The 55,351-nt window shown below is 41.4% G+C and overlaps 1 protein-coding gene across 2 annotated transcripts; it reads left to right on the top strand.

The window, feature by feature from the left end:
* The first annotated feature begins 7,828 nt into the window (after positions 1-7,828).
* Positions 7,829-53,561, top strand: LOC148902859 (chemokine-like protein TAFA-1). 2 transcript variants are annotated; one of them, XM_088992153.1, is made up of 6 exons: positions 7,829-8,219; positions 11,469-11,613; positions 42,301-42,441; positions 46,193-46,317; positions 46,446-46,533; positions 52,815-53,561. In XM_088992153.1, exons 2-5 carry the CDS (start codon positions 11,472-11,474, stop codon positions 46,479-46,481), a joined length of 444 nt encoding a protein of 147 aa, XP_088848279.1. In that variant the 5' UTR covers positions 7,829-8,219; positions 11,469-11,471; the 3' UTR covers positions 46,482-46,533; positions 52,815-53,561. The 2 variants fall into 2 exon arrangements, with proteins under 2 accessions (XP_088848279.1, XP_088848271.1); XM_088992145.1 differs by having other exon boundaries at positions 11,472-11,613; positions 52,815-53,521.
* Positions 53,562-55,351: the final 1,790 nt, after the last annotated feature.

The raw sequence follows: 55,351 nt of genomic DNA, 5'->3' as shown, positions 1-55,351 counted from the left end.
GTGTCCAAGGTATGGAAGCGTTTCTGTCGGTCCCTAGGGGCATCGGCGAGCCTGTCGTCTGGGTACCACCCCCAGACCAACGGACAGACGGAGAGGAAGAACCAGGACCTGGAGGCGGCCCTCCGGTGCGTGTGCCTCCACAACCCGGCGTCGTGGGCCCTGCACCTACCCTGGGTGGAGTACGCCCACAACTCCCTGGTCTCCGCAGCCACAGGTCGGTCCCCATTCATGTCCGCCTGTGGCTATCAGCCGCCCTTATTTCCCACACAGGAAGGCCAGGTGGAGGTCCCGTCTATCGATCATCACCTCAGACGGGCCCACAGAGTCTGGAAGGAGACCAGGGACGCCCTGTCACGCATCGCATCCCGGAACCGGCGGGTGGCAGACCGCCATCGACGGCAAGCACCCAGCTACCAGGTCGGGCAGGAGGTCTGGCTATCCACGAAGGACCTTCGGCTGGCAGGGTCCTCGGCCAAGCTGGGCCCACGCTTCACGGGTCCCTTCCCCATCGAGGCCATCCTCAGCCCGGTCTCGGTGAGGCTCTGGCTGCCACCCACCATGCGGATCCACCCCGTGTTTCATGTTTCCCTCCTCAAGCCAGTGGAGACCAGCCCCTTAGCCCCCACGCCCGCCCCCCCACCTCCCCCCCGGATATTGGACGACGGACCAGTCTACACCGTGCGGGAGATACTGGACTCCAGGCGCAGGGGCAGAGGAGTGCAGTACCTGATCGACTGGGAGGGCTATGGACCTGAGGAACGTCAATGGGTCCCACGTGCCTGGATCCTCGACCCATCCCTCACCCGGGCGTTCCATGCGGCTCACCCATCCAAGCCTGGGGGGCCGCCGAGAGGCGTCCCTTGAGGGGGGGGCACTGTCACATCTCGTTGCCATCCGGGGCGGCCCCGCCCCTCCTGTCACCTCCTCCGCCAATCCTGGGAGACGGCCCCTCCAATCATCGTACACCTGGGTTCCCACAGCTGATTGTCATTTCACTGATGGTGCCTTCTGACTATATCTGTCTCGCGCTCACTACCGTCTCCGTCGGAGTATTTTTGGTCATTGCCGTTTCCACTTCCGTGTTGCCAGGTCTGCTATCATTCAGTTATCTTCCTTCACTCATCCCTGTTTGTTATTATTTGATGCTTTGTCCAGTAAAGACTCTTTATCCATCCAAGCCTGTCACGCCGTGTATTTCGGGTCCTTCCCTAACACCAAGAGTCCGTCGCTCGAGGTCTGCCTCCTAGCACTCGAGCGATCGTCACAGTATAAGTATGTTTACTGTTTATATAAGTATGTGTAAGGCTTGTAGATGTAACATGTGTTGGTTTGTGCAGAAAACTAAACATTTAATAAAATGTCTGCTCTATCAAGATATTTACATGTGTACCTGGAGAGAATACTACAGATGTTACTCCAAAAATGTTCATATGTGTTGTTCGTAAGTAGGGGAGCGGCTGTATACTTATTTGTTATGTCCTTGTTTATGATGATACCTGTCCAGCCTGCACTACCGGAGACAAATATATTGTGTGTTCTACATACTTGGACAATAAAGATGATTCCGATTTTGATTTTTCCTCAACATATCTCTCCTGGGTCTAAAAATGTATGAACTCTGTCAACTTTATACTTTTTGAACTCTCCCCTCATGTCGCTTATTTGTTGTGTCTCTATGAGCTTTGAGCTCTGCGACCAGAAGTGTTAGAAATTGTAACATTTCACTGCAAGCTTTGTTCACTGTTACCTTCATTATATGTCGTCAATGTCTGTAACCTTGAACCATTAATCAAGGGCTGGGCTGGCTATAATTGTATTACACGGTGCACCTATCCGTCCAGGATAAGGGTGTCCAAACTTTCTGCAAAGGGGGCCATATTTGGTGCGTGAAAAATGTAGACGGCAGCTATTAATTTCAATATAGTTCAGCGAGCCATTCTGTTTCACTTTTTTTTTATTTCAACAATCTGAAGCATGTTTTTTGGTTCATTTAAAACATGCATATCAACATTGGAAATTTAAATATATATTATACGTAACATAACTTTTTTTTAACAGTAACTTTGTTGTAACACTTGAACAGAAGTCATTGTTCTTTGATTGATTGTTGCCATTTTAGAAAGGGTTTAAACATTTTAGACAATTGCCATTTTAGAACATTGGGGGGGGGGGACGCTCATTGAGTCAATTACTCCTATAATAATTTGCTGTTCCTTATTGAGCCTCTAAACTCACTTAGCAAATGCAGGAAAGAACACTACTGCCCAATTTATTAATTCTACTTGCGGGCCGCCAGAGGTTACTGATTTTTTTGACGGATGGTGCGGGCCGGATGAAAATTGACCACGGGCCGCATTTGGCCCCCGGTCCGGATGTTGCACATAGTTGTTCCAGTGGCTTCAACCAGAGCAATGAAACACAGATCCATGAATGGGATATCCTTCGATCCCATTTCATCAGCATAATGTTGACACCCATAGCGCACCTGATCACTTCTCTTTTCGAGCCACACAAGCGCTGATAACTGCATGCTCCTCCTCCCATTAAAAAAGTCAATAAAATTAAACATGCACAAAAGTCAGTAAAACTAAACATGTAAATTGATTGTATGATAACCAATTAAAGAGGGACATTTTCATGAAGTTAGAAAACCCTCACTGGCGAGCAGCCAGAGTGTATAAAAAAAAGTAGACATGTCCGAGCAAAAGAGGGTGTTTGGTCATCCACATTATGGACAAAATGAGCCAGAAAGTGCTGCCTGTGCCGAGGAGTAGCAGAGGTCTTGAGAGGACGCACAGATCCACCAGGGGAGCAATTTAGAACATCTTAGAAATATTCAATAAGGCTTTGGCTCTGAATGTCACCTATGTGACGTGTCCCTTCTCAAACTGTCTGTCTTGTGCCCAACAGAGGCTTGCCAAAAAGTTTGTAAAAATTATGGAATAACATGCCACTGTGAAGCTTGTTTGCTGTTTCTGATCGACTCCTTGCAATTCTTTGTGTTCTCCCGGTTGTCCAATTTGTGTCGATGGTCCGGCAGTAAATTGCATAAGTCATGTTTTGTTGGAGCCCACATGGACAGCACCGGTGAGTTGAAAACATTAAAACAAAAGTGAAATACAGTAGCTCAAAAACAAAGTGATTACAATCACTTAAGTTACACATGTAAAATTAACTCATTAACTACCAGACATGCAAAAAATGTGTCCACTGCAGTGCCAGGGTTTTTGTCATTGTCACTCGAATTCCAAGACCCACAGAATATTGAGTTTTAGGACTACATAAACATTCAACACAGCGATGAAAAGGTTTCTTTAGCCGTCATCTGTACTTCTTTGAAGATGTCGGACATTTCGCTCCTCATCCGAAAAGCTTCGTCAGTGAATTAAAGTTGTGCTGGTAGCTCTGGTGCAGCATGAGAAATCTTAGACTCTCTTCTTTCATCAGAAAAAAACGAGTTAATTCCCAAGTTATATGGGTCTGGAGTTACATGAACTTGAAATGATGGTGGCAGTCCAAAATATGATGCAATACATACATATTGGTTTATATAGAGCTTTAACAACAGCTGAAGCTGGAACAAAGCGCTAACATGGAAAAAAGAGAAAAGCTGCCCCTGTAGAAGAGAAAAAACATTGCCAGATACTATGGCCAGCGCTTTATCGGCACCCAAATAAGAAAAAACAAAACCCGAACAAATTCGGGAATGGCGTTCTACATCATATTTTCAATTCCTGACTAAATTCGAGAATGGCAGTGAATGAGTTAAGGAGCAGTCTCTGACCCCTCTGGGCATATAAAGGCCATTTGGCCACTCCACTGAGCACTTCTGCTCGGCAACAGCAGCTGAATAGCAAGTCGAAAGTACTCTGCAAACGGGCATGATAAGCCATTTGTCCATTTGCAGCTTTAAACCTCTATGAGAAATAGTACAATCTGCTCATTGACTAACTTTAAAGTTACCACATGCCAATGTACTGGTTGACTAACAGCTTTGCACTTAATTGAGGACAATATCTACTGGGCAGAGTCCTCCAAATCTGGCAACAAAGCTCCAAGTGCTGACGCGACCACCTGATCTTCGAAGCAGCTTGTTCCGCTCCGAAAAACTCAACAATTTGTGTTGTTTTGCTTCCTTTTCTCCGAGTGCCAAATCTCCCCTGCGCCCAGGTGTCTCATCCAAATGCTCAGAGGTTAACGCTGTTTTGCCTTCAGCGCCCTGCTGCTGCCTTCACTCGTAGCTCAGCTGGGAATCTGCCGTCTATCTCATCATGAGAAGTCTTAAAGCTGTTAGGATGGCAGTGTGCAGGTTCCTTTACCGATAGCGTGCACGCCAGAGATTAAAAAAAAAAAAAAAAAATCACCATGCTGTGAAACAAGGAGGACAGAGATAGTTCTGTTTATTCACATAGCACATATTTCCATGGAGATTCATACCAGGGGCAATGTGTATTGCATCATCCATTTTGGTGGGGGCCAATGAATACGATGTACAAACATTGAAATGCCAACGTTGGTGACATCCAAAAATGGGGAAGAAAAAAGAAAACCAGACCAAGATAAATCATTTGACCTGAAGCCTCTGCAACTCAATTTCATGAGTAAATATATATTTTTTTAAATAAAGAAATAAACTAATGGCGTTGTGAAATTGTTCACATTCCATAGGAGAAACTTCTACACAGAAGTCCACTGATGATGAACATCCATCTCTACAACTGCCCCTCACACAATCCGACTGCCCCCGTTCAACCGTCCAGTCCTTCAGGTTCCTGGGAATCACAGTCTCCCAAGACATGAAGTGGCAGGTCAATAGCAACTCCATCCTGAGAAAGGCCCAACAGAGGATGTACTTCCTGAGGCTGCTGAAGAAGCTTGGCCTGCCACTGGAGGTGCTACGACATTTCGACATGGCTGTCATCCAATCAACCTAGCCACACTCAAGGACTTGCACACCGCAAGAATCAAGACAAGAGCCTAGAAAATCCTACTGTACGGTCCACACCATGCCCACCACCTTTTCCAAATACAGCATTTGTCATGTCTTTTTTTTATGATGATACTGTCACGTTTTGCGAGGTAGTGACGGTTGTGGATCCCAAATAAGCAGGCAGGAGGCAGCACCAGGGTGTATTTGACAAATTGTATTAAAATAAAGTCAGCAGGAACAAAATCCAAAACATCAAAGTCATCCGAACCGAAAAGCACAAAGTATCAAAGAAAACCATGAGTAAAACTCTGCCAAGATGAAACAAACCTGACAGGGTGAAGCAAACACATAGACAGTACAATGACCCGACCCCGAATGGTTGTGCGGGGAGTCCTTTTAACTGCCACTGATTGGAATGACTAACACCTGTGCACCCGTTGGTCGCCAGCCAGATCGTGACAGATACTAGTGCAGCGTGTTCTACCGGAGACAAAATCCTTGTGTGTTCTACATACATGGCCAATAAAGATGATTCTGAAACTGAAGTAGGCTTGCCTCGAGAATGAAACAATATCATTCAAAGTCGACTTAAAAGCAATTCCGAATGGTGCAAAAGCTTTGTCCTCATCTCATTGTTGAATATACTGAAAACACAGCATTTGAACACGGGTGTGTAGACTTTTTCTTAAGGTGAAGTTATGAATTCAGAAAGTCATCTTGGAACATTTTCCTGTTGAAATTTTGCTGATCCACGTAAACACTCCGATTCTGTTCTCATGGTGTCAGTGCGTGATCCTGAGCTCATCCGACAGAACTGCAGAAACAGCTGGATGTCATTGGAGGCAGCTCAAATTTCAGCTGTAGCATAAAATTTAGTGAATAACACTCACCTTTGTTTAGAGTTAAAAAACAACATGAACCACACTAGACCACGGGTCGGGAACCTATGGCTTGCGAGCCATTGGATTGGATTGGATTGGATATGCCTTTATTAGTCTCACAGTGGAGAAATTTACATTTCACAGCAGCAAAGTGATGCATATATGGCTCTTTTGATGATTGCTAGCTAGCTACTGCTCGCTAGCCTGCACACTTGCACGCTTGCTTGCTACAAACTTTTCGTCTTACAAACGTGAAATTTATGAAAATTAAACCTTATAATAAGCACTATTTTCATAATACACACCCACCACGGCTGGCGTAGTGATCTTCGGCGGAAGCACACGACCGAACAGCACCAGAGGTTAAGTTACCAACAGTCCTTATGGAAGGTGACTCTCCTTCCATAAGCCATCAACGACCACCAAAAAGGTAAATAAAACTTTATTTTACAGCACAGTTTATTTCTTTAATTACAGTCCTCATGTAATGTGCCTCTCTTTCCAAACAGCAATTCCCTTTGACCTTTGACCTCCAACGCCATTCCATCAAGCCATAAAAGACCATCACAAATGTAAATAAAGTGACTTTATGATACAATGCAGTGTATTTATTTCATTAAAATAAAATAGCACATTTATTTATAAATGTGCTATTTCAAATGAATTTAATGATCAATCATTTGGCAGTATAAATCACATTTATTATTGTTATGACGCTAATGCTAATTTGGTGAACTCCTCTATGGGGTTTTAAATTGTTTGTTAGCGTTAAGCTAAACCAAATGAAATAAAGCAAAGCTACGCGGTTGTTTTAAATACACGTCATACTCAGTCTTATTTTTAGTTTGATGCTAAACTTTGAAGGGAAAAACATCGGCAAAGGTCTGACCAGCGCCTTATCGGCTCCCGGCGCAAAAAAACCCACAAAAACCAGAACTAATTCGGGAATGGCGCTTCACGTCACACTTTTCAATTCAATTTATAGAATAAGGTATGTTGTGTGTAGTTTTAAGGCTTGTTTAGTTGAAAAGTATATTTTATGGAAACCCGGGAACGGATTATTCCCATTTCAATGGTTTCCTATGGGATTTTTTTTTTTGAGATACACACTTTTCGCCTTACACACTCTGTCTGGGAACCAATTAAGTTCGTAAGTTGAGGTCTCACTGTATTTAGTTTTATCGGCGAGCCAGATGCAACTATCAAAACAGCCATATATGGCTCATGAGCCATAGGTTCCCGACACATGGTCTAAGGCAGGGGTGTCAAAGTCATTTTTTGCCGCGGGCCACATTGTAGTTATGGTTTCCTCTCGAGGGCCGTTATGAATTTGAGGAACCCATTAGAATGGTTAAATCCCTTCAAATATTACATATAGAGCACACAGCAAATTAATGAATAACTCGTTTTCAAATCTGAAGTCAAGAATAATGACTTTTATTGTGGTTGACATCCTAAAATATGAAATTTTGGCTCAGAATTTAGCAATCATCATGGAATTTAACAAGTTTGAGTTGCTTTCGCGGGCCGAAAAAAATGATGTGGCGGGCCGTATTTGGCCCGCGGGCCTTGACTTTGACACCTGTGGTCTAAGGTTTCTAACGTTGTACTGAATGTTTATGTAGTCCTAAAACTCAATATTATGTGTGTTGGAATTCAAGTGACAATGACAAAAACCCTGGCACTGGAATAGACACATTTTTGCATGTCTGGCAGTGATGAGTTAATTTCAATGTTACGAATGGAAATTAGCATTTGCTAACTACACTGTTGAGGTTTTTTTTGTATGTGGGACAGCTATATGAGCAAGCAAAAGGAGGGGGGGAGCAGCCCGGGGTGATTTCATCAGTATGTAAATGATTGTTAACCATGTGGCACACATCGAGGTGCGCGCTCCCCTCCTCCCTCATTTGCATTTGCTCAGGTGCTGCAGTCCCACACCACAGAATCGAATCCGGAGGCGTTTCCGCCGTTTTTGAGGGCGTGTGTAAAGTGCCTCGCAGAGTCAGCCCGGCCGCAAGAGAACATTTGCGTCTTTGAGCCGGCTGAGGGCTTTGGGGGCGGGTGGCATTCAGTCAGAGCATCTCGCTCTTGCTGGAAGGATGCAGACGGAGAGGAGAGAGATTCCAATCCACTTCTACAAGGACATCGCACATGCCGACTCGCGCAAATAGGCAGATGAAGTGAGTAGAAGCCACTCGTGAAAGGGGCAGCAGTGCGATTTCCGACATCCTCTTTTCCCCACTCACTACTTGGGTCTGAGTCAATCCGGAGCAGCGGCAAGGAAGAGGCGAGTGGAGTTGCGCTCTCCAAGCCGAGTTAGCGGATGGACTCGAGATGAGCGGCGTGGTGCATGGATTTGTGGCATTTCGTTGAGATTTTTCTCTCACCGTGGACAAGTCGCTCAGGTGAGATGCGCATTTGCTCTTGGTTGTAAAGTCTGATAATAATGAGCTCCGTGTGCTGCCATGACTGAAAAAAATGCCACTTTTATCAAGTGTTGACATTATTACTTGTTTAAACAAAGATTTGTAGGAACAACACATTTTGCTGGACTTTTCTTGAACACATCTATTTTCTGCTCATGTTAGTTAAAAAGAAGTCTGAGGTGAATAGAAACAAAAAATAGAATAGAATAGATACAAAATAGAAACAAAAAAGTACAGCAGGTCTTTTCAGGGTAATGAGCAGGCTGTGGACCCAACTTTGAACCCCGAAATTGATTTCAGTCATCAGTTGGAGATGGTTAAAAAAAACACTTAAAAAATCACGCCATTAATAGCCTTAATTCAGCCGGAAAAAAAACACTGCTATGGTTATCGTCCCCCCTTTGCTCCCTAAACAATGTGCTGCAACAGCTTTTGATTCCTATTTCCTCTGTGTCACTGTCACATTATTGTGACAGATCCAGAAATTCTTCGGCATCCCCCGCTAGTGAAATCATGTTTTTTTTTTCAAGTTGGAGTTTGGTTTGGAGGCAGGGACGCTGCTAGATGGGAATCATTTTGTCAGGGGAAATCTCGGTTGCACGAAAAAGAAAAACCCCGGGGATAGCTCCCCATTTGGAGCCGCGTCGCTCGGGATGAACACAGGGCAAGACAAGCCACGAAGAAGCAATTTAATGTCACTCAGTTTGGTTCAACGGCATCAAGTAGAACTGCGGCCAAAAGAGCGTCACCCCTCCAAAAAAGTGCCTCAGCTTTTGACATACTGATGATCTTTCGTACGCCGAATAGCTCATATTGAAATTCGATTTCGACCATGTCTTTGTCACTCACCTCTGCGTCCTTCATCTTAACTCATTCACTGCCAAACGTGCAAAAATGTGTCCACTCCAGTGCCAGGGTTTTTGTCATTGTCACTCGAATTCCAGGACCCACAGAATATTGAGTTTAAGGACGAAATAAACATTCAATGTAGCATAAGAAACCTTAGACTATCTTATTTCATCAGAAAAAAACGAGTTAATTCCTAAATAATTCATATCTGTCAATTTATGCGTTTTCTCTATATTCTATTGTTTTTTTTTTTAATCATTTCAAATAATGTACAGCGTACTACAATTTTTATATGGGGAAAAATATGAACCGGTCTTACTAAGACCAAATTCAGTTGCTCTCAACTGCCAGTAGCTAACAAGAATGCTGCCGCCGATCGCTACTATTGACACGGCAAACCAGCAAAAGTAATCCTCAATCGCATATTTTTTTAATTGCTGTCTACGATCAGATTGATAAAAGCATAACGTGCGCATGCGCGGTTTCAAATAATATACGGCATGGTACTACTTCTATACGGGAATTGCAATCATTTATAAGGGCATCGATTAGCCAAAGTTAACACGTATAATGGGTCTGGAGTTATATGAGCTTGAAATGAGGGCGGCTGTCCAAAATACAATGCAATACATACATATTGGTTTATATAGAGCTTTAAGATGGAAAAAAAGGCTAATGTGGAAAAAAGGGAAATGCTGCCCCCTTGTGGAAAGAAAAAAAAACATTGCCAGAGGCCATGGCCAGCGCTTTATCGGCACCCAAGCATGAAAAAATGAAGCCCAAACAAATTCGGGCATGGCGCTCTACGTCATATTTTCAATTTCCGAATGCGTTCGTGATTGGAAGTGAATTAGCTAAAAATAGATACAAATACAATGCATATTGATTTACTGATATTGGACAGATGTTGATTACTAAGATGAATCATATATATGTCCACTTAAAAAAAAGAGAGCTTCTAGTCGTGATTTTGAAATGTCATTAGTTCGTTGCCCGTTGTATTCTCTCGTGGGACTGTGACTTTCTTTTTTTTCCGATGTAGTTAGCGCTTTTACTAAACAGCCCCAAATGGTATTTCTTGCTTTAACAAGGCAAATTGTTTTATTAAAGGACTAAAAAAAAGTTTTCTCGAAGTAGCTTAGGGCAAAACACACCAGAAGGGCACAGGGTAATTTCAAACACAATCCTCTTTATTCCCTTGCATATTTTAAACGCTTCAGCAGCAACAACAACTTTGAATGAAAATCACGCTGCAAAACCAAGTGAAAAGCGCAGAAATTTACCTTGCAGGCCAGTGTCATGAAAAGTACATTCTCAATACTGAGCCTTTATTTGGCTTAGCAATTGCAGCGTAAGTGATTTGCATTGTCGTTGAAGGCATTTATTATCACATTCACTTCACTGTCATTCACAAATTTATTTGAGAATTGAAAATATGACAAAGAACGGCATTCACAAATTTGTCGAGTTTTGTTTTTTCTTCCTGGGGTGCATATAAAGTGCTGGCCAGACCTCTGGCAATTTTTTTTCCCTTCCACTACGGGGTAGCATTTCCCTTTTTTCCATGTTAGCACTTTGTTGTTAAAACGCTTTACAAACCAATATGCATGCATTGCATTGTATTTTGGACAGACACCCTCATTTCAAGGTCACATAACTCCAGACCCATATAATTTAGGTCTTACCTCTTTTTTTTCTGATGAAACAAAAGAGTCTAAGGTTTCTTACGCTGCATTGCCGAATGTTTATGTAGTCCTAAAACTCAATATTCTGTGACAAAAACCCTGGCAGTGGAATGGACACATTTTTGCACGTCTGGCAGTGAATGAGTTAAAACTGTTTTCAAATAGGGCGCACCGTATTATAAGAATTAAAGCTACAATAGTGACTGCAGTTGCGTCATGCATCCACTAAATGGCGCTAGGCTAATGGGAATACAATACAATACAGCTTTATTAAAATAGAGCTGTCACAACCAAAGAAATCACGATTGTTCTATATGTAAGGCCCACTGCTTTTGAAAATTTTAAATGCTTTCAGGTGCGTCTTTATAGTGCGGAAAATATGGTATGCTTTGGCGCAGTCAAATCACATCACAAAAAAAAAAAGACTAAACCTCCAATGGAGCATGGTTGTGGCAGTATATTTTGTCATGTCTGGCAGTGAATTAGTTAAATGTCATACTTTTAAGGCCAGTGGGACCCTCAAATGACTGTCAGTGTTCTCCTCATATAAGCTAAAATCGTCACAGACAACGATGTGTGTGTGAGAGTGTGTTTTGCCTTGGGTTGGTCCAAAACTTGCCAGTAGCTTTTTGTTGACATGTGAGCGTGTCCGCGTATGCCCGCCGACGTTACGGCTTGTGAACGTGATCCTCAGCAGATGTTCCCTGTCATGTCCTGGCCGCTCTGCCTGTGCCTGTGGGTCAGCGTGACGACCATTCAGCTGTGTCAGGCCACCTTCTACGACACCATCCAGCAGCAGCGAGGGACCGGGCTCGGCCGCACCACCATCCACACAATCGGTGAGCCCTTTTCATTCCCATCACCGCAGAGCCTGAAAATGCCTTTTCATGTGATTATTGCACAAAAGGAGTCCCAGACATTGTGAGCGCTTTGACTCCTTACCTTTAATTAGATTGTCACAAGCTCGCAGAGAGTGACTTCGATTTCCTTTGAGTTCATTTCGCTATCTCGATTGGAAATCACATTTCTTAACATTGCAGCAAATCAATGTTGGTATTTTTCTGCTTTTCAACGCATCTCAGCATGAAAGCGAATGTGACGAGGACGGTGGAATGGTTGAATATATGAATTTGAGCTCTCAAATGTCAAGATGCTTCCTGACCTGATGGCTTTGATGTAGGGCTGGGTATACTTTCACATTTACAAAACTAATTCAACTGGATTCACAGGGCCTCGATTCACGATTAACTTCGATACACGAGTCAGTTAAGGATTTCATGCAGTACCAATTTCACTTTCAAATGAAAGACATTCTCAGGAGAACAAATGCTGCAGAGTAGACACTCCAACTTGCCGCATCAGTAAAAATATGAATATCTACATCGCAGGTGTCAAACTCAAAGCCCGGCGGCCACCACATCATTTTATGTGGCTTGAGAAAGCAAATCATGCATTTCAACACCGTGTTTCTGTTTGTGACCAACAGGTGGCACTGTACGGCTCTTCCTGCAGCTACACACCTCTTGGTCATTGTCATCAGTCTCAGTTGAAAAGGACTCCCTGCCTGAACATTTATTGTCAGGGTCATTGTTAGCTTGATTGCTTCTGCCATGTTTCGCTCATGTTGGTCACCACTGTAGCTCATGTTTTTCTCTTGTTCGTGTTACTCTCTTCTCCTCGATCTTGTTCTTGCTCATGTTATGATCACTGCTAGTTTGATGACCGACTTTGTGTTGTGTTGTTGGATTTGTGGCAGCATGCGTTTGGACACTCAAGTGAAGAGAGGGGGAGGTGTATTAGCTCTGACGGTAGAGGAAGAAACCTAATGTGAGAATTTTCTGGAATGTCTGGTGGAATACCCTTTCAGAAAGAGTTTGAACTCCCAACTTGAACAGACTTTGCAGATGTCCCATTGAGTCCAATTGGACCATGTTTCATGTCTCATTGTCGAGGCAACTGATCAGAGCTGTGACCGTAAAGTTGTAATGGCTTGGGACCTTCCAATCAGAATCAGAATCAGAATCAGAATACCTTTATTCGTCCCGCAATGGGGAAATTTGCAGTTTCAAGAGGAGCCGGACGATATGCCTGGTTAGAGAGAAGTCATGGATGCCTAACATCTGCATCCATGACTCAAGCTTCCATAAGAAGAAGGGAATGAATGACTGAATTGATACCCAGTCCAACCCATTACAAACCAATATGAGAGAGCTTATCAGTGTTTTATATGCCTTTCGCGGGAGAATGATTTGTTCAATTACAAGGCTGAAAAGATCTATCCTATTACAGATATGTGTTACCTTATAGCAACATGTAGTATTAGTTGTACTAAGTTCATCCTGTCTATACTCGATATCTAATTAAAACCAGATTCTTTTCTTACAGACAGTGTATTGTAGCGCGGAAGTATACGCTGAAACATGTCAGGTATTTGAACACCTACAATGTAAGAAAAGAATCTGGTTTTAATTAAAATGTAGTATTGCAACTACAGATGCTCCCCTGCTTACGAAAATTTGAGTAATGAACAAGGGTACATACAAACATTTTTGTAGGAACATATGTAGTATTCTCTCCAGTTGTACATGTACATATCTTTAGAGCATATATTTTATTAAATGTTTTATTTTATCAGTACAAACCAATACAAGTTACTTATACAAGCCTTAAACATACTTATATAGACCTAAAAATACTTATATGAGCCTTCAACATACATTTCATACAAAATATAGCACTGAAGCAACTTACGAACAAATCCAACTTACGAACGACCGTTCGGAACGTATCTCGTTCATAAGTTGGGGAGTGTCTGCCCTCAGCATATGTTTTCCAATCATACTATTTTACGTGGATTTCAGATCGGTGCATGGTTTCATAAATTGATATAAGGCTATATGAAAAGGAACATTGATTCAGATTGTTTAATTTGTCAAGCGACCTTTTCTGGTTTGTTTTTTTCCCCACAGCAATGCTTGAACAAGGTTTGTTCTCCAAAATTGTAATGCTATGTCGCGGCGAAGTTTGGCTACTGCAGTCATGAAGCATAAAATCAACTGAGAGGCTATAATTGTTCATGCAAAGTTTTCACTTTTTTTTCACTCCAACATTTGATCCATCGACAAAATGTGTGGGAGCTGGTGGGGCGAACATGTGGTTAGCTGGAGGCAAGCGCTGAAGTTTTGGTTGCTATGGTTGCACTCTTGATGGAAACTATACACTTTAAAGGACAACCAACATCACTTTTTTGTTTCCTAACTGACATCAGAAAAACGTTTTATAGCATCTAAAATACCCAAAACACGCAGTATGATATTTTTAGTCAAATGCAAAACACCAATAAAAATGACAAAGTGTCCAAAATCTGCAAAAATATTAACCCGGTTTCAGATGTGAGAGTTTAAGAAGGTCCCGCGCCCTTCTTCGTGGTGTCACCCCAAGACTTTGCCTGGCTGGAGAATCAAAACAATGGCTTCAGATTCGGAGAATATGCTTTCTTGTTACTCATCCAGTTATGAATATGATTCAAATAGTTCTGAAGAGGAAAACATACATGTTTGCAATCGATTAAAGAATGTATTCCGTGACATTTTGAGGCAATGGGGGGGGGGGGAAATGTATCACCAAAAAAGAGGCAGAAAATGGCGACAAAGCTCCGTGTATGGAATTAATCAGTCCGTTTCCACAGGCTGATTAATTCCTTACACGGAGCTTTGTCGCACTCTTCTGCCTCTTTTTGGTGCAACATGAAGTTTTCAGACCAAACAAGTACAGCAAAATGCATTGATGTGATGGATGGACTGCTACAATGTGTCCTTTTTTCGGTAAGGGGCGTTCCTTCAGTGATGTAGGGTGAGGACTTGTCACCAACTCAAAAACAAGATTTCCGGAATAATCAGCGCGAGTCTTAAAACGTAAAATATAGCTATATGCGGTGGAATCTTTGTAAAATACGCTCATTATAAGTCATTTGAAGCCATTTTACAAATTATGGACACGACTTGTCGGGAGACGTCAGTTGTCCTTTAACTTAGCTTACTCCTCCAGTTTGTTACAGCGAAAAGGGCTTCCAGGATAGCATATTTATATCACGATAAACCCAAACAATCATTCCACATTCAAAGATGCAACTTTGTTTGAATAGGAGGAGTCTTTAAATCAATGCCTGTCAATGATTTATGGCATGAATATTCAATGTGAGGTGAAATCGTTTGTGAAGACCCATTTTCCACTTGCTGGTTCTTCGTTAAGATCGGACCTTAATTGGATTCAGTTCCATCGTGAGATTCTCCCATATTCCGTACATTTTGCAATTTCCTCCTTGAGTCTGCAGCGGGTGTTCATGCTACATTGCCTCCACTCAATTTGCTCAGCAACAACGACAGCACACCATGTCAAATTGAATTGAACAAAAATGGCCAAACTGCAGTTGGTGAAGTTTTGTTTATGAGTGGAGACAAAAGCGTCGCTACTTCAAAGGAAGAATCCACCTTCTGTTTCCGACATTGCATCGGATATATCAAGGAAAACCAATAGCACCGATTAGATCCAAAGATCCAATTGGATTGGTCCGAGCCCCCTACACACTCAACGAACCCGCCCCCCCTACTGTGGCTTTTCGTCATTCATGGAGAAATGAGATGCCACCTTTATAGGCCCTGGATGGGCTGCTCATCCAGATTGAGCTTGACATTGAGACATTCAGTGCTATGTGTTGTGCTCCTTGTTGGATTGGTGAGAGGATTGGGGTTGACGGGTCACCAATTGGTGGCAAGAAGGCCAGTGGATGGAGAGCACCGGGCCAACCATGAAGGCCATACATTCAGCCACACCCATTTTACTCGAGGAAATCGAGATTACGTAGTATGTGGGATCATTCTTATCCACACCTAAAGTAATAAGCATAAGTGTGAGTAACTTCCATACAGAAAAACAAAAAAAAAAACACAACAGCTGAAGCAATTCGAGATGTAAGAGATGATAAAATCCTCCTTTTCACCAGTGGATCAGAGATGTCATGGTGGGATGTGCACGTCTGCTACAAGCTAAGCGAAAGCAAACACAAAGCTGTAGCATCCATTGACCAAAAGAGATTGTCTCACATCTCCTGTCCCACATAAATCCGCTTCAATTCCAATCTGCGACAGTTCTCCACATACTCATCGGTGCTCTGCGCTGACGCTCCTTTCTTCTCAAGTATACATAGAAATAGACAGAACATTATTGCGGAAGACTGGCAATGTCAGAGAACTGCATAGTCCTTATATGTGGGCTATATACCATGGACTTGTGTATGATCGACTGATTTCTCACCAAAGTGAGAACTGAAGCCACCGGTGGCCATCTTGCATTGCCACGTGTGAAGTGCCCCTAACTTCGAGCACATCAGTGTTTTCATGTTATTTTCTGACTCACCTATATATGCTGTTCGGTTTTAGCAATTAGTCTGGAAGAAGCGCTTCGTGTGCCTTTCATCGTATAGAATGCAATTATAAATAGTATGTCTTGGAGTGCTGCTCTAATATTGTTCTCTTATCAGAAGCATCAGCGATGAAATGAAAGTAAGGACCATCAGGATAAAAATTGCCACAAAACGTAAATCTACCTTCTGTAAGTCACAATATTGAGGTCATATATTCCGAATTGTCGATGTAAACAGTGAAGTTGTTTTTTTTTATTTTGAGAGGCTCTCATGACTCCATACGGGGATTGTGGGGTAAAACACGTACTGATTCTTCAACCATGAAGGCAAAGGTTGACATCAACAGAAATGATTTTCCTCGGGATCATGGATAAGGAGAGATCTTGATCAGGCTTACAGGTAGCCTGGATTTCATTTTCACTTTTGTTGTTTCGTTTCATTTGTTTTTAGAACATATTTTTTTTAGGGTAGGGCATGATTACTCAGATCTGTCAAGTCTGAGATCTTTGCACATACTGTATGTCACTTTGCACCGTTAATGTGATAATTATTATTATACAGTAAAGTCTCGTTATATCGATATTCAAGGGAGTCCGAAAAAATATCGATATAACCGGGACTATCGATATATCCGACCCTGTTTGCATGTAATTTTCTCCATGCGTGCATAGAAATAGTATCGATATAACCGGGACTATCGATATATCCGATATCGATATAACGAGACTTTACTGTAATTATATTTTAATGTATTTTTTTACATGCTACTTCATTGACATTTGTAAACAATTCTCATTCTTCCCACTTCAATATATTCCAAACACAGGTGACGTGTACTTCCATTTTACTTATTGCAAAAAATGCACTGGGTTGGGAAGGATATTCCTTATGCCAAAAATGTCCACTTTTAAAACATTCACCATTTTCACCATTCAAATAACTAGAAAAAAAGTACCCCAATTTTTTTTTTGTTTTTCCTCCTCTAATTTCTAAATTTTTTGACCAAATCAAAGGGTTCCAACTTGAAATTGTAATCAATGCCAGATTCCTCCAGACCAAAAATTCTATATTGTTCCCATTTAAATACCCCCCAAAAACCTTTTAATTGTTACTCTTTTTTTAACAATCTAAACTGTTCAAAATCAAACTTAAAATAATAATAAATTTTATTTGTAAGCACCTTTCAAAACTCTCAAGGACACTTTACAGTCATGGGATACGATTTTTTTTTGTGTGGGTGAGCAGGGGTAGCCATTCGCGCCAGCGTTCACTTAACCCGGAAGTAACAATGAATGCAAATGAGTAATTTTGTGTTGAAATAAAACTTGAGTGAGGCCAAGTGTTTTCCTTTTAAAAATAAAGTATCATATTACACATCAAGAAACCTACAAAAGTAATTATTTATTGCTTTTATCCTCTTTTTGAATATATTTTGATGAATCTAAACCATTCTAACAGCCTACCTGATTCCCACTTAACAAAAATTATGCACCCCAAAAAAATCTACATAAATTACTCATTTACTCAGATGTTTATATTTTTGGACCGATTAAATCCATTCCAACTTTAAACTCTCAACATTCCTGCTATTCAGGGCTAATATTTTTCCCTACAAAATAGAAAAAGTATTTTCCCTCCCCAAAAAAAAAAAAATCTACATTTTCATCATAGAAATACCCACCACTTTTTTTTTAAGTAACCCTCAATTTTCTGTGCTTGAACAAAGCAAGCTGCTGGTTACTCGCACTGACATGACAAATGGATATTCAGCTGTCACAAACAAAGGTTATATCCTCTATGCGCTGTTTTAGACAGTGACAATTTAATAGGCTTATATAATGCTTCCTGGAGGCACATTAGTTTGATGCCACCCCACCACCACCACCCCACCAAGACCTCCTCTTATCTCTTTTGTCAATGATGCTTCTGCGGTCCCGTTGGGCAGTGTCGGGGCTCTTCAGCCGAAGGCCTTGCTGCATCTGCAGCGATGCATATCCTCCGCTTCGTTTGGCCGTTGTTGCACATGCCACTCTGACATGAGACCACAGACCCTTTTGTAACGCACACCAAATTTGTAAAATTGCCTCTTCAAAAAATTGATTTTGTGGACTTAAGCGGCGCTGCTTACAGAATAGGCAAGGCTGCTTCTGCATATACTGTAGGCAGGCTTTTCTGATAGGATCATTCCAGATACATTTTCCTTTTGTTGTCCCCCAAAGAAAAGTGTATACAGTGATACATTGGCTTACGAACTTAATTGGTTCCCAGACAGAGTGTGTAAGGCAAAAAGTGTGCATCCCAAAAATTAATTTCCCATAGGAAACCATTAAAATGAGAATAATCCGTTCCTAGGTCCCCATAAAACACAATTTTCTACTTTCTAATTTTCTAAGCCTTAAAACTACACAAAATATACCTTATTCTATGTACAATAAATGTGCTATGGTATTATAATTTAATAAATAAACTGTACAGTATAATAAAGTCATTTTATTTACTACCTTTGTGATGGTCGTTGATGGCTTGATGGAATGGAGTGGCCGGTTTCATCAGCATTAAACACTTGATGAGGAACGTAACCTTCTTCTTTCACCGTCTTGAGGAATAATCCCTTGTACAGTGAGACCTTGTTTTACGAACTTAATTGGTTACCAGACAGAGTGTGTAAGGCGAAAAGTGTGTATCCCAAAAACTTTTTTCTCATAGGAAACCATTGAAATAACTAAATAAGACTTAAAACTACACACAACTTACCTTATTCTGTGTATAATAAATGTGCTATTGTATTGTAATGAAAGAAATACACTGCACTGTATAATAATTTTGTGTCTTCTTCAGCTGAACACGAGCCTGTGGTGTTTTTTTTCTCGATCCCATAAGACTGAAATTATCTGAAAAGCTCCTGCAAAGCTCTTCTGAGGCGATCGACGTGTGCATTCAAAGAGAGAGGGTGTGGAAAGGTGCGCCGGCTGGAGCGCCGTTCGGTCGTGTGTATCGCGAAAAGTAGCGCGCATTTCAAGGTTTAATTTTCATAAATTTGATGATTTGATAAAGCAAGGTGTTCGTAAACCGAGGTCTCACTGTAGGTGCTTTCTCTGTGATAATTGTATCTAGTGCCTCATCAATTGTGTTCTGTTTATCTGGGTTGATAGCTTTTTGCATCAAGTGTGCAGATGGCTTGTGTGGGTTGTTTGTGGAGCCTGATTGATGGGATATTTTAACCTTGCAGTCTACACTCTGCCTTTGAATTATCAAAGTTGAAACTCGCTCACTGTCGTCTGCCTGTCTCTTTAATGTTTAAACCACCCCCCTCCTTACTGCTGCATTCTTGACCAATCACATGGTTTTAACCGAAGACTGCGGGCGGGGAATAGAGGACAAATACAGTTGGCTGCCATTTTGATAGAAGAACGGGCTCGTTCGCGAATGACACATCACTCATTGAGGCATCTCTGTGTACAAAAAAAGTTTGTATGCCAAGGTAAAGTTCGTATGCAAAGGTAAAATGTTCATAAATGTAACGTTCGTAAACCGAAAAGTTTGTAAGCCAAGGGGTTCGTAAACCAAGGTATCACTGTATTCTTCTTGCTAAAATGAATCTAAGGATAATCACTGTTCTAATTATTATTGTATGCACATGGCTACAAATAGCGTTTGAATATTTTAGTATTTTCCATTTATTCGGCTTTTGGTTGATGAATAATTCATCAGTGAGTGCTCCTCTAAGCTTGTGGATATTTGTTTAAACTGCATGTTTAATTGAAGTTTTTCAAGCCAATGTGTAAAGGCTAAAGCTTCTTCGCCAAATGAATTTCACTTGCCCACAGCTTAATTAATGTGTCTGCTTTGTTGCCGAACTGTGACTGCCCCACACATAATGCACACATGTTCAAAAAGGCTTCACAACTTGATTCATGTTTTGTTTTTTTTTGCTCCTTGTCGGAAATGTTAGTTCATTGTTATTTTGACATTTTTTTTTAAGTGGCAACTTGAAAGAGTTTCAGTTGTGAAAGGCACTCGAAATCCAGGACCCACAGAATATTGAGTTTTAGGACTACATAAGCATTCAACACAGCGATGAAAAGGTTTCTTCAGCCATCATCTGAACTTCTTTGAAGGTGTCGGACGTTTCGCTCCTCATCCGAAAAGCTTCGTCAGTGAATTAAAGTTATGCTGGTAGCTCTGGTGCTATACATATCCCTAATGGACAGAGGTGGCGGTGCCCAACCTCTGCCTTGATGGGGCCCTGCTCTAAGGGATATATATATAGGGCCAGAGCTACAATTACTATTTTAGTTTGCTGACGAAGCTTTTGGGATTAGGAGTGAAACGTCCAACACCTTCAAAAGGGGAGGTTTTTGCCATTTAGTTTCAGGAGCATGTTTTGTACACTGACTTAAATATAAGGTTGAGTAGCATGGTCGACTGGCAGTGAGTGGCTCAGAGCCAAGCAGCTTCTCCTCCACATTGAGAAGGGCCAGATGAGGGCGGCTCGGAAATCCGATTAGGATCCCTCCTGGATGCTGGTGAGTTGTTCCCGGCATGTCACAACAGCTCTTGCGACCCGACCCCTAGTATGCTCTAAAAGACGCATGGATGGATGGATGGATGGATGGATGGATGGACGCATGGATTCAGGAAAACAATAAAAAAGGCCTCTGGTAAATACTATTTTTATATCACTGCATTGTTTGGCTGCAGCAAGAAAGGTGAGAAGAACCAAGTCTCATGTCACTGTTGACCAACATCAATTTTGAATCATGGCTGGAAGACTTTTGAAAATGTGTCAAGGAAAAAACAGCAAGAAGTAATTACTACAGCCATGTAACCAATCAACATTTGTTTTTGTTCCAAACATCTTGTTGAAGGTCAACTTTAATGCTTCGTCCGTCTGTGTAAGCTCTCAGTCGTACAGGAGGGGTCCATCGATGAAAAGTTTTCTTCAACTGTCATCTGTACTTCTTTGATGTGTTGGATTCATTTTAGTTCGGATTTAATGGTTAATAATGTTAGAAAAAAACTACGTTATATACAGTACTGTACATAGTGTCTGTATTTTCAATGATAACCTTTCAGTGCAGCAATTTTACCTGACACAGATTTAGAAAACATCTATTTTAACTCATTTACTTCCATTTTCAAATTTATTCAGGAATTCAAAATATGACGTAGAGCGCCATTCCCGAATTTGTTTGGGTTTGGGTTTTTCATGCTTTAGTGCCGATAAAGTGATGGCTATAGCCTCTGGCAATGTTTTTTTCTTTTCCAAAATGGGGCAGAATTTCCCTTTTTCCGTGTTAGCGCTTTGTTCACTTATATACACACCTCTTTCAGGAGAAAACATTGCTGCAGTGAGGGACTCAGTAGGACGCATCTTATTGGGTCATCCTCCCGAAAGAGGAGTCTGTAAAAGTGATTGACAATTTTGTCAGACGAGTACAGGTTTGCTTACAACAAAATGGTGGACATTTGGAACACATCTTGGGAAAGCCATGTACAGTAAAGTCTCGTTATATCGATATCGGATATATCGATAGTCCCGGTTATATCGATACTATTTCTATGCACGCACTGAGAAAATTACATGCAAACAGGGTTGGATATATCGATAGTCCCGGTTATATCGATATTTTTTCGGACTCCCTTGAATCTCGATATAACGAGACTTTACTGTATTGACTAAAATTGACAGAAATAGCTGAAACTCTGGTGAATGGTCTTCCATAAGCTGAATAATGTGTGGTTGTAATTTGAAATAAATAGCTTTTTAATCAAAGCCACGATTGAAATGTTCATCTTTTTGGGTCAACCTGTATGTATTGCATTGTATTATGGACAGCCACCCTCATTGAATGTTTATGTAGTACTAAAACTCAATATTCTGTGGGTCCTGGAATTCAAGTGACAATGATAAAAACTCTGACACTGGAGTGGACACGTTTTTGCACGTGTCTGGCAATGAATAAGTTAAATTGGACATTGGTTGACTGTTGAGATCATCAAAGATGCAAGCTAAATCGAGTTGAACTTGCACTTATGTGACCTTTATGGCAGAATCACTCGTGAGCATTCAGCAAACACGTTCACGACAAATAGCAATAAGTGCAACATTTAGCACATAACATGAGGCAGTTTGTTATGCGTCATCCGCGTGACCTCTGAGGCAGCCGCTTTCTCGACTCTTGAGTAAGATGCCTAATCATCATCCGCTTCAGGCACATCCTCATTTTCAGATTTGTGCAGTCAAAATCACTCATTAAATCATTTCTCAACCTCTCTGTAGTCTAACTCAAATATCAGCATTGTTGCTATGCCAGACTGAAAAAAAACAAAAAAATGTCTTCACCCCTGTGCCCCTGTTAATTGTATCGTGTGAAAGAAGACAAAAAAAAAACACACAGTGCTACCTGGTAACAACAACTTCATTTCATTCCAACAAAAGGGCTATCGACTAGTGTAAACGAATAGGGTCAAACTAATTCTTTATTAGCCCAGGTAGGGCCGAATTCATGTCTAATCATCAAGGTGTATGATTGTCCAAAACATATTGATGGATCACTAATTTAAAAATGAATCAACTATTTGTTGGCTCACTTATTGTTCATGTTATTGAATACGCATGACAATTTGACATTTCGGTACAGATTATAGAACGGGTCATGGAAGTTGGCACACATGATCTGCATTTGCGGGCATTGTTTTGATTCTCCAGCAAGGCAAGACGTCTTGGTGTGACGCCACGAACAAGGGGGCGGGACCTTCTGAAACTGGCCACTTCCGGGTTCATTTTTTTTTTCAGATTTTGGACACTTTAAGTCATTTTTATTGGTGTTTTGCATTTGACTAAAAATATCATATTTTGGGTATTTTAGATTCTATAAAACGTTTTTCTGATGTCAGTTAGGAAACAAAAAAGTGGTGCCCCCTACAGGTGTAAAGCATTCTCTCTGTAGTATAAACTGGGTTTGTTTTTGTTTCTTGGCTGGCAGCACTTTTCTAAACGTGTCACAGTGCTGAGCTGAGTGCATGCTTTCTTACTCCGGGGCACTGTTTGCATGTGAGTAGCACAACAAACTAATTGGAATACCATTATTTAGGCTGTTGTGCTGGAAAAATAAGTGCTTTTTTGATCCGGCACCATTGTTAACATTAGGAGATGAGAATGACTCAGTGGCTTTTAAACAGAGATAACAGCCACCACATGCATTTTTTATATTAATTCGTCGGTAATGGCGAGTGTAATAAGTAATTAGTATTAAACTTTCATTAGTTGGAATTGTGCTACACAAGGACAGGAAGTTCCGGAGCATAATGTTGTACATTAGCCACCGCTAGTTGCATTTGCGGTCATTCCATGGAGGTTGCTGAGTTACGTGAGTCAGTGTCTCTTTTGTTATGTAGCGCCAGTGGTGGGCCGTTAGAGCCTGCAAAGCCTTCTCTGCTGGCCTAAAAATATCTGAATCACAGACTAATGTGAATTATATTTTGTCCATGAATTCTTCTTAAATAATTCTAATTGGTCTTTAAACTTCCTTTGATTGCTTTTCCCCTGTTGCATTGCTTGCAGATGTGTGTTTTCACATTTAAGCATTTAACCAACCACATTTCAGCCATGATTTGTTCCCAGGGTGAGAAATCTAGCCTTCCCAATCAGTTCTGCAGGCTCTGGAGCATCGAAATCAATGGCGATGAAGCTGTTGCTTTACACAATCAGATTTTGAGTTGGCAACCCGAGACCTTATGGAAGGCGCTGGCAATGTACCCAAAGTTTTCGCAAATTATGATTGGCTAGTCACATGATTGGCTAGTCACTCGCCAATGAGAGTATCACTAGCCGCTAGGGGATAAGAGCATACTGACCAGAGCTAGCACACTTTATCTGTAGTGAGCTGCATAAGTAAATATATTGTTGTGTCGTTTTAATAGCGGTTTTGTCAACCCACAATGGCTGAAGGAGGAGAAGAAATGGATTTGGTTGCAGATATACTGTTAAAGCCATTTTCAAGACGGCCTTTTCAAGAGTAGATGGACATCATTAAGAAAGGTTGGACAGCTCAGAGCCTAGCAAAAATAGCAAATAATATTGCAATTTTATGAGGTTATCATAAATCCAGACGAGAGTAAAAATGTAAACAGTTTAGTGACAGTATTTCTTAAGTTTCGTCAAGTCACAAGTTATTTCCTGCCCAACAGCATCCTCCAGTGGACGTGTCCTAAATCACACCGCACTCGTAGCTGTGGAGTGATTCAGACATAGCACTACTGAAGGCCTAGGAGTGACATGCACGGCCCGCCACAGCGTACCGCCGATATACAAATTTAACACTCCACACGGGTGTGGAAATACGTCGACTTTTTACATCCACTGCAACTGCAGCATTGACATCGCAAATGAAAGGATGCGCCACAGTACAACCACACTGCAATTACTCTGTCGATTCTACATGCAGTAGTTGATTTAACATTTCTTCTGTGAGAACAAAAGCTATGGTTGAATTAATGATAACTGTGCTCTCACTGTCTCGAAATATTGTTTCACGCGCTTTGTACCTTTTTTTTGTCTTGCTTGCCCAGTATCTTCAAGGCAAAAGATAATGCAGATGCGCCGCACCCCCCTGCAAGCAAGCTTTTGGCCTATTTTAACACGTGTGGAAAAGCTGCTCTTTGCAAGATCAACAATGCTTTTTTCGTTCACTCTTTGGGCATTTGGGGTGCCTATTCATGGGAAGGGCTTAATGTGACAATATTTGTGACTGCTTTATTTCCTGTGTATGATAGCTGTCCATTTTTTTTTAGCACTTTGTTATAACTTCAGCTGTTGTTAAAGCACTACGTATATAAAACAATATGCATTGTATGCATTGTATTGCAAGTCATTGTACTAACATGCCCTTACTCCCCTCCTCCCCCAAAAAATACATAAAATACCAGGTTTCCCCCCCCCATTACATTTGCTCCAAATTATGTAGCTTTGTACAGTGATACCTCGGTTTACGAAATCCTTGGCTTACGAACTTTTCGGTTTACGAATGTTAAATTTATGAACATTTTACCTTGGCATACAAACTATTTTTCAGGATACACACGGAGCTGCCACAATGAGTGATGTGTCGTTCGCGAACGAGCCCGTTCTCCTAACAAGAAAAAGGCGGCCAGCTTGTTTTGGTCCGCTATTCCCCGCCCCCAGTCTTCGGTTAATGGCACGTGATTGGTCAAGAACGCAGCAGTGAGGTGGCTTAAATATTAAAGAGACAGGCAGACGACAGAGAGTGACAAAATGGATACACAACAGTGAAATTTGGACTCGTTTCAATTTTGATAGTTCAAAGGCAGAGTGTAGACAGCAAGGTTAAAATTCCCATCAATCAGGCTCCACAAATAACCCGCACAAGCGATATGTACACTTGATGCAAAAAGCTATAAACCCAGATAAATAGAACACAATTGATGAGGAACTAGGTAAAATTATCGCAGAGAAAGCACCTACAAGGGATCATTCCTCAAGATGGTGAAAGAAGAAGCCGAGGTTCCTCATCAAGTGTTTAATGCTGATGAAACCGGCCACTCCATTCCATCAAGCCATCAATGACCATCCCAAAGGTAAATAAAAGTACAGTTTATGTCTTTAGTTATAATACCATAGCACATTTCTTATATATAACAATGTGTATTTTGTGTAGTTTTTAGGCTTAGAAAATTAGAAAGTACAAAATTATGTTTTATGGGCACCTGGGAACGGATTATTCTCATTTTAATGGTTTCCTATGGGAAATTAATTTTTGGTATACACATTTTTCGCCTTACACACTCTGTCTGGGAACCAATTAAGTTCATAAGCCAAGGTATCACTATATTTGAAATGCAGGGGATGGGGAACGTGGGATGATACCGTGAAGGCAGCGCATCACTTGCATTCTGCGTTGTTCATTGATCAATGTAGTACTGGCCTGTTCCTGTCTGGTCTTCATAAAATAAAAAAAATAAAAAATGTCCGCCCTGTCCTCGACTGAAACAAACCGAGTGAAAATGCCAAGACACATCTAGAGAATTGCACCACTAAATTCTTTGTTCCGATCTGAACTCATGAGAGTTTTTTTCAAGATTGTTTTCAATCAATTGTTGTTCTTCTCTTAGGTAATTACAGTTGCATGCAATAAGTGTTCAGTTGCCCTGTTGTTGCTAGAGCCAGCGGGTATGTGCATTGCTTTATTGCTTTGTGAAATGTAACCCCACAAAAAATTCAATCAATTAATTAAATAATTAATTAGTGTATCTTCTGGTGTATAAGGCGCACCCCAAATGACTAGTGTATTTTCAAACCTTTTCCATATATAAGGCGCACCTTTAATGAATGAAAATGTCTTCCAAATATAAAATACAAATATACAAAAGTTTTCCAACCATATGGCACCTCCACATTATAAGGCGCTACAGTCGAGGCTGGGGTTACGCAGTACTTCTTCTACAGCTAGGGGGAATGGCGTCGTGGCTGCTGACAGTCGTTGCGAGGCCTGTTGTGGCTCAATATTACTTTACAAATAAGGTGCACCTGCGTATAAGGCGCAGTCATCTTTTGAAGAAAATCAATGCTTTTGGGTGCACCGTATACACCGTAAAATACGGTAGTTAATTAATTAACTCATTAACTGCTGTTCACAAATTTATTTGGGAATTGAAAAAATGACGTAGAGTTCCGTTCCCAAATTTATTCAGGGTTGGTTTTTTTCATGCTTGGGTGCCGATAAAGTGCTGGCTAGATCTCTGGCAATGTTTTTTTTTTCATTCCACATTTTCCTTTTTTTCCATGTCAGCGCTTTGCTCCAGCTTAAACTGTTGTTAAAGCGCTACATAAACCAATATCTTTGTATTGCATTGTATTTTGAACAGCCACCCTCATTTCAAGCTCATACAACTCCAGACCCATATAATTTAGGTGATAACTCTTTTTTTTGATGAAAGAAGAGTCGAAGGTTTCTTACGCTGTATTGAATGTTTATTTAGTCCTAAAACTCAATATTGTGTGGGTCTTGCAATTTGTGTGACAATGACAAAAAACCCAGGCACCGGCGTGGACACATTTTTGCACGTCTGGCAGTGAATGAATTAATAAGCCTTTTTTTAGGCTGACTGGTGATTGTAGTTTTTATGTCACCTCCATATTTATGGGTTGTCATACAGTTCCTGAATAAGTCTCCTTCCCTGTCTGACTACATTCTCTTCTCTTTCTTCATTTGTATCGTGCATCATTTATGAACTTTAAGTTTGAAATAAACAATTGTATTGTAGTGAGGCCAGCGTCTTTGCCTTCGCGTGACTTTTCCAGTTGTCTGAGCACATGAGAGAAGCGGCGACAGAACGCACCCAAAATGACATTGACTGGTGAAGTCCTCTCAAATTCTGTGACAAATTGAATATGAATAGGCTCTTTTTTTAATTGGAACAGATCAAATATAAAGTGTCACAGTCATATTTTTGGATGACACTCAAGGCGCAAGAGATGATGTGAGCATCAGACAAAAGGGCACGTGAAATGCTTAACATGCAGGATGTAAAGCAGCATTTTAGCAGCCTTTTACAAGGCCCCCTCCTGCGCATGTCATCCGGTGCAGACGGTCATTTAGCCGGCGGATTGCATTCTTACACCGTTGACGTGGCGTGTGCACAATGAGGAGCAGTAGTTACATCAGGCCAACCAGCAGCTGGTCTCTAAAAGCCCCCCGTCAACCGCAGCTGACACGTCTTCTATTTGAATGGGGCCCTTTCATGTGAGCGAGCCATCGAAACACATGAAATGCCAGTTTTGCACGTGTGGCAAATGAGGTGGGGGCGGGGGGACTTGACATTTCCACAGGAGCGACATTTCAATATTTGTGTTTCTTGAGGGATGGTTGGTTCAGGACAATAATATGGATTACAGTAATCCCTGTAATCCAAAAACCGCAATGTAGCGAACCCTACATGTATTGGTAAATGTACACAAAAAAAAGGCCAAATTTAGTGGAACACAGTAAAGAACATGCAAAAAGAAGCATCGTAGATGTTTGTAGTACAGTACGAAACACTAATGCAATAAAGTAAACAGTCCACTATCAACATACAGTATATACAGACGCTACCACTTTACGAACGAGATGCGTTCCGAGTGGTAGTTCGTAAGGTGAATTTGATCGGAAGTCGCTTCAGTGCTATATTTTGTATGGAATGTATGTTTAAGTCAAACACTGTACAGGGAAGCATAAAACATAGACGCTCTAACAGTCGTAAAATAAATTCACGCCTACTGTAGTACGACAACATATATCCTCGGGTCTTCAGTAAACCATTACTGAAGCTGCTGGGATGTAATTACCGAATTACTTTGTGTCACCATTTGCCTCCTCCTCGGAGCCTCAACTGGGAAGAGGCATTTCCTCCCTGCCCACATACTCGAGGTAGCCAATCGTAAGCGAGATGCCGGATCGGGCCCTAACTTGTTGGCAACACTTCCGCATAGAATCAGAATCAGAAAACCTTTATTCGTCCCACAATGGGGAAATTTGCAGTCCACAGCATCAATTTAAAAGGGGATAGGGTGGGGGGTGAAAGGATAGAGAACAAGATATTCTAAGCATAGCAAAATAAAATTGGTCAGCCTTGGTGTCGTCGCGTAAACCAGCCCTTCAAACATCTAATATGTCTGTGTGTGTGTGTGTGAAGCACAGTTCGCAGCCAATCCCAAGCGAGCTCGGCCGGAAAAAAAGGCACGCAATACAAAATCGAATTTACAGCATCTCCGTCCGAACATTTTTTGACATACTGTACCCGCAAAAATAAAATGTTCTTATGTACTGTAACATCGTAACTCGAATGTTCGTAAATTGGGGAGCGTCTGTACAGTATAATATTTACAGGTACAGTGATACCTCAGTTTACGAACGCTTTAGCTCATGAACTTTTCACCTTACGAACATTAAATTCGCGAGAATACAATCTTGGCAGACGAACTAGTTTTCGGCGAACGGACCAAACCACACAGCGCCACGGTGGCTGGAGGACTAGTTTTTGGCGGATGAACACCAAACCACACGGTTGAACAGCGCCACGGTGGCAGGCAGACTAGTTTTCCACACCCCCTTTGAGTGCAGACGTGTGTGTCGACCATTGTTACATGTGGCTAAGGGTGTTTCTGTGTTGTCTAAGCAATACTCTCAGGCAATGGAAGAGGTTGAAAAACTTCCACGCGTCTGCACTCAAAGAGGGTGTGGAAAACTTGTCCGCCAGCCACCGTGGCGATGTGTGGTAAACCATCAATGACCATCACAAAGGTAAATAAAATGACTTTAATATATAGTACAGTTTATTTCTTTAATTACAATACAATAGCACATTTATTATATATAAAATAAGGTATATTCTGTGTAGCTTTAAGGCTTATTTCGTAGAAAATTATATTTATGGGGACCTGGGAACGGATTATTCTCATTTGTAATGATTTCTTATGGGAAATAAATGTTTGGCAGAGGAAGTATTCCCCTTCCACACACTTTCTGGGAACCAATTAAGTTCGTAAAATGAGGTACGTATCACTGTACACTTCTCTGTCTTTGTTGATGTAACGCACCATAAATTCATTGAGATTGTAATGGCGTGCAACGGCGGATAACTTTGGCCTTCCCTCAGTTTGTCAAGTCATTTTACTTTTTTACTCACTGTCCTCATTTTCCTTTTCTTTTTGGGTTAGCTGGATGATTTTGAAAGCAAAGGATTACTGTGTGCGTGCGTCTTTGGTAATACCGTATCTGTTTCATTGCCGTTGTGTGTTGTTCTAGCCACAAAAAGCCGGAGCTGTTTCACTGCCTCTTGATTAATCTCAGTTGTGTGAAAGATGTGGAGATGAAAAATAAATAAATAACCAAACACACAATCATTGCTTCATCACTTGGTTCGCGTAGGTAACAGCTCTTAAAAAAGCTCTTAGCTGACGTCCATTTTCGTAGCTTACGTATCGGAAATATCACAAATGTGTCAACAATTGCAACCTTCTCTTTGCTGTCTGTGTAAGCTCTCAGTCGTACAGGAGTGGTCCATCGATGAGAAGGTTTCTTCAGCCGTCATCTGTACAAATTTGAAGGTTTCGGAAAGGTTAGGCAACATTCGTAATGCTGATGAGGTGATACCGGTGGGAGTGGAGGAAATGGGCCAGTCGTAGGAACAATCAGTGGGGCCACAGGGAGTGGTCCTCTGCTCCCCCCAACCTGAGAGTAGGGACCTAGCATAGCTGTGTCCGGCGCCGCCATGGCTGGACATTAGGCATATATAAATAGGGCCGATACGACCAGTCAGACTTTAGTTTGCTGACGAAGCCTCTTGGATAGGAGGCGAAACGTCCGAAACTTTCAAACTTCTCTTTGCTGATAACTTGTTCTGAAGTTTCTGTGTCTATCCTGTGCCTCATTTCGACATTTTGCTAATCAGAAATTCTTCTCAAGCTTTCACTTCAACCTCACTTGTCAGGTATACTTTGACTCTTTTCTTGAATTGTTTACTCCAACATTTGCGTCGTCCATTTTTTGTTTTGCTTCACAGCTTCAAAACAAATTTGTCTCATAGTTTTATCGAGCAATGCGTCACTCCTCTTGCGCTTCGGAATAACAAAAGCACTAGAGGGATTTATGTTTTCACCAAAGACAGGGAGAAAATAATTAGACAGCACACAGTCACATATTTTGGTCCTCCATCTGCATTAATTTGACTTTGTGCTGGCAGAGACAGATCCTCAGTTGCCTGCTGGCTTGTGGAGAACGTAGTGCAGATTATGGGTCACCTTGGATGCATTTCTCATTAGAAAGTGGCAGGCATGTTGCTCAGAAACACTGCGCACGGTGGTCCAGAGATCACACCCCACTGTCTCTTTTTAAATGACTTTCCAACTGAAAATAATTAACCGCAAGGGTCACGTAAGGCTTGACTTTGTCAGGGCTGGGGTGGAACACTTGTTGGGAGTCATTCAGACAGCATCGCTATCGGAAGCCAACGTGTAATCACAGGGTAGTGCAGACAACATTTCCACCACGGATTTCCCCTCCATATACAACCATACAACCAGTGCGGGCCGTGCATCTCACCCTTTGGCCTTCACTAGTGCTATGTCTGAATCGATGCAGAGCAGAGATTGTAAATAAAAAGTATGATGTGGTTTACTAGAGGGTCCCGTTAGCCAGGAAATAACTCTAAATCTGATTGGTTAAAGCAACGGAGTCATTTTATGCGACAGGGCCTGCAAAACTGATTGTGAGGACATCCATCTATATTTCTGACCCTGGTAACAAATTATGGCTGAAATCGGATTGGTTAAATGGTTAAATGCTTAAATACGAAAACACACATCTGGAAGCAGCGCAACAGGGGAAAAACAAAGAAAGGAAGCTGAAAGACAATTTGGAATTATTTAATAAGAATTCATGGTCAATACATCTGTGTCAGCTCTCAGTCGTACAGGAGTGGTCCATCAATGAACTGGTTTCTTCAGCCGTCATCTCTACTTCTTTGAAGGTGTTGGACGTTTCGCTCCTAATCCAAAAAGCTTCGTCAGCGAACTAAAATAGTGCTGGTAGCACTGGCCCTATATATATCGCTAAAAGTTTTTATTTCTGACTGTGTGTTTTTTATCTCTATGTTAAGTCTGCTAATTCGCGGAGGAATATATATATATATATATATAGAGAGAGAGAGAGAGAGAGAGAGAGAGAGAGAGAGAGAGAGAGAGAGAGAGAGAGAGAGAGAGAGAGAGAGAGCCAGAGCTACCAGCACTATTTTAGTTCGCTGACAAAGCTTTTCGGATGAGGCGTGCAACGTGAGACACCTTAAAAGAAGTACAGATATCGGCTGAAGAAACCTTTTCATCAATTCATCCGCAAAATATAATTAACATCAGTCTGTGATTCAGATATTTTTAGGGCTCGCAGGCTCTGACGGCCCATCACTGCAGACAACAACGGGGAAAAAAATATCTTCAAACTGGAAACTGGCCACCAAGGCACCAAATTCGAAATAGGGGGAAACAAATAATGCAGCCTGAAATGTAAATGCACAATGGTCACCATGTTTGACCGATGGATCAGGGGAGAACATGTAAACTCCACACAGTGAGGCCGGACCAGATCTCGAACTCACGAACTCTGTACTGTGAAGTCAGCGTGCTAACCACTTGACTACCGATCATTTTGATAATGAAAAACTGGAGAAAAAAAGAGAGCAAATTTGAATTCAGTGCACAGTATTCTTCTCAAAAAGTTAACTTGGTCCTTTAATTTCAAAAGAAAAAGCAATGTTGCCCAGTTTTCTGAGGCACGACTGCTGTCGGGGAACAGATACAAGTGGTGTCTCAAGACACCACTGCGCAAAAGAAATCCACACACATAGACTCTGCGTTGTGCCATTAATGTTCCGAGGGGTTGCAATCACTTATACAGCAAAAAACCCCGACTGTGCCCTTGAGGCTTTTCATTTACTGTACAGAATGAAGAGTGAGGGTGCTGCCCACACACTCATTCAATCCATACTTGGAATATGACGTGACCAGTGATACGTGTTGTACAGTATGTTTGGGGCCTCTCGAGAACGTGGTCATCCGAGATGTTGCGAAACGAACGCGAGTCGTGACTTCCTCAAGAGACAACCGCACAAGTCTGGCCTCATTACACTCGACGCCAACTCATTGCACATATCACGCCGTTTCTACTGTGGTGGACTGGCCAGTTTTCCTCACGCGATGATGTGCTTTTGTCACATTAGAAGAACCATTTACAGTTCCCAAGTGTATCGACTTCACTTTCATTAAGAAATGCGAGTACAGTGAAATTGAAACATCCAAGACATGATTTGACAGCATTTCTCATTTGCAGGGTTAGTAGGATTGATTTACAAATGTACAGTCAGCCGTGAATAAAACTGTCATTAGTACCATAATCTGAGAAATACATTATGAAGCTCATGTGTCTTCACTACTTGCAAATACTTTTGAATTACTTCAATATCATATACAGTATAAGGACCGGTCTGGCCCATATATATCGTGAACATCCAGAGACAGATCGATTGGTTAGTGAAAACCTATTTATTATAAACATGTGTTCATTCATGCAAAAATGTATCCACTCCAGTGCCAGGGTTTTTGTCATTGTCATTTGAACCCATAGATTTTGAGTTTTAGGACAACATAAACATTCAACGCAGCATAAGAAACTGTAGACTTTCTTCTTTCATCTGAAAAAAAATAGTTAATTCCTAACGTATATGGGTCTGGAGTTATGTGAGTTTGAAATGGGGGTGGCTGTTCAAAATACAATGCAATACATACAGAGTGGTTTATATAGCGCTTCAACAACAGCTGAAGCTGTAACAAAGCGCTAACATAGAAAAAAGGGAAATGCTGCCCCCTTGTGGAAAAGAATAACAAACATTGCCAGAGGCCATGGACAGCGCTGTATCGGCAACCAAGCATGGAAAAAAAACTAAACCTGAACAACCTATACTTTGTTCTTGTACGTCCACTGTGAGACAAATAACGATGTTATTTCCCACCATCTTATCCGATGGTGGGAAATATATAGTGTAATTGAAATGTAATTCCAGTGCACGTGTGTGACGTTGTTTAGTGGTGTCCTGTGATATTTTTAAGCTTTTCAGGGACAGTGGTTATACTCCAGTGGACAGCTTATCGTGCTATCAGGTTTTAGGGTGCAAGATAGGGTCCAAATGGATTTGAGTTTGTGACACTATCTTAAACCTCACCCCACAGGCACACACACAAACACCATAATTACGATTTCACACAGATATGTGACATTATCACAAAAGACAACTTCCCTGTGCCAACTTTAGCCAGTTTTATGTTTAACTAATTCACTGCCATTCACACATTTATTCGAGAATTAAAAATATGACGTAGAGCGCCATTCCCAAATTTGTTCGGGTTTTGTTTTTTCTTCTTTGGGTGCTGATAAAGCGCTGGCCATGGCCTCTGGCCATGTTTTTCGCTTCCACAAGGGGGCAGCATTTCCCTTTTTTCCATTTTAGCGCTTTGTTCCAGCTTCAGTTGGAACAAACCAATATGTATGTATTCCATTGTATTTTGGACAGCTGCCCAGATTTCAAGCTCATATAACTCCAGACCCATAAGATTTAGGAATTAACTCTTTTTCTGATGAAAGAAGAGAGTCTAATGTTTGGAATGCTGTCTTGAATGTATTTATGTAGTCCTAAATCGCAATATTCTGTGGGTCCTGGAATTTGAGTGACAATGACAACAACCCTGGCAGTGGACTGGACACATTTTTGCACAACCGACGCCTCCGGACAAGTTGTGTCCATAATTTGTAAAATCAGAATCAGAATCAGAATCAGAATCATCTTTATTGCCAAGTATGTAGAACACACAAGGAATTTGTTTCCGGTAGAACACGCTGCACTAGTATCGTCATCAAAAAAACTGCTAAGTGGCACTATACAGTTCCATTTTGGCTACTGTTGAAGAGTTCAAAGAGTTAATGGCTTGGGGGAAGAAGCTGTTTAAATGTCTGCTGGATTTGGTGCGAATGGATCGGTAGCGCCTGCCTGAGGGGAGTAGCTGGAAAAGGTGGTGGGCAGGGTGCGGAGGGTCCAGTAGGATTTTCCGCGCCCTTGTTTGGATTCTTGCAGTGTGCAAGTCCTCGAGAGTGGGTAGGGCGGTGCCAATGATTTTTTCCGCCGTCCTAACTGTCCGTTGAAGTCGGATTTTGTCCATTTTTGTGGCGGCCCCGAACCAAACGGTGATGGAAGAACACAGGATGGATTCGATGACAGCCGTGTAGAAATCACTTCAAATGACTTCTACTGAGCGTATTTTACAAATATTCCACCGCATACAGCTATATTTTATGTTTTAAGACTCGCGCTGAATATTCAGGAAGTCTTGTTTTCGAGTTGATGACGATTCCTGATGTGAAGTCACGTCAGGAACGCCCCTGACCGAGAAAGCGACACACAATGCATTTTGGGTACTTTGTTTGGTCTGAAAACCTCGTGTTGATCCGTGTTGATGGAGAAATGAGAAGGAAAACACATAAATAACGCGATGGTCAATCGTTGTGTGTTGCACCAAGACTACTATTTGATACCAGCTGACACAAATTCCCAGCAGACAAATAAGCCCATTTCCAACGGAGCTTGGGCACCATGTTGTGCATTTTCTGGGATGCTACATTGCAGTCCAGCCGCCTCAAAATGACACGGAAGGACTTCTTTAATCGATTGCAAAAATGTATGCTTTTTTCTTCAGAACTATTTGAATCATATTCATAACTGGATAAGTAACAAGAAAGCATCTTCTCCGAATCTGAAGCCATTGTTTTGATTCCCGAGCAAGGCAAGACGTTTTGGCGTGACGTCACAAACAAGGCGGCGGGACCTTCTGAAACTGAAACTTTCTGAGGTCATTTTGAAGTAGTTTTGGGTCACTTTAAGTCGTTTTAATTGGTGTTTTTCATTTGACTAAAATATCAGCCTGCGTGTTTTGGATATTTTAGATGCTATGAAACGTTTTTCTGATGTCAGTTAGGAAACACAACAATGGTGTCGGTTGTCCTTTAAACTAGGAAATGAGTAGGTTATTTGTGGTGCTGTGGGTGAGCTGCTTTGCTCCATGATCACGGCAGAATTCAGACAGCATATTTCCCTTATTTAAGTTAAATCAGTTCTTCTGTGACTAATTTGTAATCGTACTTAAGTACAAAATAGATCAGCCAGTTCACTTCAAATGACTGCTCTGATACTTTGGGTGTATGCCTTGAGCATTTTATTTGTTCTACGAGCCGGTTTGTAAACCAAAAGTCTCAAATCTATAGTCTGCTCTCGATGGAGGATCGTGGTCAGAGTCAATTTGTTTACTGTGCTAATGCTAGCTTAGTTATGCTTGCATTGCTGTTTTATCCTAGCTGGCTAAGTGTTCTCTGGGACTTTATCATGACAACTCACTTTAAAAATCACATGCTATTATTAATGACCTTGTTTGAGAATGGAGCTGTGCATTAGTGCGGAGTATCTATGCTTCAACCTAAGTACAGAGTGGGAAGTAGTTAGAATACCTCTGCTGATTGTCCATGACTCGCCATTAAATGCAGTTGTTTTGTGCAAAACAAGTGTTTTGCTACCATTTGTGCAAGAAAGGGTGTTTCATTGAGTTTTTACGGCGTGAATAAAGTTCACAAAGCCTGTCCGGCGTTGCTTTTGTGCCAGAGAGCTTATTAAACCCAATTTCACAGAAGCTGTCAAGACACTGTTACATCTTGACGTGCAGCCATAACAAAAATGCCACTTTGCGATGAACTAAACCGCAACAAAAGAGAAGAAATAAGTCTGACATGAATCAAGACGTCACGATAAGCCTGGAAATGTTTCCAGTCTTTTTCCTCATTATGATTTTTCAGTTAGATGATCTATGTAATGTGATGAGACCCAAAGCAATCTACAAATCATAAAAACGCGTCAACGTAGAACCCTTGTCACCATCACAGGAGCTAATGCATTCTTTGATGTGAAAGGGTGCAAATGATGTTCTGATGTTGGAAACATCTGCTCGCTGCTCTGAAATGAAGGAAATACATCTGCAGTGAGAATTTTCGAATGAGTTACACTAGCGCTTAAACATCAAAGTAGATGTTTGACCTCAGTAACAGCAGATGAGAAACATTTTTCTACAGTCACGAGTGACACACACACACACACACACATATATATATATATATTTTTTTTTTTGAAAGAGAGAGCGAGAGAGAGACAATGAGAAAGAGAGACAGAGAATGAGGAAGAGAGATGCAGAGGAAGAGATAAAGGCTGAGATAGCAATAGAACGCTCGCTAGATAGCCAGATAGCTAGCTAGAGAGAGATGGAGAGATATAGAGATAGAGAGACAATGAGAAAGAGACAGAGAGAATGAGAGAGAGAGAGAGAGAGAGAGAGAGAGAGAGAGAGAGAGAGAGAGAGAGAGAGAGAGAGAGAGAGAGAGAGAGAGAGAGAGAGAGAGAGAGAGAGAGAGAGAGAGAGAGAGAGAGAGAGAGAGAGGCAGAGGCACAGATAAAGGCTGAGATAGCGCTAGATAGCTAGCTAGATAGCTAGCTAGATAGATAGCTGGTGAGCTAGCTAGCAAGCTAGCTCGGCCGGTCGGACGGACAGACAGACAGATAGACAGACAGATAGACAGATAGATATTGCATTTCTTCCATTTACAGCTGAAACTTCAGCTCAAATAAACATTCCTGCTGCAAGTGTTTTTGACTACATCAAATTTTGTGACATCGAATTACAGTTACAGAACTTCAAACATTAAGCGATAGAGTATGAGAGTGAAATTTACTTTTTTTCTCGATTCGTTTCTATGCTTGTCTCTCAGCAGTCACACAATAAATTGCTCGACTGGGGTAATAGATATTCATTTGTATTACAACATTAGAAGTGGAACTGGATGTGTACAGTGTGTATATGTGTGTGTGGGCACACTCGCTCCTGCGTTGTTATGCTTCATTGCCTCATACTACTTCTGGGTTTACTATTTTCAATGAGTCTATCAAAGGCAGACTCCATCATTTCAGACCCTGGCTTGAAATCGGAAGAAATGTTGTTGGTGCCACAATGACCCAGTGGTTTGTAATAATGCCAAAGAACAGAAATAACACATGACATTCCGTGACAATTGAAACATTTTGTGTTGCTCAACAAAAATCAAGAGACATTTTAACAGAATGTGTACATTTTAAACCACATTTAGTCTCACGTCTGTGTAGGCTCTCAGCCTTACAGGATCTGAGGTGAAACCAGAGCCAGGGATAGAACAATAGAGGTAATCATTTTGGCTAATGAGGTGAAACCAAAGCCAGGGATAGAACAATAGCGGTAATCAGATTGGCTTTAGATAGTTGTCCACTGCTTGCCTCAACCTTAGAGCAGGGACCTATCAGAGCAGAGGTCTGGCACGACCACCTCTGTGCATTAGGAATATAGGGCCAGGGTACCAGCACAACTTTAGTTTGATGACAAAGCTCTTTGGATGAGGAGTGAAATGTCGCACACCTTCAAAGAAATACAGATGACGGCTGAAGAAATATTTTCCTCGACACATTTAGTCTTATTTTATACATTAACAATCTGGCATTCTCGGTTTACTTATTTGGTTGATGAAGATATAATAATAATAATAATAATAATAATAATAATAATAATAATAATAATAATACATTTTAAGCGCCTTCCAAAGCTCTCAAGGACACGTTTTAGTCACAGACAGGTATTGGTACTATAATAAATAAAATACAATCACAAATAGAATACAATAAATACTTGAAGGTGGGAAGAGAATCGATATTACGAATGTTGGGAGGAAGTGAGTTCCAAAGTTTGGGGGCAGAGCAGCTGAAAGCTCTGTCCTCCATCGTACTGAGACGGGCGGGGGGGCAACAGAGGCGGAGGGGGGAAGAGGATCTGAGGGAACGAGAGGGAATAGAAATTTGAAGAAGGTCAGAGAGGTATGGGGGGGCAAGGTTATGGATAGATTTAAATGTAGGATAAAGAAAAATTTTAAAGTTGATTCTATATTTGACCGGGTGCCAGTGGAGCTCTTGGAGAACGGGGGTGATGTGGTGAAAGGATGAGGTTCTGGTGATCCTTAATTTTCTCATGATAACGTGTAAAGTCTCATCTCATCTCATTTTCCGTACCGCTTATTCCTCATTAGGGTCGCCGGGGTTGCTGGAGCCTATCTCAGCTGTCTTCGGGCACGAGGCGGGGGACACCCTGAATTGGTTGCCAGCCAATCGGAGAACATGTAAAGTGAAATTAGAAATTTGTTTCTAAACACATTACACATGATTGCAAATGATTATAGAAAACATCCCAAAATTTACATCTAATAAATGTTGCGCCCATTTGTGCTGATTTAGCAGAATTTCGAATGTGCACTTAGCTATCACACTTTTCCGAAACCTAATCTGATGATGTGCGCTATAGAGTGCCTCGTTGTCACAATCTGGAAACACCCAGTAATGGCTGCGGAATATATTGCAGTATGCACAACCTTTAAGCACACGCGTTCAGAAACTTTTCAGGTTGGGTAAGTAGTTTCACTTTTCCTGATTTTTAATCATGCAAAATTTTATTACCCTAATTTCTGTGGTGTGTCAATTTTGAAGAACGTGGACCATTTTCATTTTGTCATCATGCCTTCGCCACCATCAAACTGAGACACAGCAAATAGGCTGCAAAAAGATACAGTTTGATATTTACCCACCACTCAATTAGATTGTGCAAAATATACTGTAAAAAAGGAGCCAAATGGCAAATCAGACCAGATAAATAGGCCCACAGCTGCAACATGGGGCTTTGCGTGGGGAGAGAGAGGTAAAATGAGATGGGGGCAGGCAGCACGAGGTAGCCTCGTTACCTGTCAGTTTCTCCCCTCAACGTAATGAAGACGACTGCAGCAGAAACACAGCAACTTTCCTCGAGACCTTCTGCACCGACATTGACCCGACACGTGAAAATTCCTGTGAGACACCGTCAATCAAAATATTCCTGGACCCACAGACACACACAAACAAGTCAATTATAATCTTCACCAAGACTCGCCGGTCCTCCGCCTGCCGCGCAATCTTTTTCCTATGGAACATTTACAACAAACATCCGCTAGCGACTCAATAGCAGAACAACATCGAGTCATTTTAGTTGAAAAGGAGTGGATGTACCTGCTTGGGAGTGCGTTAGTTTGATTTTAATATATTCACTCTTCAGAGGTGATGATTTCCAAATATAGCGTTATTTCTGCTCTGTTTGCTACCGACAAGCAATGCAAGTAAATTCTGTTGAGGTGCGTGTTTTTTTAATAGATCAAAGAAGGAATCTGGGGCTGTCTTCTGCAATTACGGCAATGCATTAAGAAGAACAAACCCCTGTGGGCTGTTGTTTTCAAATGATGCTCCACCGCTTCCTCGGTATATCACCATTAACGTTGCCCTTTTATTGAATGCATCAGACAACCAGAAACATTCTTCCAATCCAACTCCAAGAATTCAGCCCAGTGGCATCTTCTCCCCAAATCCAGAGAGTAAGTGTGGTCATTACGAAGGCCGTCCAATTGACGTTTAGACTTGCAATGATGGATGCAGTTGTCTCGGTTATTGCAGAACCCCCTCTAAATGGACGGCAAGATGTGCATGTATATACTGTACTAGATGTGTCTGCCCTGTGATAAGTGATGAGTCCAAGGACAGCCCGAATCAGGTGGGAGAGACTGCAGCTTTCATGTGACCCTGAATAGGATCAGAACTGCAGGGAATAGATGAAGGAAGCAACCTGGCAGAATGAATACATAAGATTAAGACTGACCAAGGTGTTGGCTGCTCCTTAGAAAATCTTCTCCAAAAGAAAATGTTGAAATACAGCATTGCGAATCACGCAAACAGTAGCCCATTTAAACCAAGGCGGCAGCTCCTTGTCAACTCTCACTTTGATGCCTGTACAGAGTAGCATCTCTACCTTTGAGCCCCTTTCTTCTCACAGCCCCCCATGATCTTGTGTCACACTGGCGGCTGTAATTGTCACATGGTGCATTTGCACCAAAACTCTCAGGAGTGGAGAGTATGAACACAGTGGGTGGGCGAGGCCCGGCGGTCGAGGTGGTTCGACCCCACTCGGTTCCAACTTCCCATTCTTTGCGGCGCAGCTCGTAGCTCGGTGATAATTGCACAGCGGGGGCTATGTCCATATTCATGATGACCCTGATGGAAACCTCTTCTCCCACTAATAGATTTTTTTTTCCCTGTACGCACACACACACACACGTCTCTTGATCAGCACTCTTTAACATCAATACACTGCACATGCTTTGACTCCTCAAAGAGTGTATGGCACAAACTCATTATTCATGTTTACAGTGATATTTTGTCGTATTCTAGCTACATGCCATTACCTAGTGCATCTCAATAATGAATGTGAAGGGAATTTATGGATGAATATTGTGTGCGCCAGCATTTCACCCAAATCATACAAACAAAAGGTCAAATATAGTTCAATGGATGAACCAAAACAAACCCAAAGCAAGCAGTTCTCGGGAAGCAGAAGTTGTTTGAGTACAGGATTTGAGATGCCAGTTGGATTGGATGAGCCTTTATTAGTCCCGCGGTGGCGAAATTGACATTACTCAGCAGCAAAGTTATGAAAGGAAGAAGAAAGGAAAGAAAGAAGTAGAAAAACATAATATAGGAGCTGCTGGAAACATAGCCATTCTTACAGCGCCATCTTGAAATCAAAAGAAAAAAAACTCACAAATAATTTCGACAACACAAAGCCACGGACAGTCATTCAATATTAAGCACTTTCTGCACCTTCTTTGTTTATGACGTAGTTCTAGATGAAAGAGGAGAGGATCAAAGCGTCCTTTTCACCAGTGGATCAGGGACGTCCTGGTGGAATGTGCACGTCTGCTACAAGCTAAATGTTGAAAGCAAACACGAAGCTTTAGCATCCATTGACAAAAAGAGAGTCTCACATCTCCGGTGCCACGTAAATCCGCTTCAATTGCCCATTACAGGCGCAACAGAAGCACAATCGCGATGACAGTCAATGTCATCGCTGTGTGTACATGAATGTCTCTCTGTGTCTTTGTTTTGTCATATTGTCTCTATGCTGTCATATTATTTGTTATTTAGTTTTTTTTTTGTTATTTTGACTTCAAGACGGCGCCGCGAGAGTGGCTGCCTTTCACGCAGCTCATGTATTTTGTTTTTATACTTTCATTCCTTTCATCACTTTGCTGCTGTGAAATGTAAATTTCTCCACTGTGAGACTAATAAAGGCATATCCAATCCAATCCAATCCAAATGGCATCGACATTCCTCCCAAATCAAAAACGGTGCTGGCATATTCGTGCTGCTCAGCACAGTTTCCTCCTTGATGAATGTCATGGCCAAAAATGCTGAAAAACAATCTGTATTGTTTCCCCACGATGCACAATAACACAAAGTGACAAAAGAAAACACTAAAACAACACAAAAAAACACAAAACATGTAGTGTATTGTCTTGTTTTTTTTCCTCTACAGAGGGGGGCACGTGTGAAGTCGTTGCTGCTCACCGCTGCTGTAATAAGAATCGCATTGAGGAGCGCTCACAAACAGTCAAGTGTTCTTGCTTGCCGGGTAAAGTGGCCGGAACCACCAGGAACAGACCTTCATGTGTTGATGGTGAGTATTACAGCATGTCTTGAATCTACTGAGGCCTGCCCACGTCATTATTTTCAGAATGCCATGACGACCAATTTAGTGTTTCTATAAAAATCACGTGAGCTGAAATCTGAGAAATTGACAAGGATTTGTTGTCATGACTTTCTACTTTTTTGCAATCAAGTGAAGTGGTCTCTGACCAGCACAATGTGGTATGTGGGTGGCACATCCAGAGTTCAAGGATGGAATATCAGCTTCAGAATGAAAAATTCCAAATGTCCGTGTTAAGGTCATGAAAGAGTATGACATCCCAAGTATTTGACAGTATTATATTTGAGGATATCGGACTGCCTCGTCAATGTACTCGAATTTTTTGTGCTATCCAACAATAAAACATCAACGAGACTGCACATTTTGAAAACAAAAGCTGTCCGGAAAAACATGCATACATTTAGCACACCCTGTTTTAAATGTTACAGAGGACTGCAATGCTAGCCTACTGAGAACCAATCTTGTTCTCTCTATGTAATTATTAGTCTGACATGAAAGAACTAATGAAATTGATGTCCAGTTTGAACGACAGTGATGCTAACCTTTTTCACCCCAAGGACCAATTTTGCACATTCATCTCATTGGCATAGAAAGAAACAAAAATAAATGATTGCCTAGTTTACTGCCATTCCAGAATTTATTCCGGAATTTAAAATATGACGTGGAGCGCTATTTCCAAATTTGTTCTGGTTTTGAGTTTTCTTGCTGGGGGTGCCGATAAAGCGCTAGTCAAACCACTGGCAGTGTTTTTTTCCTTTCCACCAGGGGGCAGCATTTCCCTTTTTTCAAATATAGCGCTTTGTTCCAGCTTCAGCTGTCGTCAAAGCGCTATATAAACCAATTTGTATGCATTAGATTGTATTTTGGACAGCCACCCTCATTTCAAGCTCATATAAATCCACACTCATTTAATTTAGGAATTAACTCTTTTTCTGATGAAAGAGGAGCATGTAAGGTTTTTTTACGCTACATTGAATGTTTAGGTGGTCGTAAAACTCAATATTCTGTGGGTCCTAGAATTTGAGTGAAAATGACAAAAACCCTGGCACAGGAGTGGAAAAATTTTTGCACGACTGGCAGTGATAAAGTTAACGGGGAAGTCCTCAAAATATGTTCTTCTCTGTGATTTGTTCTATGTGCCTTCACCAGTCAAATCACTCGGTTTCGAAAGCAGAGCCATGATTGGTTGTTATCAGATCTGTGAGCAAATGTGGGGTCATATTAAGCCGACGGCATGTGACAAAATGGCCGGTCCCTGATATAGACAAGATTTGGTAGATTTTGTAGCTCAATTCATGTTACAATATGGATAAGAATGCCATGTTGACATTATGAAGGGGCATGGAACATATGATTGAAGAAAATTTGGGGGCTGACTGACTGACCTTTTAAAAATACACCTCACCATTACTCTACTTGTAGTTGTTGTAATTTGAGAGCGATCATGTTTGTTTTCAACAAACCGACCGATCCCATGAAGAGGAAATCGGCCAGGCTCCAGCCACAATGCCCGTGGATCAGCAAAATGTCTGTCCAACAAAGCGTCGCAGTCATCATGTATCTGTACAAGGCTGAATGTACAAACGTAAACTGTCTGCGGAGGAATAATTACAGTCTAATAGAGCAGCACTTAGCCTCAACAGCTTTGACTCTTACAGTGACCATGTCTGAAAAGATTCATAGCAATGGCATCTTGAGATCTGTGGCGAGGAATGCGGGCTGTGGTGCGACGTGAAACGCCATTGGTATCATCACTATTTGATGGCTAAGAGCCTTTTGTTACAAGTTTCTGTTTAGGCGCTCAGTCCTACAGGAGTGGTCCATCGAGGGAAACGTTTCTTCAGCCGTCATCTGTACTCCTTTGAAGGTGTTGGATGTTTTGCTCCTCATCCGAAGAGCTTCATCAGTGAACTAAAGTCCTACTGGTAAACACTGGCCCTATATATCTCCCTAATGATAGGTCCCTGCTCTAAGGTCAGGCAGAACAAAAGAGTTAATCATTTTAGCTTTAGGTAGTAGTCTACTGCTCCCTCAACCTTAGATCAGGGACCTATCAGAGCAAAGATCTGCCACTGCAACCTCTGTCCATTAGGGATATGTATAGGGCCAGAGTTACCAGCACAACTTTGGTTCATTGATGAAGCTCTTCGGATGAGGAGCAAAACATAGACACCTTCAAAAGAGTACAGATAACGGCTGAAGAAACCCTTTCCCCGTTTGCTACAAGACATCACAACATTTCTGTTGCTTTATAACACTCAAAGTGACACTTGTATATCACAGCTGTATGGATCCAAGAGGTGTGTTAAAATATTTGACCATAAATGGAACCATCAGCAAGTGTACCCGCATATAGAATAAAAGCCCAAGTGAAATAGAAAAAGTAAAACTGAGAAATATCACATTTATTTGCCACTTGCAAACAATGCTCCATCTTACCTACCATGTGATCCATCTTCGAAATACAATTCTTGTAAGCTTGCAGTTGTCCATGCAATAACATTTTGGCGGCAACGATGGATCTTTCCTTTATGCCTCTGGTATGAATATTTTCGGAAAAGTGGCGATGAGAATAGCGACCGTGTCCGAGGCTTATGGCCTAATGACTAACTCTCTCACCTTGTGTCGCGGGACCAGAAACCTCCCGAGTGTGGGGTAGACCCTACCACCACTTCATCACACATTTAACCACTGTGCCTCAACTCGATTGGAGACGGCACAGATTCTCAGCATGCACTTTTCAAATGTCTACCAACCATCTACCAGATGCTACAGAAGCAACACAGCCAGAGTTTTTCACTCTACCCATGACAAAAATCTTAACTTTAAATCCCTTCAATTGTCATCCCAAAAAAATCTTATTTAATATAATTATCGGACCCAGGCAGACGGGTTTGCGTTATAGTCTGACGACTCCAGCAGAGAGCTCAGTTCAAACTCCTCTGTAAAATTGAAAGAACCCAATTAACTGATTTGCAATGAGTAAACTTCATGGCCAAAAACGTCACTTTGTAGTGGTAAAGTCATCTTGTCAGTTCAACCCTTTAATCAGCAGCCAATGAAAAAAAATAGTTTTTTTTTTGAGAGGGTAGCAAAAACGTCTGTCACTTGGGAAATGCCTCATGCTGAGAGAATTTTTGCTCGGATTATGTCAGGTAAGATAGCAGACAGTTTGATCCACGATGTAGAATAGGAGAGCAAGCCTAAGTAACAAACATTGAATAATGTAGATGCAATGGCATTGTGCATACTTTGTCAAATGTCTGCTATGCGATCCACGCACAAAAGAGGCACACTGTCTTCTGTGAAAGCTCTCACCTACAGCTTTCATCATGACTCCCTTTAAAAATACAATTACAATTGGCTGCAGTACTCGGAAATGTGTCAATCTCAGCTTTGACAGATTCTCACCATAGCACATTATGACCCATTAGTGTCTATTTGCCCTGTATTTAAGGCAATTTTCTTCCCAATTGGCACAAACGTGGGTCACATTATACTCACACCTACCACTCAAACCGTGAAAGCATCACTTTCACACAAGGTACATCTAATCAACAAAGAATATAAAATCAGGTATCTAAAAGAAAGTACAGGACAAGAAAAATGACAACCGTGGTTACTTATTGCCCAATTTGAATTTTGATTTTAAAATGCCTGACTGGATTTGCAGTTTGTTCGACACCCACATTACTGTCTGACTTGTCTTTGCTGCACGCAGCGTCCATCGTAATTGGGAAGTGGTGGTGTGAGATGGAGCCTTGCCTGGAGGGAGAAGAATGCAAGACGCTCCCTGACAACTCGGGCTGGATGTGCTATGCAGGCAACAAGATCAAAACCACCAGGGTAAGATAACCTCGCTTGACCGCAGGAAACAAGATGTTAAAGCAGAGAAATGAAGGCTTTAACGTTGAATATCCGGTGGATATATCACAGTCTACCTAACAGCAATATGGCCTTTCTTCCTCACCCAGAACACTCAGCCATACACAACGTCAGCTACATATTGAAGCTTTGCCACAGGCTTGGACTTACACCTCTGGTGCAAAGCCTGAATTGAAGGTAATTACTGCCACGGAAAAAACATTTTACTTAGTTATTACCCCTTATTACTTACTATAATTTATGTGTGAATATATACAGTACTCACTGGTATTTGAATATGCACTCGCTGGCTTTTACATACACACACACACTGAACATACTCAAAGGTACATTGTGATTTTCCAGGAATGTTGTTGAAGGAATCATTTGAAATTTGAGATGCACAGTGTATCTATCACATCGGTATTGGACTTAATGGGGAATGACGTCATGTTTATGGATGTGACATATCAACAAAACTGAACCAATAATCCAAACTCCACGCAGAACATTATTACCAAGTCACACACACAGAAAATTTTACCATCGGACACTCAAGGATTCTCAAACTACAAGAAAGGGCCACACTCTTTGCTGGGAACCAAATTGCCCCCAATCCATCCTAATGTGGAAATGAGCCTGGACTAACTTCTTGACCCTGACACTCTAACGAAGGCGGAAGTATACGCCGAAACATGCCAGGTATTTGAACACCTACAATACACTGTCTGTAAGTAAAGAATCTGCTTTAAATTAACTTCTTGACTGTTCAAGCTGCATCTTGGTCAATGGCAGTGAGCAATGCACGGCATGAGCTCTGGTCCTCTGTCCCGAAGTTGATCGTTGAACTAAGGGGTTACTTTCAGCAGAGTTTCGGGAAAAATATATTGATTGGCAGCATTGAATGCCTCCATAAAATTGGAGCAACTCTTTGCACGAACCATTTGCCTATTTTACCCCTGAGGGGAGACCACGCCATCAGACTTCCATGTGCTTCTACTGCAGTCTTTATCAGGTATCTGCCTGTGTGACAAGATCTTCACAATCACTCCCAAAGTCTATTCAGGTGGGTTAGCGAGATGGACTTATTTTAGGTACTCAGGCAAACTCGAGAGTTCCGCCTCCCTGTCAAATTCCAATGCCTATTTTTGACGTACACAGAATGGATTTATCAGGAAAAATTTAAATTGTTGATTTTTCACAAACTAAAGATTATGGCTCTTGTGGATTACAGTGCTGACAAGTCTTTTATCAATCTGTGCACGGTTGAAAATTTTTGCTGTTTTACAGGGGAACTTACTGAGGTCAATAGAGTGACTGATCTTCACAGGCATCTCTTGTGGAGGTCATATAAATTACTGGTTCTCTTCATCTTAAGCTCTCAGGAAATCACAATCAATCTTTATTATTTTGTTGTTTTTTTTTCTGTCGTACCCTCCCGTGAAGCTCAGATTGTTTGAGGTCTCCCTTGGTGAAAAGCTCATTATCCAGACATTAATTGAAGGCTACTCGCAATTGAAAATGGCAGTTTGTTTTGCCATGCCCATTGTTTACACTATGCCAAACCAGAAAATAAAAGAGCCAACAATCCCCTGATAAAATTAATTTGCCTTGATAAAAAATATAATATGAAAAGGGTATTCAGTAAAGATATGACACACTCGTTACCACCTCACCAGCCTTACGACTGTGTCAACAAACAGATGCCTTGCTCCTTTCCTAGCTGTTGTTTGTACCAGGCATCACAGCCAGAACAACATGAATTAAAGAAGTACAGTATATCCACAGTATCGTAAGTGTAGGACTTATCTGTCCATCAATGTGACCCAGCTTCTTCTATATTGAGAAGAAATATAAGACATTGTGACCCTGTGTGGATTTTATATAGGTCTAAATAAAATCACAATAAAAAATTTCCCCAATCGCTGTTTGGCTTTTGCTCCTTTATAAGCTGCTACTACTTTCCTAAAGTTAGATATCCGCTGCGCGTGTCATTTGGTTTGTATCAGGGAAAGGAATGAATGAAAGACCGCCTTCGAAACTCCTCTTGGGCATTGTGAATATTAACTCATGCCCTTCGGCTTTACAAATGCCCTTGCAGTTTTCCAGAATCTAATTAATAATTTTTAAGTGGATAGGCTGAATGTTTTCTGCTTCATCTATCTTGATATTTTAATATTTTCGAAAAAACATACATAAACACCAACAACATGTCAACATATTTGCAGGTCTTCCTCGAAAACAGATCGGATGTCAAAACTGACAAGTGTGAATACTACTCAAAGTCTGTTGAATCCTGAGGTTTTATCATTGATAAGGGAAAGTTCGGAGCAGCTCCACGTAAGCCTCAGTTTACACAAAGTTTACACAAAGTTTGCTTAGCTTTGCTAACGGTTATAGACGCTTCATCAGAAATCATAGCCGTAGGGCAGGCTCCTTGAAGTTGACCTCAAATAAAGCTTCGTTCAAATTGACATATGATGCAGAATCTGGCTTAAAAAATTCTAACGATTTTCTAACCCTCACGTTCCTCTTAGTCCTGATTTACATTTTGTCGTCGAGGAGTCAAGGCTGTACTATCCCAGCAATCCCCAGTCGACCAAAGACTTCACCCTTGCACTTCTCAAGAGAATCACAACTGCCGAAGCTAATTACTACGTGGGAAACCGGCAACGTTTTGCCATAGTTTTAACTGGGGAAGGGATTGGCTTGAGGGAGCAAAAGATCTCTTGTCTTTATTTACTGACCATAACAACCTGGCCTGCATTCGTTCTGCCAAATGATTGAACTCACGTCAGGCACGATGGGCTCTGCTGTTCACTCCCTTTATTTACATCTATACCTAACGCCAAGGGTCCAGTCATAAAAAAAGCTTGATGCACTTTCCCACCTCTGAATTCTTGTGATGGATGAAAACCAAGATGGAGAATATTCTTCCTGGTCATTGTATTGAAGGAATGCTTCGTTGGCATTTTGGGTAGGGGATCACCGGGCTTTAAGAGAAAGTCCAATTCTGTGGGATTGTCCCAAAGGCTGTTTATTTTACCTGCAGTGTTGCTTTCTGAGGTGTCGGAGTGGGGCCATGCCTCTAAAGTTGCCTGCCATCCTGGAGTTAACCGCACGCTAGAACATTTAAATCCATGGTTGTGGTGATCCGACCTCATTAAGGATGTCAAGACATTTGTTGGGACCTGTTCGGCCTGTGCTTGTGGCAAGACTTCACACCACCCATTGATTGGGTGACTTGGGCCATTGTCTGTGCGTCTTGTCCTTCTGACTTCCGATGGACATTGTGTCTGATCGGGAGCCTCAATGTTTGTGTCGTGAAGAAAACGTATTGCAGAGCTATTGGAGCCAGCTTCAGGATATCACCTGCAATCTGATGTCACCTGCAATCTGATGGTGAGAATGTCAACCAAGACTTGGAGACTGCTCTTTGTTATGTCTTTCTCCATGAACCACCATCAACGACCAGTCAGCTACAATGGGTTGAATACGTCAACAACACAAAAATCTCGCCTGCCCTAGGTTCATCCCTGCTGCATACGGTTACCCACTTTGTTTCCCTCTCAAGAAGCATGTGGTGGGCAGTTCACTCACATTTGAACTGAAATTCATCAGACCACTTGAGGTTGAGGCGATTGTGAACCTCGTGGCTGTCAAACTCCGCCTCTCACCTACTTTACGCATCCTGTCTTCTATCTATCATTACTGAAGCCCCTGGAGTCCAGTCTGCTGGCTCTGCCTTCTATCCCTTCACCTCCTCCTTGAATTTTTAACGGAGGACTGCTGTGCACAGTCATGGAAATATTGGACTCCAGACACCGCAGCAGAGGTGTCTGGAGTATTTGGTTGGCTGGAAAGACTTTAGACGGAAGAGGATCAGTGGGCCTCCTATTATTGGTTCTTGAACCCATCCTTCATCCGTGACTTCCGTATTGTTTATCCCTCTAAACCAGGTAGTCCACCAAGGGGTGTACTGTCATGTCTGGCTGTTTTGTTTTGTTTTCACCCCCAGTTGGAGGAATTGTGTTTGCCTCCAATTGACTCACTTGTTCCCATTTATCATGAACTGTGTATTTAAGGACTCTGGTTTAAGCTACTCTCTGTCGGATTATTGACTGTGCTCGCTGTTGTGCTTCAAGTGATGTTTTCTAGTCCTCTTGATACTTTGATACCATAGTCTCTCATTATTCATAGGTTTTTGTTAATTATATTGTATATACACCAGTATTTTTTTTTCCTCATTGCTCCTGATTTTACTTCGTGTAATTGGCTTCTTGACATTTCATTTGTTTATTCTCTGTGTTATCTCGTACCTTGCCTTTTGCAAGCAATTTTGTTTGTGCCTTGTTTTTCTTGTGTCCTTGTGACCAGCGATTTCTATTTGTACTTTGTCAGTACGCTTTTCTGAAAGCACATTTTTTTGTTATCGCACATTCTCGGAGCCTGGAATATCAAAGCATTCTTTGGTTTGGTCCAGAACTTGAGACAGATCCATATGTAAAATACTTGAGAGATACTTGTTCTGAAAATAACTATTGTGAAAGTGCGATATAAATAAAGATATATTGTATTTGTGTGTGTGCGCGTGTGCGTGTGTGTGTTATAATGGTTATCACTGTTAGTTTTGTTGTGCATCCCTATTTTAAAATATAAATACATTCAAATATTTTTGGCCATAAATTTGGGGCCATTGGAATGTATCTATTAATTAATGTTTTTGAATACAACTATTATCAAAATAATAATCATAAGAAGAAGAAAATATAATTCGGTGTGTTTTTGTCAAATTAATTGTCCTTTGCCCTAATCAGTGACCAAAAAGTATTTCTGAGGTTCAAAAACATTGCTGAGCCCTGGAATAGAGGTATGTCACTTAGGAAAATGCATGTCGAACTAAAAAATAATATTTATAGTTCAAAACAGAGCAATGGGAGCGTTGAATAACAACTTATGAAGAAGGCAAATCAAGTCATTGATCAAAGTATCTCTCCATTCATTTTCTGATATGCTTGTCCTCTGAAGGGTTGTGTCTGTCTTTGTGCAATAGGCTGAGTACAACCTTAACTGGTGATGGCTAATTGCAAGGCACACCAAGACTAACAACTATCAGCGCTCACACTCACACCTAGGGACGATTGAGAGTGTTTTGTTCAAAATAAAACTTGAAAAATCAATGACTAGCCTATTTTTAAAACGTGAGTAAATGTTCGTGCTAACGAAAACAATGCAAAGTCCCAGTAGGCAAACGTTTGAGTTTAAATCCCAATAAGCAAAGCGCCGAAATTCACACGTAATAATTTGACAGAGATGTCCTTCAACGCTTGTTGTTTATTTGACTGTTTGTTTGTCTTTTGTTTTCTTTTTTACGTGTACAGTGGGACCTCGGCTTACGCACTTAATAGGTTCCCAGACAGAGTGTGTAAGGCGAAAAGTGTGTATCCCAAAAAAAAATTGCCCATATGAAACCATTAAAATTAGAATAATCCGTTCCCAGGTCTCCATAAAATATAATTTTCAACTAAATAAGCCTTAAAACTACACACAATATATCGATGAGAAGGTTTCTTCAGCCGTCATCTGTACAAATTTGAAGGTTTCGGACGTTTTGCCTCCTATCCAAGAGGCTTCGTCAGCGAACTAAAGTCTGACTGGTCGTATCGGCCCTATTTATATATCCCTAATGTCCAGCGGCGCCGGACACAGCTATGTTCAAGGATGGGTTATCATAGCTGTGTCCGGCACAAATTTGTACAGATGACGGCTGAAGAAACCTTCTCATCGATGGACCACTCCTGTACGACTGAGAGCTTACACAGATGTACACACAATATACCTTATTCTATGTATAATAAATGTGCTATTGTATTGTAATGAAACAAATACACTGCACTGTATAATAAAGTCATTGTATTTACATTTGTCGGAGGTCGGAGGGAATTGCTGTTTGGAAGGAGAGTCACATTCCATAAGGACTGTAATTAAAGAAATAAACTTTTCTCGCATATAATTGCTTTATTCACGCTGTCGCCAGATAGCTGCTTTTCGTTAATCCAAATTAAAATAAGTTTTTCAACTTCTTCTATTGCCGAGACCGTTGCTTTGACAGCACGGAAACACCTTTAGCAACACACGCACCTTTAATGGCTTCTTTGTTGCGAAGGATGATAGCAATGGTGTGACAGAAATGTCCTTCAACGCTTGTGGTTTATTTGACTGTTTGTTTGTCTTTTGTTTTCTTTTTTACATGTACAGTATGCTGGAGGTTGAAAAAAAGCGGCACAAATCTGATCATGATGCAACTTTTTATCCATGATCAATATGCAACTCTTTGGTCAATATGCATTTCTTCCTTTGACCAAGAGGAATGGAGAACGGTGGCCAGTCAGGGGCGGCACAGGAGACTTTTCTTGATAGCGACTGTCATGATGACACTGACATGTTTGAATCTTACATGTTCTTCTTCCTCCTTTCAGCATTGCCGAAGGACCAAGCACCGACCATCCAACAAACGTCCTGAGGCAATCTCAGACTCCAGTGTAAAAATTTGTCGTGTACATCCTCATGCACAACCCGCTCAAGGCTCCTGACTCTACAGATGCTCTGGGCTGCTTACGGGGTGGTCATTGTCATCTTCATAACCTTGTTATAAATGTAATTTCATCCGTTTTTCAAAACTTTGAAGATGGGACGTCAAGTGTGGGGATGGTATTTGACGTCAGATGCCAGTCGACAGCCGTCTGCTACAAAGTCGACGCGGGTGGGTCGACAGCCCTCAGGCTTGTTTTTTTTTCCAAAGACAAATTTGTACATGAACTGTTTGTCTTGACTCGTCTTTTATCTCTGGTGGCGTCGAGCCCTGAATGCAGCCCGAATGCGATTAACAAGCATACATTTGGAGACTTACTCCCAGTTCAACCTGTGTGTCTTGATGCTATGTACTTTTCAACCTTTGTTTGTGGGCGCTGCTCTTTTGAAGCCTAAACAGACCAACTTGGAAATATGACGGCCATGAATTTGACTTGCCAAATACATCATACCATTCGCTTCTTTTCAAGAATTGAAATGCCTTAATGGTGTCAAAGCATTCCAATGATGGTGTTGTACACGTGAGGCCACATGTTAATATGTGATGAAGTATCATTAAAGTCCTTGTTCCTGTAGAACGAATGTCAGTGTTTTGTTGCATGAGATTGGCCTTGCAGACATCTCCTAAATCCAGCCGATTGCCGGGACTGATGTTTGACAGAAATCGTTTGACATTTGGCCGCGATAGACCTTTTTATTCCCTCTCGCTGTCTTGCCCAGAAAATGCACCCGATGAGCGGCTTGATACGGCTAATGCTTAGCTCGGCTTAGCACATAGGGGAAAGATGAGCCAGCATTGTGGACAAGAGACAATTCGCCTAGGACAGTATTTTCCCCCTCTGCTAAAAAATGTGTTTTCTTTCATTTCAACCATCAAGAAAATAATCATTGTTCTCATTGTGTTGACTGTCGTTTTGCTCGTACGTCAAACCTAATTAACTCATTCACTGCCATTCACAATTTTTTCGGGAATTGAAAATATGCCATCGAGCGCCATTCCCAAATCTGTTCGAGTTTTTTCTCATGGTTGGGTGCCGATAAAGCTCTGGCAATGTTTTCTTTTCACAAGGGGGCAGCATTGCCCTTTTTTTCCATGTTAGGGCTTTATTCCAGTTCAGTTGTTGTTAAAGCGCTATATAAATCAATATCTATGTATTGCATTGTATTTTGGACAGCCACCCTCATTTCAAGCTCCTATAACTCCTGACCCATATAATTTAGAAATTAACTGTTTTTTTCCGATGAAAGAAAATAATGTAGGGTTTCTCACACTGCATTTAATGTTTATGTCGTCCTAAAATTCACTATTCTGTGAGTCCTGGAATTCAAGGGACAATAACAAAAGCCCTGGCACTGGAGTGGACACATTTTTGCACATGTCTGGCAGTGAATGAGTTAAAATCCCTCTTATGCCCCCAATACCTTTGTACACAACAATCATTTTTCTCAGTCATTCGTTTCATTCATAGCAGCTGTTTATTTAAAAAGACTTGTGGAGGCCAGACACTCCTTTGGGTTTGAGCAGTGGTTCCAACCTTGGTTCCATCATACCACAGGCGTTCAGTGAGTCACTCACAAGGCTCTAGACATAGACACACACACACACACACACACACACACACACACACACACACACACACACACACACACACACACACACACACACACACACACACACACACACTTTCTGCATGTTCGTTCCGTGCATGGCATCGGTATGATTCATCACAAAAATAATATAATTGTTTTCAATTACAAATGGTTCAGTGAATAGACATAAAGGATCAAACTAGTTTACAATTTTTATTATTTTGTACAACACATTATTTACTGCTCATGGCCAAAAAAAGAGCTTTAATAGCCATAAATTCAACACAATCAAAAAAGGGGGTGTCAAGCATACCAGTTGAGAAGGGGGCGCTATGGTCATTTTCAAAAAACGATTGGAGGCAGCTGGGTAATCCGCTGATCTACAGGTGTGAATAGCAAATATGCAGGGATCAAGTTGTTGTGACCGTTTTAAAAAAACACAGTGCTTTTTTGTTTTTGTTAATTCCCCATTACCATGGTCTGTGAATGCAAACAGAATTCATTTCACTTCCATTTTGATTCCCTGCTTTGTGCACACTCATGCATGCGCTACTAGTCCTTGAGAATTCAAAGATCCTGGAATTCATTCGGTTGGAAAAGTGGTGGCTACAGGTTTTTGACTAAATGTTCCTTTATTTCAATATGACAGGGCATTTCCAACAAGACTGTCAAAAATACATCAATAGCCATATTTGTCCTAAAAAATGTCAACAGGCAAAAGGGGGCATGTTAGATACTACTCAAACGTAACAGACGCGTACACAAGTCTCTGAAACATCAACATGCAGAGGTTGTTCTCGGTTTGACTTTATTACCCATCGTGACAAAATTGATG

The sequence above is a fragment of the Hippocampus bargibanti genome, linkage group LG01 (genome assembly GCF_051943395.1).
Source record: "Hippocampus bargibanti isolate YZ-2025 linkage group LG01, ASM5194339v1, whole genome shotgun sequence".
In the NCBI taxonomy this organism is placed as follows: domain Eukaryota; kingdom Metazoa; phylum Chordata; class Actinopteri; order Syngnathiformes; family Syngnathidae; genus Hippocampus; species Hippocampus bargibanti.
This window is presented reverse-complemented; position numbering and strand designations above follow the sequence as displayed.

What these genes read in the sequence shown, in the direction of transcription:
- LOC148902859 (XM_088992153.1), top strand. Translation starts at nt 11,472, where the DNA reads ATGTTCCCTGTCATGTCCTGGCCGCTCTGCCTGTGCCTGTGGGTCAGC. An exon ending in CACCACCATCCACACAATCG is followed by an intron (nt 11,614 to 42,300) that starts GTGAGCCCTTTT and finishes TTTCCTCTACAG; the next exon opens with AGGGGGGCACGTGTGAAGTC. An exon ending in CAGACCTTCATGTGTTGATG is followed by an intron (nt 42,442 to 46,192) that starts GTGAGTATTACA and finishes TGCTGCACGCAG; the next exon opens with CGTCCATCGTAATTGGGAAG.